The sequence below is a fragment of the Bidens hawaiensis genome, unplaced genomic scaffold (genome assembly GCF_021521415.1).
Source record: "Bidens hawaiensis isolate Kalapana, Puna unplaced genomic scaffold, B.hawaiensis_p1.1 tig00052138_1, whole genome shotgun sequence".
NCBI classification, from domain to species: Eukaryota; Viridiplantae; Streptophyta; class Magnoliopsida; order Asterales; family Asteraceae; genus Bidens; species Bidens hawaiensis.
This window is the reverse complement of record NW_027499350.1, coordinates 1-66,816: the sequence shown is the minus strand read 5'-3', so window position 1 is coordinate 66,816 and position 66,816 is coordinate 1. Positions and strand designations below refer to the sequence as shown.

The following is a 66,816-nucleotide window of genomic DNA, read 5'->3' as shown; positions in this document are numbered from 1 at the left end:
TTCTATACCCGACCCGAACCCGATACATAGGGTATGGTTTTTAGAGACAACACCCGACCCGGTTATTACCAATACCCGTTCATACCCGAACCTTGGTATAAAAAAACCCGATTTGTGAACTTCTACCTATGAGTGTTTCTTTGCTCTAGTTACATAATTAATATTGTTATTAATTTGTTAATTGAGATTTTTATATGCTAGATTGTTTGGGAAGATTTATATATAAAAATAAACATTTGAAATAATTTAAGTTAATTAAAACAAAAGGTTAAAAGAAAAAAATAGGTCAACTTATCGAGACTCGAACTAGTTCAAGTAAAATATTAGTTGAATACGAGTTGAGTTTGCAGCTCGGATTGGAGATTACAACTCAAGCTAGCTTAGTCAGTTTGTCTTAAAAGTTCAAATCGATGTTAGTGTGACTCACTTCTCTAGTAAAATAGTCCAGCTAAAAATTAAGCATAACTCAACCAACTTGGATAGTTGGGTTATATAGCTACTTTAGGTTCTCGTTTGTTTGCTCTTTTTTTTGTTGTTGTTGTTGCTAAATAGAATAGCGTGTGAGCTCCGTTAACGAAATGGTTTCTAGACACAAGTTAACATGAAAACACGAAACAAAAAAGCTAAGGTTGCTTTTGAAAATTTTCGTAAATTGTTACACAAACGTTGCCATTCAATAGGGGTGACGGTACAACTTTTTGCCCGCTAATTAGATCATTTTTTTTAAATAGCTTTTTAATTATGAACAAATATATAAGAAAATATTGACTTTTATATTGGATTTATGGACTTATTGTGAGTAAAAGTATTTTCTTAATATTCCTATCTTTTTAAGTTATTAACAAAAGAAAATTAAAACCCTACGCAAGCGTAAACGTTTGCAAAAGAATAACTCAATTATTTGGTCTTTGTATAACTATCTAGCTAACACATGCCAAAAATGTGTGTAGATCTGCTAAAAAAACTTTAAAAACTACCCATGAAAAAAAAAGAATATTATTTGGTCTTTGAATAACTAGATATCAAACACGTGCCAAATAATTCAATTATTTGGTCTTTGTATAATTTAATTCTTTGAAGCTATAATATAAAAAAAATTTACAAAGACATTAATTCAAAATCTCTCTTTGTAAATCACCTCTCTTCTTCATCTCAAGTCTCAACATCTCTCCTTTTTAAAATAAAAAAATAATTACCACAAAGTAATATGATTGGAGATGGATAAGTTAAAAAGTAACTCAAAATAGCTTATACAAATATATTTTATCCGTAAAAAAATACCATGTTTAAATAGTTTCCAAATTGTGTTCCTGAAAACCTTTTACTATAATCGTGTTTTTATATTTATATATATTTTTCTTATTTTGCATTTTCTTTAATTTATTAAAAAAAATAAAAGATCTGATAAATCGTCTTTACAGACACCCTCCTCTTAGTTAAATGCCTCTATCCCTTTATGGTCGCCATTGTTAGACGCTAAACCAAAGAATCAGAATCCCTCTTGTACGTCCTTGCTTTTATTTCGTAGTTTTTTTATCGAGTTAAATTGTAAGCTGACTTTGTTTGTGATTTGACTGTGTTATGATACTATAACAAAAAGAATAAAAAAACTGATTAGAACAAATGTATATTAAGATTAATTTAAGATTGTATTTGTGATTTCATAATTTTTATAACTAAATCACTAATGTAACATTCTAGTTTTCGATGATACATATTTCAAAATGTATTTAATTATGTGACAAATATTTCCTTCGTGACATGTCGATGCCCAATATTTGTTATGTCATCGGATATAAAACTCAAGTTTTGGGCTAAACTTGAAGAATGTGTCATATACATTTTTCCTTCTCAAAAACTCCAAAACACTAGAAGTTCACATGTGTGTAGCCGTGTAGCCGTGTAGGTGTATGGATGATGAACAAAATCATGAAGAACACCAAATTGTATCCTTATATTGGAGATCAAAGTGTGTCCTAATCAAAAGCCTACTCCTTGAGCAATTACAAATCATAGAGAAGCTAGCTTTTTGGTAAGAAAGTCCATATTCCAAACTTTTATATGGATTATTTAAAAATTAAACTTAGGGGATTTCCAGTTTCTACCTCTTCATTTGATTCCGCCGAAGAATGTTCGTCGATGATGTTTATTTGTATAGTACATACACACATTGAGCCATATTTAATTAATTACTTATAATGCTAATGTGGAATGAAGGTATTATGTATTTATGTTATTGTAATTAAAATAAAAACAAAATGCCATTCACATCAACTATTTTCAAGTATATACATAACTTATCAATTGAGAAAACTACTTAAAGTGTCATTATCATTTGAATTTGCATGTCATTGTGATAACTTTCACCTAGCATAACATTCAAATCAAGAGATCATTTACAAGTATAATAATCTAGAATATATATCAAATAGTTTGTAGAACATAATTATATGAATAATTTATTAAACTATGTTGTAAATGTAAAGTTCATGCATAAAATAAGGTCATCATGAAATGCAAATAACAGAAACAAAAATATTTGTCAGTTTTGAAATATGATATAGTGCAAGAATTTAAACGTTAGCGAGCGGGGCGCAAAGCATATCTTCTTTTTATCTCAAATTCTCAATCATGCAATTTGTTTCGGATGATTTCAATGAAATCTTTGGTGTTATTTTAGAATTTAGAATTTAATATATGTTACGTTTGTTATATATATTAAAGGGATTACTATTTGTTGTTAATACAAAAAGACATTAACCAACAAATGTCGAGGATTCGGTTTTGAAAATACTCAAATAATTTCAGAGTCGTATATCACTTTCAGATTGAAATTATCTGGTGGTTCTCTAATTCTCATTCTCAATCGGATAAAACTCAGAACGGCTAGAACTTAATTAGTATGATTTTTGTGAATTTTAAGAACCAGGGTAGTAAATTTTGAAATTTGACTGTCAAAATAAAACTTAAATGAGTCAAAGTAGGGGCATAATCCATTTACTTCGTGTTGACTGACAATGGTTCAAAATAGATCAGTGGTTAGATCATGTAACATTAATCATGATCTATGACCCATTTTATAAGTATTTTTTATTTTTGTTCTTAAGTTTTACATTAAATATATTTAAAAACAAAAGTTTGAAATGATTTATTGCTCTTGGAAGCAGGCACGATACCACAAATTAGAAACAAGCTAATGAAATAAGCCAACAACGTATACACATACAACCTGCAAATTAATAATAACTGTTCACATAATATACTTAAAAGGAAACACTTAAATAAATATAAACACAATGACATTTTAAGCATAGTAAAACATAGGTTCAACAGAAATATATTAGATTCACATAATTAATAACCCTTTAATTAGCATATACCCTCTTTAAATTAACATCCGTAACGAACTTGGTTCATCCGCTTCCATTATCGGTGCTGTCACCACCGGCGTCACCTCCACTACTAGTGGCACCACCTTGTGAGTTATAGTTTTGTCTTGGAATGTTGTGATGGTTGTCTATGTAGCCATCAGGATAAACAACTGCGTCTTTAAGTGCTCTTCCTTGAACCACCAAACAAGAACACAACAACATGGTTACTAATATAAGCACCACCGGCTTCATTTTTCGTGTTATAATATAGTTCCTGCCCAATGAACAAACAAAAACTTAATTTAGTGATAAACTTAAATCAGGAAATGGAGTCGAAGTACCACGCGAGTAGGAAGTAGCACCTTGTGATCTCTATCTGTAGAGGTGTACGTGTATAAGGTTACAAATGAACCTGAAAAGTGGAAGCTATGAAGATGGCTTTTATAAGGTCAGATTTGAGGTGTAGTGGTGGACTGATTGATGGTGGTAAAATCTTTAATCATGTTTTCTTTTGTGGAGAAAACAAAAGGAGACAAATAAGCAAGTGGTTGCTTATTATCACAATTTTTAGTGCATGTTGATAGAGACCATATTTATTTTCTGTTGGCATTTCTTTTTTGAAGATCGTGAGGTAAATGAACATGCCAAAACATGATTTTGACAGTGGATAACCATAAAAGCTACTTATATGTTCTATTAGAACGTGTATATGTGTGTTATTAGTTTCCTACTAGAGGGTCTAAACAAGCAATATATATACACACTACTAGAAAAATAAATCTTGTGCGTCATGATTCTATGTGATTGTGTGTATTGGTTTTGTGAGGTAATTCTACTTCGGTTTGGTTTTTTAGTTTGCGTGGGCTTGTCATATTCTTTTTTTTATTGGGATATTGGTTTTTAATACTCTCAACTTTCGCTCGTTGGTAGATAACACTCCCAACTTTCACTTTGTCTCCCACTACTTCCAACTTTCATCATATTTGTTTTTATGACTCCTGCGTTAACTGAAGGCTAACGCCGTTAGTGGAGACGCCGACGTGCCCTTTTTTATATTTTTTTTAATTAAGTCCGATGAGATGTCATGCCTACTTGAAAATTATTTTTTTTCCTTTTTTTAATCTTTATAAGCCTTCATCTTCTCCACCCTCCAACCTCCCTTCACAACCACCACTTCCAGACATCACCACCACTGCCACCACTTCTCCGGCCGCCATTCGGGCGTAGTTTGTGGGAATTGTTTGTAGATCATTGTTGGAATGGGTATTCTCATAAATTAGATATAGCCTTAGTTTAGTTAGTTCACATCTTTCTAGTTTGCAATCTTAGACTTGATGTGTTTTGAAGTTTGCTTCACTAATCCGTTAAAGTTTGTATTATTACTTGATCACATGTTGCTTCACTAATCCGTTAATTTTACGGTTCTTGCATGCTCATATACTATCATGCATGTTCAGCATGATCATTAGGTTGCGTGCATTGGGTGGTTTTTAGTATGGGTTTAGTTTAAAATGAGTTCTAGAACAATTTATGATATATGTTTTTAATGTATAACGATGTAATACAATTTTAATCACGGTGTAGTTACTAGTTATCAGTAAGTGGTCACATATCATCCTTTTGAAAGAATATATTATCTCAAGAGTAAAATATTTTCAAAGGTCAATCATTCTTTGTCCATATTACCAACAAGAACAGGGAAAGCAATAATAATAGGGAAAATCCACTTTCTAAGTGGGATTAAGACTCACAAAGTCAACTGAGCATTATTGGTTCCTGTTTTAGTTGCTTAGTGATATCATAGACAACTTCTATTGAGAGTGGTCTCTTATATGACCTAAAAAACATCAATTGAGTGGAGATTGTTTTATTGTGTTTAGATACAGTACTTAACACGAGACATTAACTGTTACGTAACATTGTTAAAGATATGTAGGTTGCGCCTAGGTCCTAGCTAGGATATATACAACCATGTCTTGGCCTAACTATTATCGTAAGTCTACAGCTGGCATGATCATGAACTAGTTCATATTGAATTTCTTGCGTGATGATCGTGAGTCCACTTTGATCCTTTAGCCGGTCAAGTTATTTTTATTAATTGAGTTATCTAAAGCAGTTATATTCTGGAACCCTATTAGTCGTTAGTTATACTTTAAATGAATATTGAAAACGGTTATAATATGATCCTTGGATGAAAATTTGATTCGATTTCTTATTAGTCGTTAGTTAGGTATGTTTGTTAGGTGTTTACCTTAAAAAAACATACAATATGTTGTTCTTCGATCCTAGTAAAACATATATTTTTAATCATTTCATACGTGTAGCTAAATTTTCATTAAAAGAATGCCCATATATAGATTGACAAGATCATTACATAGACAACACGAAATGAACAAACAAAATCTGAGCTTGCATGTTTACCTTTTTGGATTTTCGAATGCGCCATTAATAAGTTATTTTAAGCGTTCTCTATATTAATTATTGTTTCAAGAGTTAAAACTAACTAATGCACATGAGTTTGTAGATATGCCGAAATAAAATAAACTTTGAAAGGCGACATTTCACTAAAACAAACACCCTTACCAAGTCGCAAGGGAAACAATACAGAAACCAATGAAGGAACAAGCGAGGAACAAGCGAAAGAAATAAGATTACATGAATAAAAAAAACTTCTTTGCAGTTCCTCTTAAACTTCGTATCGGTACAGTTCTTAATCCAAAAACAACTCACCGCCTTGATCTCTTGCACAACAGAACTCGCAACTACCTTCTTATGATTGAAGATGAGATTGTTCCTAGCCCTCCAGGCCTCCACATAGTCCAACAAGTCACTAGAGCACCGACTGAATTGTCCCTTCGAGTAAGAGACCTTTTGAAAGCAAAAGAGAAAATATCACTGATAGTGAAGACAAAAGTAGAAGAAAACCTATTGCCATCAACACGTGCGTAGATATGCCAATTAAGTGATCATATACAGCCAAAGCCATCGCATAACTAAACCATTGAAAATAGCCTAAATCACGTACTCATGTTGACATCTGGGCTGGCCCATCTATATAAATATAAAGGTTAGTGTTTTGGGTCTCTAATTTATTTTTGAGCCTCAGTTTTAGTTTTAGTTTTAGTTTTTGTTAAATCTATATTAGTTTGGTTTGAAAGTTGAAACCAGTAATAATCAAAATTTCAATTCTTTCAATCCTTTTACTTCCAACCTTTAAAAAAGAGGCCCACCCAAAGAGTTACAATGACCCAACTAGAGATGACAATAAAATCAAACCTGGTTTAAAATAAAAGAAAAAAACCCGAAACATGTTGAGCGGATAATAGTATAATACTCATCCCGTTAGGGTATAAGATGGGTTTAGGATCACTCTTTAAATTTTTCACGGATTTGTGACGGATATGGGATTTGTAATATACCCAATTACTCGATAACATAACCTCATTTACCCGATTACATACCTGAGTTATCTAACATAGTTTTTTTTTTCTTTTTTTTTAATGCATTACGCATTAATTTTTTTTGTAACTGACTAGTCATTTTAGACATTTTGTTGTAATCGTTGATTAATAGTTACCCGATGTTATTGATTAGTTATATTTTGTCAAAACCCAACAGATACTATACGGGTGTTTTGGACCGAGTATGCCCGGCAGGATTTTTTTTTAATAAACTAATGAATATACCTGAAATCCGCAGGTTTCCGATACTTGACGGGTAATTACCCGATAGAAACTTGATGGGTTTGGCCCAAGTTTGGGACAAGATTTTAAAACCGGGTATAGGACTTACGATTACCTTATAAACTTGTCTTAAACTCGCGTATTATCATCCCTACAAGTTACTCAAAGAGTCAAAAGTATATGTAACTAGTTTCAATGGTCATTGTTGATCTTTTGTGATCATATTGGATATAGTAGCAGTTAGTTGACCATAAATTTAAAAGAGAAAAAAAAATACTAACTAAACCCAATGGTGAGAATGTAATATATGTAATGTACAAAAAGTTATAAAAATGAAAAAATCATCGTTGATATATGATCTGTCTATTTGGATTATTACCATAATACCATTGCCTTGAGGGGATGAATCATTTGCTGGATTTCAATTATTTTTCATCTTTTTCTTGTGTGCATGAGTGCATCTATGAGATCTTATCCCGTAAATGATGGAAGTGTTACGTCTTTTTATATAATACAAAAGAAAAGAAAAATCATCAAAAGAAAAAAAAAACTACAAATTGATACGAGTTAAAAAGTGTGAAGTGCACGCTCGTTCAAAACCATTCTTATTACCTGGTCCAAGGGCCGGTGCCTCCTTTGCGGTGTTACCAAAAGATTCGGCAACACCCCATACGGGTCCCACATTGTAAATTTTGTTTGTTACACTATTCAAATGCTACTTTATGTTGGTCCAAATTTGCAACACCAAAACTAATCATAAATAGTAACTAGTTAGTAGTGGTAACCATTAGTAGTAAATTAACACTGGTTAGTGGTAATTTATTTAGTCAATGACAAATAGTCAAAATGGTCTTAAAAGATATTAAGTCCGTTTTTCTCTTGTCAAAATGGTCATCAGTAGTGACTAATCTGAAAGCAATAATCGATGATAACTTAGTTACTACTTACACAATCATACAACTGAATAACTGTCAACATTTCAATTAAAATGCTATCATCGAACTATTGTGTCCAACATTTTTAAATAAAGGTACCTGGACTATACGAATTCCAAAATTAATTAGGTCATCTAATTAACTTGTATATATCATTAAAAGGTAAATGACAATTAGGCTCATGAAAGGCCCAGCCACTATGGTCAATCATTTTCAAAATTTCTGTAACCAACGCCTTCGTGGGCTCACATCATTTAACTCCCCCCATACCCTGGTTTAGACGTGCACAAATCGGGTATTTAAAAAACCCGGAACCGGGTAGGAACCGGTTCCGGGTATGGTCAACAAAAGTCAAACCAGGTTCGGGTAGGAACCGGTTCCGGGTATAGTCGGGTATTTGACCGGGTTTTGACCAGTTCCGGGTCGGGTTTTGACCGGTTCCTCCGGGTTTTTTTCGGGTTTTTGACCGGTTCCTCCGGGTTTTTTTCCACCGGTTCCGGGTCGGTTCCGGTTCCGGAACCGGCTCCGAGGAGAAATCCTATACCCGGTCAGGAACCGATTCCGGGTATGGGTTGGAACCGGTTCCGGGTCGGTTCCACCGGTTCGGTTCCGGAACCGGTTATTTTGTGCACGTCTACCCTGGTTGACTCACTTTACAGCCCAACAATGAACCATGATCAAATTATAAACAGCATACTATCTTTTTAATGGTTTTAGACTGTTTATTAAGGGGCATGGGTTAAAGGCTCCTGAATAAATTAAGCAAAGTGCGATTCAGGCTTTTATTTGGTTTGAAGATATTGTAAAAAATACATGTTAGATAGAGACTCTTTATATCATTTGAGATGCTTGTTCGTACATGTTCGTATCAATGTATATCAAGTCCCGTATCGATAATCAACACACGAATTAAACGAATAACTCTCGTTTATATTAATCAGAAAATATCACTCTAAAAAACTGATTACAAACCCTCAAACCCTAACTCGGTTTGACTCTTGATGAACCCTAACTCGGTTACACCAACTCCACCCTAGATGAACCCTAACTCGGTTATACCTCACATCACACACTTTATAATGTCTAACCATGACATGTTTATATAAGACTAACCTAACTTGCTATCAAAGACATTACCAAATATAATAAACCCTAATTGTAACCCTATAAACCCATTACATATTAATGAATCTCACGGGCCCAATAGGTCCAACCCGGTCACCTACACGTGACGGGCCTATTAAGTTGGAAATTACTTCCAACAATATATATATATATATATATATATATATATATATATATATATATATATATATATATATATATATATATATGTCATCACACCAAAAACTAACTTCACAAATATAAAGAAATCAGCTGTCACACTAACTTCATACCTATCTCTCTCTAGCTTCCTACCATCAACACAACTCTCACTATATATATATCCTCTCTTAAGGACATTGATAAATATATATATATATATGTATATATAAAGATGACAATAGGAAAGATTATGAAAGTATGGTTAAAAAGGTGTAGAAAGATGAATAATATTCGAGTTTCCGCTTCGTCTGAGGAGTGTACCAAGTGTTGGCAATGGGCATCATATTTCATGCATCAAGAAAACAAGGATGCTTGTATTCCTAGTGATGTCCCAAAGGGACATTTGGTGGTCTATGTAGGTGAAAACCAAAGGAGGTTTGTCATCAAGGTGAAGTTACTAAAACACCCTTTATTCGGTGCCTTGCTGGATGAAGCTTGGGACGAGTATGGGTTTACCGGTGATTCCAAATTCTGTATACCTTGCGAAGAAGGCGTTTTTCTTCTTGTGGTTCAGAGTGCCATGACTCCACGGGATCGAAGAATCATGTTGTGTTTTTGAGGTTTTGATGGATTATGTAATTTGGTGTAAAGAGAGCTTTGATCCCATGAATATTAACTTTGAAAAAGAGAGTTTTCATATCATCAAAATGCAATAGGTTTCATTGATTCAAAGTATAGCGGGTTGAAGAGGTTCGGGTTGGCGGGTTGAATTGTTAATCTAAACATGACCCGTATTATAATTCGTGTAAAAAACATTAACTTTAACCCCCACACACTTAAAATCTTGTAACACAAATACAATAAGTTTAATTCATTTATTTAAACATGTCAAACGTCCTACAAATTAGGCCTATTTATTTATTTATTATTATATTTATTTAGTCTTGCTGTGTTTAGACAGTTTAGTCTTAAAAGTTAAAACAATGTTACATTGTGTTTGTTTAAGTTTGTTTGGGCCAGAGGCCGTTCAACTCCAGTTTCGATAGCACGCCAAACATGTTTCATATCTTATTGTGTTTTATGTCGGGGTACTAATAATAAACTCATAAATCGATTTTGAAAGACTAGAACCGATTTTGACCAACTTGCGTCTAGAGCCTCCGATTAGCCAAAAACGAGGCGCCGATTAATCGGTCGCCTCGGTTGATATTTGCAACATTGGTGTAAAAATCTAATTGACTTATTTGGATTAGAATATCATGATGATTTATAGAAGAAGGTTTACAAAATTAGTAGTATTATTGATACTAGAATTAGTCCTATCGTCTTACCGGCTGCACATAATATAAGGGTGTGCATGGTTGGGTTTGAGCTAAAATGAACCAAAAACCGATACTTTGGTTATTCGGTTTCGGTTTCTCCGTTTTGGGTTGGGTTTCGGTTTTTCCAGTTTTGCCATTTGAGCTTGAAAAATTTTAGCATGAATAAACTTGGCCCAAACGAATAAATTTGTGCCTAAATCATTTTGTTAATTAATAACTAACTTATTGTTGTACACTTTGGTTAAAATATTTTAGTTACACATCTATAAAATTCTTATAAATTACATAAAATAAAAAATAAAATTTGAAAATTTTTAAAATTCAGTTCGGTTCGTATTTTCGGTTTTAGTCACACACAAAAACAAAACTGAACCTTAAGTTCTGTTTTTAGAAAACCGTACAACCCATTCGTCTCAGGCACTCGCAGTTCTCGTTGAAGAATTTGCCGTGTTTTTTATTTTACAGTGGAACTCGTTCCTACCTGACCCACGGGTATGAACCGGGTAACGGTTTCTAAGAAAAATCGCACCCGTAATCGGAACCGATGGACTTGGTTCCCACTCTACTCGGTCAAAACCCGGACCCCACCTGGCCCGAAACCCAATAAAAACCCAGAACCGATTTCTATCCGACCCGGTTCTTGGCTTTTGTTAACCATACCTGAAACCGTATTTGTACGTAGGTGGTGCACCTTGGCCGTTGACAAGTGACAACTTTAAAACACTAGTGAACCGTGAACCCGCTTCAAGGGTGGGCCAAACAAACTCGGGCAATGCATGTTATATTTCAGTCCCCTTGTGACCGAGCAAGCCCGTAACCAGTTTATGTAAGCAACGAGCCAACACTTAACCAAGCGCGTAGGTAAACAAGTCTTATCTTATCTTTGACTTTGCTTGTGGAACCCACTCGATTTTGGGTTGGTTGATTGTGTGGTGTTGGTAGAATGGTAGGCAATTAGGCATGCTTACTTTAGACAATTAGACATCACTTTAAGTGTGTAGATTTTTGTTAAATGCTATATTAAACTTATATATTTCGTTTGCACACATAATAATTTTTATTTTAATAAATTTAATTTGACGTTAAAATAAGAGTTTGTCAAATATATATTCGTGTAATTAGTATTACATAGTTTGGAATAAAACATAATGAGAAAAACTAAACAAATTGTTTGTTTTTTAAATCAAATATGTCATATTATGTATGGAAAACTAAATTTTATGCTAAAAAATTTAAGAAAATTAAAAAATAATTAAAATTCAATACATGTGAAGAATAGGGATGAGTTTTTTTTCCCTAAATACATGTACTCGTACTCGTACTTGTACGTGTCTATTGGGTACGGGTATGAGTACGCAAATTTACTGATTATAGGTACGGGTACATGTACGGGTATTACGGGTACTGGTACCCGTTTAGAATATGTAGGAGTTTTTATTATGTTTCCAACACTTATGACTTAACTTTCAAGAAGGATTTTCAAAACATAATATATATTAGTTGATTAAGTTCATTCTCAATTTATATATGTATATTCATATATTGTGTATTCGTATATTTTATTTCATGTATGTGTAATCGTGTATATAATTAAATAACATGTATTAACTTTCTCTCTTGTTTTTATATAGAAATTAAGGAAGCAATAAACTAAAAAAAGGAAAATGAAATGAATTTTATATTATGGTTGATTTGTTTCATTTTAGTTTTGGTATTATGTTTTGGTTGCGGTATTACGGTTTTGGTATTATAGATTATTGATTGTCGGTATCGTACCGTTACCGATACCTAGTTTAGTGGAGATTTAAAAAAAAGGAACAAAGAGATACCAAAGCGAGTACTGTGCCCAAAGTATCTATACCTGTACCATATAATTCGGGTACAGGTACCAAGATTTACTGATTTTAGGTACGGGTACTTTCGGGTATAGGTACGGGTACGATCCCGATCTCACCCTTAATCTCCAACATGCTTTTTTATTTACGAAATTTTAAATCAAATGGCAAACAACCAAGACCAGTAAATAGAAAAATACATCATACGTATAAAACTGTAAAGTAACCCTCAACTTGATACTTTCCTAAATTGGTAAGGATCAATTGCATGTCAATTGTCAACTTTTTAGTCCCCTCATTACGTTGAATGATAAGATTAAGACGTGCCTCATTTATATTAACGCGAGTCACAACCTTACGCAATGTGCCAAATTATAATTATAATCATTAATATACATGGTAGTAATAGAAATGGTCCAAATAGACATTGAATGATAAGATTAAGACGCACCTCATTTCACGTGAATATTAATATGAGTCACAAGTTGTAACCATTATACATCACATTAATAGAAATGTTCCATATTTGAATCTTAGAAATTCCAACCAAAACATATGATTAAATAAAAAATAAATAAAAAGTACTAAAAACTTTACTGTTAATAATAGTTTCTCGAGTTTAAATTAACAAACAAGATTTTTTTTTCTAATATAAAAATATTAGAATGAAAAGATAATAATAAACCTAAACATTAACTAATATGACAATGATAAAATGTAAACAATGATTTTAATATTCAAAATATACACATGACAAGAACTAACCATAATGATATATAAATCAAACAATTATAAGTCGGTATACATATATATGAAGTATTGATTAAACACATTTAGAGCAAACAATCACAAACTTGGACCTAAGAGATTGGAAGAGGAACACCATTCCAACCCTGTACACACTCTAGCAATGGATCAATGATTTGGCCTTTGCACATTGCTGTAAACACCTTATCAAACTCTTCACCCGGTGAAGTCACCTTCTCACCCGTTAAAAACCCGGTCCCAACCTCCTCCCTCACAAACTTGTAAAGCGGGTACGATCTACACGCTTTGATCCTGTTCGGGATCGCCAATGTACCATCTTCATACGCCACTCGAACACCCTCCACTTCTTTTGGCAAAACCGCTTTCAACTCGTCTTCAAAAGCACTAATCTTTTGGAAAATGGAAGTGTTTGTCTTCTTCTCGTGTTCGCCATTGCTTAAAGCGTGGTCGACGAGCACTTGTCGAAGCTTTTGCATTAACGGATAAGTGGCGCTGCATGGATTGTCGATGTATGCAAAAACATACTCGCGGTCAATGACTCTAAGTAAGTCCTTTTCACAGAATCTTGACGGGTGGAGCTCACCCGTCAGTCCCGTGGTTAATACATTTTTAGCCACGGAGCTCACAGTGTTTTTCACTGTGGATTTCATATTCTCTTCTAAATGCCTCAAGTCAATGGACTGGCATAGAGCAACTAAGTATGTAGATGACATGAGCTTTAATATCACGACCGCTTCCGCGGTTTTTCTTGCGGATATTAACCCCAAAGAGTTCACATCTTGGTTATGTTGTTCCGCGCTTTGAACATGGTTTGTCACCGGGTTTGCAAGAAACTGGAGTTCGGAACAATACGAAGCCATAGCGATCTCACCTCCTTTGAATCCATAATCCAAGCTTGGGTTGCGTCCACCCGAAAGATTCGAAGGTAACCCGTTGTTGTAAAAATCGTTAACGAGCTCAGAGAATTGAGCAAACATGAGTTTTCCAATGGAGGCAATAGCTAAGCGAGTATTGTCCATGGAAACCCCAATAGGGGTTCCTTGGAAGTTGCCACCATGTAAAGCTTTGTTCCGCAAAACATCGATTAACGGATTGTCGTTGACCGAGTTGATCTCTCTTTCGATCATTTTAGTCGACGATCGGATGACCTCAATGTGTGGCCCGAGCCATTGGGGCGATGTTCTTAACGCGTATCGGTCTTGTTTTGGTTTTTGTAAAGGGTCCATTTCATGAACCTTTTGCGCGGCTTTAACATAATCACTTCCGTCTAAAATGTATTCCATTATAGCCGCAGCCTCTATCTGGCCCGGATGGTGCTTTAGTTTGTGCGTCAAGTGATCGGTAAACTCGGGTTTACCTTGCATAACCTCAGCGAATATAGCCGACAAGACTTCGGATAATAATGCAAGTACATTAGCTTCAAACAAGACCATTGAGGCCATCCCTGATCCGACCGCGGTGCCATTTACTAGTGCTAGGCCTTCTTTAGGTTGTAGTTCAAAGAACCCGCCGTCCACACCCGCAAGGTTAAATGCCTTTTCGGCATTGAGGATTTCTCCATTGGGGCCGACGGCTTTGGAGTTGGGCCGGCCCGTGAGAAGGCCCGCAATATAGGAAAGGGGGACTAGGTCCCCAGACGCGGTGATGGTACCGCGAAGGGGTAAGCACGGGGTGATGTTCGTGTTGAGGAACTTGGTGATGGCTTCCAAGATCTCGAAACGGATGCCAGAGTAACCCTGGAGGAGGGTGTTGATTCTTACGAGCATAGCGGCTCTTGTGGCTGAATGTGGAAGGGTGTGGCTTGATTCGGTGCCGTTGCCAAAGATTCCAGCGTTCAAGAATCTGAAATATGGTTAAATAGAAAACAATGCCAGCCATATTTATATTTAATGAAAGTCGTCTTTCAAAGAAAGCAATAGTATTTTCATTTTTAAAACTAATCCACAATATATTAACATAAGTTAACCTTTTACTATCAAGCACCAACTTTTTAATTTTTTAAACACTTTGCTTATTTGGCTGCTTGAATGTTTAGTAAATTTAAGTGGGTCACTTTCTTTTAAAGTTTGGCAACTAAATTTTGATGGTGATCATGGACTTATTGAGGCATCCACCAAACCCAAAACTTTTATATTGCTCTCCTTTTTTTTTATTCAAGGGCATCTCCAATAAATTATAGCACCCACAAGTCCTGCTAGACTTTTCCATGTCTTAAAAACCACATCAAATTCAAACTAGAACCATTGTGGCCCTAGTCTACCCACTTCGTTTGAATCTATAGACCTTCAACAAACCAACCATTTGTTCCCTCTAGCACATAGATATTTACATTTTACATATTATATACTATTTTGATAGAGTTTGTGGAGATTAATTGTTGTTGACTTATCATAGAGAAAGATAAGTGTTTTATTAAAGAAGTTTAGAAACTGAGTTGGAGTTGAACTGATGGTTTTTAGAGTTGTTGTGAGTGATTTAAGATATTTTTATGTTTATGTGATTGTTCTTGGCTAGTTTTCACCATTGGAGCTTTTTTAATAGTTCCTTTTTAAGGAGTTCTCATTAAAGAAATGTCTCAAACGGCCATTAATGGGACCAAGGGTTGGTGTTTTAAATTTTTAATATGTTACTTTATTTTTAATTTGTTTCTAATATATATATGTTTAATTGTTTTAATAAATTTAAAATCTTTATATTTTTAAAGGATTATTTTTAAGTATTTAAGAATTGCCATCGTTTTGCTTTGTACTAGTTTACTTTATGTAATTGTCATTATTATGTTCTTCTAGATCTAAAGTTAAATATAAAACACGGTAATGACGTAATACTTTTGGATTTTTTTTTTATAAACGTTGATTTAATAGATATAGCAAGACCAAGTATTTCTTGTCGTAAAAGCTAATTAGTAGCAAGCAAGTATTTTTGAATCTTGTAACGGACTTGTCCCTAGAGGATTAACCATGCCAAAACTTTGACTTTTAAGTGGTGATTTTTCTTTAAAAGATTAAATGGCCATTTGACAATTTTTGTCTTGAACAATTAAGAGACGTTGTAGCCCCTTAATCATTCACCATGTTTCTAAACTTACTAATTAAAGGCTCTATAAATCATTAAAAAGTGTAAACCAAACGCGTACACTTTAATTCACCTCTGACATATTCAGATGTAGTCTCTTAATGAAATTATTAAGAGACCACCAAACAAAATGTATATATGGTATTAATAAACCAAACGTAAATTCTTTACCTAATAAGCTCCTTCTGAAGAGCACCACCATTCTTAGTCCTCCTATGCGAAGTAGCTCCAAATCCGGTGGTAACACCATAACTATCCGTCCCTTTATTCATACTCTCCATAACCCAATCACTACTCGTCTTCACCCCACCCCTAGCCGACTCAGACAACTCCACTTTCACACCCGAAGCAGCCGCAATCCCAGCCACCTGAGACACAGTCAACGTCTCGCCTCCCAACTTCACCACAGGCTTCCTAAACTCAGCCACCATCCTTTTCACCTCATCTAGATGACTCCCAGTCAACGCCTCAGCCGCCACACCCCAGTTTAACGGATCATTAATGCAAAACTCATTAGCATGCCCGTTATTCTCCATTATTTGAGTACGTGTGTATATGTGAATATACAGTACTCAGGTGGTATGGTATATATAACTATATATAGGTGAAGTATGAAATAATTGAATGGTGGCAAAATGTGTTGGGTAGAGGGTAGCTAAGGATTGTGGTTTATACAGAGAGAATGAGGTGTATATAACTATACATGTTAATTGTGTAAGTAGGTAGGCACAAATGGTGGTGGGTTGGGTGAGGATTAATCACGACCGTTTATTATATGTGAGTATTATTCAACGGTGGAGATTAGAGCCATGGAGTTGGGGGCCACAATCAAAGCTAAGAAAAGTAGTTGGGTTTAGCATGCTATTCAATGGCTGCAGATATGAATAAAGAGTTGGTGTTGGTGTTGGTGTTGGTGTTGGTGTTGGTGTTGGTGTTGGTGTGTTTTATATTCTAAGTTGTAACCTTTTTATATTGTTATATTAACATAACATAAAATGGTTTGTGACAAAAAGGAGATCATGTAGAAATACTTACCAAGAGTTTGAATATATATTAAACAGGTATAAAAATAGTCACCCCATGTCACATTACTCTGGTGGTTGGTTAAAGTGTTGATCTATATTGTGTATGGTCCGCTGGATGATGTCACCGATAGATGATACCTATTGGCATATGAATTGGCCACCTACATCTAGAGAACTTAATAATTGTCACTAGTAAGTTTTAACTTCTGAACATTGTTGATACTCCGGATCAACATTCGAAAACGATTAATCCGTACCATTTCTAGTATTATGTTTGATACTTTGATATTGGGTTGTCATATCTGCTTGAACATGATTGCTATTTATAGACATTTAGCGATGATTACGTAGTCGCTAAGTGGCCACCACATACAAGTTCTAAAATGTTTGAGGATGGACGGTTTATCAAAGTTTTCCTAAAAATTTAGGAAAACAGAAGATTCGTTCCCCGTTGTGCTTCGGTTTTCCATTAGTAGTTGTCGGCATGACCCACAATACATTTCACCGGTAGTAAATGTCAGTAATTCCCCACAATATGTTTTTAAATTATTATTTTTTTTGCATAAACTGTCAATAACACTCCGTGGGTGAAAATGTGAAACTCATTTATTTGGTACTGACCTTGTGCTTCATCGGACCTTTGGTGCTATCGCGTGTGAATTCATATAGTGGTTGTGTCTTTTCACAAGCCCATTAAGGTGTGACGATTGATGGAATGGAAGTCTTCGTGCCAAGCACATGTGTCATCATATAAGTAGATTTCATTTAGAGTCTTAATTCTAACTGCACTAGTAATCATCGCATTTGATTGTTGTTTGACGACCCAAAAAAGTCATGAACTCGAGAGTTGTGTGTTGTAACTGTAGAGGTGTCTTTATTACCCCATGTCTTGTTTGCCATGTGGTCGACTCGGTTCATAGTATGGTTCGTGTTCGCTCAGAAAATGTTAGGCTGATATCTCTTCTAGCACGAACCATCACTTATAGTGTGTTGGGGTATTCAATATTTGTCATTATTGTGTTTAATTTCGGAAATTTGTTTGTTTATTCCAATCAACATTTAATTATAACTTTTTGAATACTTTTTATGACATGTAAAACCATGTAAGATATTTGTAAATTGTATAGCAACACAACGGAATGTAATAGATGACAAATTTTCTAGTCAAAGTCCAGAGTCTTCACAACAATAGTGGCCACCATCCCACGATGACTACCTTTGCTTATGATGAGTTTCCTAGTGATTTCATTTAACTTTATTTCTGCGTTGAAAAGTCTCCTTGTAATATATGTTGTAATGTAATGGTTGTTGTATGTGAAATCGTGATGAGTGAAGGATCGAGCCGAGCTCGACTTGACTCGTTTCAAACTCTTATCACTAAAACTTAAGTACGGGCCATGGGTAGTTTTCAGGCTCGGATTAGGCTTGGGCTCAACTTATTAATTATTTTTATATATTTATATTGTAATTTTCTATATATATTAATTAGTTATCTACTTATCTTTATAATAATGTTTATACATTATAATTATTATATCAATCATATATTTAGATTATTCAATAATAACTACAAAAGAAAATAATTGGCTTACACTTACTTAGTTACTTAGAGCTTGAAAAGTGAAACTCGGCTTAAGGCTTGTTTATTAAATAAGTTAGGATCAAGTTTGGTCTCACTTAAGCTTGTCTCGATTGAAGGTAGTAAGATGATTGCAAATAGTTAGTGAGCGTCTTGACTCGTTTACATCAATAATAGCTTGACCATAATTATATTATTTTAATTTATTGTATTGTATTGAATATGTTGCTTGTTATAAAAAAAGGGTAATAAGAGTAAAAAAAATGAAATCGGTAAACAAGTCATCAAACTTATTTTAATTGATCGACAGTTATGGTGATGAAACACAAGAAACGACTTACAAGAGGCCTTCATGTCGTTTCCACATTGTTACCTACCAATTCATTATTATATCTTCTAGTCTTCTTTTCCACAAGGTGGTTACAACTTTTTTTATCCAAAAACAATGTGTTTCTTAGCTAAACAGGGCAAAGAAACACGCGTTTTATCGGTTCACTATTTAAATCGCTTCGATATATCTGGCCAAACTCAAGAAGCAGATAACATCATAATTTAAAAGTATTCAAATAATACATAACATTTGTATACTATGTTAAATTATTAAATGTTTAATACATGTATGATGTGTTATATGTAAAAAAAATAAAAGTATGGGTTTCTTAAAAAAAGCAAAGTATGAAAACATTTTTGAAGGAAAAAGAAAATAAAAGTGGCTAAAAACGGTCTTAAATTTATATATTAAAAATGTAACACAAGAATTTTCTACAATACTTAACAATAAACACAAGTTTTGCCCTTTCATTTGATGGAGTAACAAACGGAAAAGAGCAAGGGACGCAATATGATACAGGCTGACAACCACATAGACGCAAATAATTCATTTATCAAAGAAGAAGCCCAAGTGGTTCACGCCCCCAAAATCATGGTGACGTAAACTACAATTTACCATTAAATCTATAAAGGTTTATAAAATAATTTAGTTTAATTACAATACTCACAAACCACTTAATTACCTAAAAAATGATGAAGATTTATTTGTAGTGCGCTGTCACGGAGCTATCCCTTTGATTTCATGTGGCGCCCGAAGGCCAGCCAATCGGTCCGCTTATAATCAGGGCTTGCTGGTTTCGTCCTGCCTTGGACTCATCAGGCGAGCGGCAACAGCTCGCAACCAGCGATGCGTTCGTCGTACCAACACGACTAGGCATGTATGCCTTCCTTCCCGCTGAGGCCGTGCCCAATGAAGTCCGGGACGAGCCAACAAACCCAAGCGTTGCAACACAAATTAAGCATCTCGATCTTCAAATATTTGGTCCGTGACAGCGCGCTCTCTTGTTCATGAATCAATACTTTTTTCTTATCCTGGTTTTCAATAGTTGTTTGTTTATGTGTGGTTTAGTCTTAAGACGAAAGTATTTTCTTAGAACCTACTTGTGTAAAAAGGTAAATAAATATATACACGCATTCGCACACACCAAACTGATATGAGTTGATTGTTACTCGATTTCATTTTTAATTGATTCATATAGGAGTTTGAAAAGGGGGGGGGGGGGGGGGGTTGAATCATGCTAGAGAACACAGTTGTTCGTGGGTTTTTTTTTAAATGTAACATACTTTTTAAATAATACTCATCAATCTATACAATTATGTTTATCACGAGACTTTCTAATACTACTCATAAACCCTTACCACCTGAGAATGAAAACCTCTACATAACATCTTGGTACCACTAGACCAATTTTTAAGATTCATTTTAACCCGGACCTGATTAAAATTAGTTGGGTGAAGTTTTAAATGCAGATTTAATTATTGAATGCGAACATGTATATTTCAAGTGGTGTTATTGACTTATTGTGTTTAAATTATGTTTACAGCTCATTGTATGGACTTGGAGGATGAGAGTCACCCAAATGTACGTATCAGGAACATGCAATGTGTAGATCCGTTGAGTACGATCATATAATTGGATCTTCTGTATTTTATTTTTAATGTCTTGGTGTGACACACAACATGTCAGAAAACTATCATTTACTACCTACCAAACCCATGAAAGAAAAACAAAATCCCACGGATCGTAACAAAAAAATAATGTAAATAATGTTCAAATAAGGTGTCCTGTAAAATGTTATAACCTATAATTTTTTAAAAGCCAACTTTAAATAATAAAAAAACGTATATACCAAATAAGTTTAAAAGAAAGAAAAATACAAATATCACTGTGGTTTTAAACAATTTCCTCAATTTATAATGCTACCACTTTTTCAATATTAAAACCTCGCCAACTCTTTCGATACATCTTCAATTTTTTCTCTCTATAACTGAAGAGGTAGGTCCCTGCAAAGCCCAGTTGGACCCGCAGGACTCACCTAGAAGAGGGACGTCTGCGCAGAAACCAACTGGATCCGCAGGACCAACCATGCTCAGAGACGTGACGTCCTTACGCGCAGTACGCAAGCTGGTCCCGCAGGAAATGCCTCCCGATGGTGAAGGACTCCGCCTGTTCCCGCAGCCTCGGATACAAGCCATCAGGGAAGGCCACCCGCGCAGCAAGGCTACACGCACAAGACACTTAGCTCTCAATCACAGTGTCACCTGAAGGAATGAGCGAAGCCGGGAACAATCCCGCACAAGGGCGGGAGGGGGAATACTCCCGCCCAAATAAGCCAGTCCGTACGATACAGGAAGATCTTCTGTACTGTACCTGACGAGGTATGGGAAAAAGATCTGACTAAAGATACGACAGCTTACTGACACAGTATGGCGAGCGGCATGCTCCTGTACTGTGTCACTATTAGCCGCTGCCTACTCACCAACTACTGCCATACCACGTGCGTAGCCGGCAGTTGGTGGAAAAGGAATGGTATACAGCAGGCCTGGTCATTATCAGCCGCTGCCTACCCACCAACTACCAGCAGGGCACGTGCGTAGGCTACTGTTGGTGGAACAGGAACACTGTTGCAGCTGGCCATACCTCCTTGGAAACCTACCTTCGGCTATAAATACCACAAATGGTATGACCATCTCATCCTATCATATCTTATCACATTATCATCATATTATACCTGATATCTGCTCTAGCAATCTCTTAATATACTTTTATATTTAAAGAGCAATCTAGTCTGATTCTCACGTCGGAGGGTGGTCACAAGGAGGAACCCCCCCTTCTCAGTGACGAGCTCACGGTGTCTGTTTTGCAGGTTATCAGAAGAACCATCTTCCAAGGGTCTAACCCCTCGTGGGAAACATCTATCTAACCCCCAGGTTACCAGTAATCTGTCCGGGGTCCGGTTAGTGTTTCTTCATTGGCGCCATCCGTGCATAAAGCTAGAACTTCATTTTTCTCCAGTTTTTTCAAACTTCTACAAAGATGGTTAGAGAAATTCCGGTAACCACAACCCCAGCTACTGGGAGGAATACCGGTAACACAGTTTTTACAAACACTACCCCGGTTACCCAAGCCGGGGCAAGTGAAGTAAATTTTACGAACACTACCCCAGTTACTCATGCTGGGGCAAGTGCAGTAAATGATCGCCTACTGGGATCCACTGATACCCAGGTTGAGAAACGAAGACTCCCCCGCCAAACTCTCGATGAAGTCAAGGCATGGGCGGAGGCACGACAAAAGGAATTCCAGGCCGAGTTGAACGAACGCTTGCGTTCCGTACAACAGGCCGACGAATTCGAATACTGGGAGGATGACTCGGAGGAATCCGACTCCGACGCGAACCCTCGCCATAGGGCAAAAGGGAAGCGTAAGGAAATGGAATCCCAACCGAAAAGGCATTTTGGACAAGCCTTCAAACCAAAAAGCACAGGTGGAAGTCCACGAGACTTCTCCAAAACGTTCAGACCAAACATTGCAAATGCAGGAACGTCCAAGTTTGCAAGGGACATTGCGGAAGCAATCGCCCCAAAGAGTGCCAAACAAATGCCTAACATAGGCACATATGACGGTATATCTGATCCAGACGATCATTTGAACAGGTTCATAGCGGGGGCAACCGTCAGCAATTGGACGGAACCCACGTGGTGCTACATGTTCCAAATGACGCTTGTTGGGGCTGCTAGAGCTTGGTTTGATCGTCTACCGGTCAACCACATCTACGACCGGGCAGACTTCCAGCAGAAGTTTAGCCAACACTTCAGCCAGCAACGGAAGTATACCGAGGAGCAATGGACAATCCTCAAATGCATACGAGAAGAAGATGAATCTCTGCCAAACTTCATCACTCGCTTCAACTCAAAGAAGCTAAGTTTGGGCAATATCAGCGAAGATCTTGTTCGCGCTGCCTTCATCCAGGGCGCGCATGACCCAGAGCTCATCCGCACCCTAACGGGTAAAGATGGCATGCCATCCACATGGGATGCCATCATGACAGCAGCAAAACGCTATGCGGAAACGGAGAAGCAACTGGGTAGAGATCTCCCCCAGAGCACAAACCTCTACACTCAGAAGACGAGAGAAGACAACGTCCTCACCGCCCGATTAAATAAAAAGCGGAAGCTAGGCATTTGGCAGTCAAGGGTAAACTTTGACACCTCATCCGGCTTGCAACATCGATTGGGCGGAAGGGATAATGTACATCCGCACCTGAACTCCAGATGGACGCCACTCACCAAGAGCGTCACTGAGATATTCGCTACTGAAGAGCTCCCGTGGCCAAAGCCTCCAATAATCCGACATCGTCATGATGCTGATCGGAGCAAATACTGTGACTTTCACAAGACAAAAGGCCACAACACTGAAGAATGCATAGACGTAAAAGACATGGTCGAAGCATTTGTCAGAGATGGGACGCTCGCGCACCTCGTGGCGCAATAAAGGCTGAGCAGGCGGGTGCGTGTAGAACCTCAGCTGGGGAAAACACGAATAAAAGTTCCAGCTTCAATGTCGAGACTACATGCTGCGTAAAGAATGAGATCCCGAACCAGGTGCGTATCGGCTCGATGGCACTCCCATCCCAACATGGAAGGGAGCTCAATTACACAATTTGCATGTAAATCAATTCCAATTTGTAAAGAAAAGGCCAAGAGCCACTTCTAATGGAAATGATTCTCTTTAGAACATCGAAGCTGATGATTTTACTTTTCTGAACACTAATATGCCGGCTTTCACCGCATAATTACGTGAAGTCATTGCGTGGGAAGGCGGTCCTACCCGCACAAACCCAATAACAGGACAAAACCTTCACGCAGGTCAGTTGAAGGAGAAGTTCAGCACCCAAAAATGAAAGTGCCGGTCTATCCGCACGAATCATAATGAGGAAACTGAATAATAACCTATCAATAACCGCGCGTCGAACGGTTAAACTATGCAACACTGGTAACGGCATTCACATTACGTGAAGTCGTTGCGTGGGAAGGCGGTCCTACCCGCACAAACCCAATAACAGGAAAAACCTTCACGCAGGTCAGTTGAAGGAGAAGTTCAGCACCCAAAAATGAAAGTGCCGGTCTATCCGCATGAATCATGAAAGGAAACTGAACACTAACCTATTGACAACCGCGCGTCGAACGGTTCAAAACAAAATTCTTAAAAGGATGAGGAAAACCTACACGCAGGTCAGATGAAGGTTAAAGTTTTGCCATCCTACTAAGTGCAAGTGACGGTACTACCCGCACAATCACGAAAGAGGAAGCAAAACTTCACACCTATTATCAACCACGTTCAAAGGTTAACTTATCCTCAAAAGATGAGGAAAACCTACACGCAGGTCAGATGAAGGTTAAAGTTTTGCCATCCTACTAAGTGCAAGTGACGGTACTACCCGCACAATCACGAAAGAGGAAGCAAAACTTCACACCTATTATCAACCACGTTCAAAGGTTAACTTATCCTCAAAAGATGAGGAAAACCTACACGCAGGTCAGATGAAAGTTAAAGTTTAGCCATCCTACTAAGTGCAAGTGACGGTTCTACCCGCACAATCACGAAAGAGGAAGCAAAACTTTAACCCATTATCAACCACGTTCAACAGGTTAACTTATTCTACACTTGGAAAATTGCTAATTTAAACTAAGTATGCAAGTCATAAGTTTATAAAGCAAGAAACCCAAAGAAGGAAATAACAATCTTATACGCAAAAAGATTAATATTTCACAAACGAATTATTACAAGAATGGCCGGGTAACTACCCGCCTACGAAAAGAAAATAAATACATCTGTACAAGACTATCCTAGCAATGGGAAGGGATCTTGAGGATCAAGCTTCAGGGCCGCTTCCACTTGGACCCGCTCCATCAGAAGAACAGGGCGGTTCGAGGAAGGCTTTAAGGATAGCTAACCCATCATCAGCAGCAGCTACTTGGTTCACCTTCTCCACCACTGGATGCGGGAAGGCGGCGTATTGATTTACTGCTTGGTCATATATGGCTTCAGTATCAACATTGTACAAAGGGAAGTTGGATGGCGGGATGCCTTTCTCAACAAACCCTAGACCAAGCAGGAAGCCGACCCGTTCCCCATCCTCGTGAGAAGCGTTGAGGGCTGCGCTCATAGCATCGTCGTAGGATGTCTCTGAGAAGACCCGATGCACAACCTACATAAGAAAAGGTACAAGTGTCAAAACACCTTTTCTATGTACAAAGAAAAGCGTGAAGACGTAAAGCCAAACATACCTGAGGCAACGCTTCTCGAAGAAGCCATTCCTTGGCAACCAGAGCTTCTTGGAGGGCGGCTTGAGCTTGGGTGCGGGCGCGTTCGGCTTCGCTTTTGTTAAGGTTGGCAAGTAGCACTTCCTTTGCAGCAGCCTCTTCAACGCCCTTAAGCTTCCGCTCGGTGTGATCAAGCACGCCCCTCTGGTCCAGGATCTCTTGAAGTTTCTTGGCATCCTCCATCGCCAAGGCATCATGAGCACGTTGGAGAGCCTCCAATTTGGCCTTGAGCTCCTCGTTCTCCACGCGTAAAGGCTCAGCAACGGCTTCAGCCTTGGTGGCCCTCTCGGTTGCGTTCCTCGCAGTCTCCTTAGCCAGCCGAAGCTGTTCGTTAACAGCTTGGGCAGCCTTGGAGCAGGCCTCGAGTCGCGCTTGAACCTCAACCTCGAGGGCCTTGAAGGCCTTCTCCTTCTCCGCAGCAGCTGCGGCCAACTTTTGGTTCTCCTCCCGAAGAGCCCGCGCTTGAGATACTTCCTTGGCGCGAGCTGCTTTTAACTTGTCGTTTTCACGACAAAGCAGCTCGACGCGCGGCTGCATCCGGGCCTGGAGAACCCGAAGCTCATTGGTTAGCCTACCCTCCTGGTAGCTAGCCATGGCTTCCCCCAACGCACCATGGGGAGCAGCGTGGCGAGCCCATTCCACGCACTCCACAGGGGTACGAAGGGTTGTTCCTCGGCGTATGTTCCATCGCGGAACATACACTTTATTGGAATCCGACACTGCAAAAAACAAAAAAGCAGTTAGGAAAAGATGATAAAAAATAAAAGTGAAAAAGGGCCAAAGGAACCCTACGCACCTGTAGGGTCTATAACAGGCCGATAGCCGCCGAACCCATCACCTGAACCGAAAGGAAACCCATCCAAAAGGTCAGGCAGATGGGAAGGTGGCAAAGATTGGCGAGTACTCCCATGCGTACCTGATGGGCCGGCCGTCGGTGCCGGTGGCGGGGGCATGGTGGCAGCCGCCGCAGTCGCTGCCGCAGAATCCGCAGCAATCGTAACCGCCGGCTCGGTGAAAGAGGCTGTAAAAATCGCACTTACCACCGGCGGTGACGTCATCTCGGCTGGAACAGTCGGCTCAAGGGACTGAGCAACTGATCCAGCGGAAACAGGCGCAGGCGCCTGGGTCGTCGCCTCAGGTAGGCTGACCGAGCCTACCGTCATCGGCGGAAAGGTACTCCTCTGCGCTCCACCCTGGAATGCGTCAACATCCACGCCTGCGTAAAAAAGAAAAGTGTTAAAAGACTTGGAATATTAAACTACGAAGATAAAAGCCAAGAGTTGTACTTACGGGTTTTCTTGAGCTTGAACGTACGGACGGGCGGGGACGAACCCGATGGAGCCGGTCTCTTGATGCCGGTCACCGTCGTCGCCATTGGTTCTCCGGAGGTAACAGTCGTAGCCTCCGGAACAGTGGTCTTCTCACCACCGGGGTTCCCCGCCACCTCTTCACTATCTGACTCAGTGTCAGATAGGAGCACTGGATCGGCTGTGGAGGCCGCCTTCTCCTTCCCTTTCCCGCCGGCAGCCCTCTTCTTCCGCACTAACGGAGGACCATCTGCGGATTCCTCAGAAGAAGACAGGATGTCAGGAATTCCAGCAGCGGGTACAGCACTGAGGGGTGGAGGAGAGAATAACGCCTTACCTGGCCGCCGGTGGCTCAGGATCTCGTGGCCCAGCGGATAGACCTCCACAAACCGATCCGCTGTTTGCTCCAGGATGGGCAACTCGTTCTCGTCAAGAGCACGAGTACCCACCCGCACAGGATCGTCAGCTTCCCGCGGGTACAGGAGCGACTCCAAATTGTTCCCCTCTGAAAGAAAAGAAACAGTTAGAAGACAAACTCATATCAACAAGAAAGACAAGACATACCATAAGGAGTAGAGTTCAAACCGTATTCGAGAAGGATGGGAACCTGAGACGCCTCCTTCCATACCCGGCTCATCCCCAGCATCACCATCCCGGACTCCGCAAACCGGTAAACCGGAGATTGGACCCGGGATATCTTCGCAAACCATTCCGCCTCCTGGTAGTTGGTGGCGTGGTGGCTCGGAAATGCTTGGCCATTTTTAAACTTCATGGCAATGGGGACGGCGCGGGCAGAAATGTAGAAGAACTCCCGCTTCCACGATCGGAGACTGCGCTCGGTCGCGCAAATCTTCAAACCCTTGATCCGGGTTGTCAGGGTGTACCACCCCTGGATGCACCTCCAAGTATAGAAGGTCATCAGGCGGTCCACATAGGGCTCAACACCCAAAATCCGGCACACCCACTCGAAGTGGCGAATCTTCGCGATCGCCATTGGGTGCAGCTCGGTCAAATGCACACCGTGCCTCTCCAGGACACGGTACACAAACTTTGTCAATGGGAACCTAAGGTTCCCATAAACAAAGAATGCAGCATATACCCCTTACCTTGGCGAACAAGTAACCGTAAGACGGCTGCGGGTACGGTGTTAAGGCAAAACCCTTCACATACCTAGCACCCGCAGGGAATTGAAGCCAAGAAAACCTTGGCGAACAAGTAACCGTAAGACGGATGCGGGTACAATGTTAAGGCAAAACCCTTCACATACCTAGCACCCGCAGCGAATTGAAGCCAAGAAAACCTTGGCGAACAAGTAACCGTAAGACGGATGCGGGTACAATGTTAAGGCAAAACCATTCACATACCTAGCACCCGCAGGGAATTGAAGCCAAGTACCTCGGCAACCAAGTAACTATAAGACGGATGCGGGTACAGTGTTAAGGCAAAACCCTTCACATACCTAGCACCCGCAGGGAATTGACGCCAGGAATACCTTGGAAGTAAAGTAACCGTAAGACGAGCGCAGGTACAGTGTTAAGGCAAAACCCTTCACATACCTAGCGCTCAGCTGGGAATTGAAACCAAGAAGGATCTTCTGGGCAATGCTTGCGGAAACGGAAATAACATCCCCGCATAGCGGGAACGTCGAGAACTACGTTGTTTGAAGCTCCAGGATGGAATTGGTGGTCTTAACATAATTGATCACTATGTTCAAAACTACCAAAACCTCATGGAGAATCCACACAAGTGGGACTCAACGCTCCTGACTTGCGAGTAGGTTACAGCCTACCCGCATCATACCCAAAGACCAAGCAGGAAACTCGGGCATTTCTGCAAGTGACAAGGACTTCCACGGGAGGAATCCCCATGGAAAACCTTAAAAAACCCTTTTCAAAACCCTCTGCTTAAGTCCAAAAGTTCACCTCAATTTATTAAACACTCATGAGAAGAACATTGGACTGGGGGGACTTGAAGAGGTAGGTCCCTGCAAAGCCCAGTTGGACCCGCAGGACTCACCTAGAAGAGGGACGTCTGCGCAGAAACCAACTGGATCCGCAGGACCAACCATGCTCAGAGACGTGACGTCCTTACGCGCAGTACGCAAGCTGGTCCCGCAGGAAATGCCTCCCGATGGTGAAGGACTCCGCCTGTTCCCGCAGCCTCGGATACAAGCCATCAGGGAAGGCCACCCGCGCAGCAAGGCTACACGCACAAGGCACTTAGCTCTCAATCACAGTGTCACCTGAAGGAATGAGTGAAGCCGGGAACAATCCCGCACAAGGGCGGGAGGGGGAATACTCCCGCCCAAATAAGCCAGTCCGTACGATACAGGAAGATCTTCTGTACTGTACCTGACGAGGTATGGGAAAAAGATCTGACTAAAGATACGACAGCTTACTGACACAGTATGGCGAGCGGCATGCTCCTGTACTGTGTCACTATTAGCCGCTGCCTACTCACCAACTACTGCCATACCACGTGCGTAGCCGGCAGTTGGTGGAAAAGGAATGGTATACAGCAGGCCTGGTCATTATCAGCCGCTGCCTACCCACCAACTACCAGCAGGGCACGTGCGTAGGCTACTGTTGGTAGAACAGGAACACTGTTGCAGCTGGCCATACCTCCTTGGAAACCTACCTTCGGCTATAAATACCACAAATGGTATGACCATCTCATCCTATCATATCTTATCACATTATCATCATATTATACCTGATATCTGCTCTAGCAATCTCTTAATATACTTTTATATTTAAAGAGCAATCTAGTCTGATTCTCACGCCGGAGGGTGGTCACAAGGAGGAACCCCCCCCCCCTTCTCAGTGACGAGCTCACGGTGTCTGTTTTGCAGGTTATCAGAAGAACCATCTTCCAAGGGTCTAACCCTCGTGGGAAACATCTATCTAACCCCCAGGTTACCAGTAATCTGTCCGGGGTCCGGTTAGTGTTTCTTCAATAACTAAGACACAATAATGAAGTCGCTTTTATTTCTCCTACCATTTGCCAATTGAAAGAGGTTTATTGTGAAAAATTATTTCTTTTCTTTGTCTTACACTCCTCTTACATATCATCCGCAAAGTAACCTACAAATTACAATACCGCTTAGATCAACTCCCCATAATTTTGTGAAGCTATGCTTCTTTGGAATCTCCATAAGCTCCACCATCGAAGAGATCAACGGCAACTCACAAACTCTCAAAACAACATTTAAATTAGTAAACTACACAATTATTATTCTTGATAACCATGGATTTTGAACACGCACTACACATTTATTATTCTTGATAACCATGGAATTTGAACACGCACCTCTTAAACAGATTAAACCTTATCAAGCTCCATAATATTGATTAACCAACCAACAGCCCTTTTGTTTATAAGAATACTTGTTATTAAATAACTTTAATGCGTATATAATTGATTGATTATTGTTTTAACTGGCGTTAACACCCACTTGAAAATTGAAATTTCAAAATTCTTTTGCATGAAAAGCATTATATTTTGTTACTTTAATTAATTATAAAAATAGGTATTGCGTAATCGTGTTTATATCTATTACGAATTGTTTTAATTGATCTTTTGTAAGTTGGTTCGCATGATTGGTCTTAAACATTATTATATAATACCGAAGGGATATTAAAATACATAGAAAATATGATCTCATGTTATTTCTGTTAAAAAAATGTGGGCTTCTTAATTTTATCGTGAATCAACATGCCAATGTGTTTTAGCTCAACTAGTATCAAATGGAAAGTTAAAATTTTGGAGCGGAGGTCACAAGGCTTCAGGTTCGAATCTAATCCAAACCAAGTTTTAGCACAGTAGGTTTTCGGGCGTGTTTTCACCATAATAGAAGATAGTGGGTTTGGGCTACCCAGGGTTGTCTGTGACCGTGGGCATATGGGCTCGTCTTTGCTATTTGGTTACCCGGGTTAGAGCTTTATGCGTTGGTAGTTAAAATAAATCATAGACACGTTGATCCTGAGAAAATTTATAACCTTTCAAGGTGATCGGTTTAATTTTCAGTTTGTCCCATTTGAAGAACAAAACTGAATTAACATTATTTGTTATTTAGATCGAGTTAACCTAAACAAGAATAGGCTAAATTGTAATTAGATTAGCTAAATGGTAAAGCTTAAATAATTATTATTTGTTATTTTTTAATTAATTTGTTCATATACGTATATTGATAAGATATATATTTAGCCTTTTGTTATAGTTATATATAATAATAATCTTGATTATGCGATAAAAAAAAATATTATATGCATATGAATAATATGCACGTTTAGACATGCGAGCCTAAAGGCGTTAACTGCATCAAGCTGGCGGGATATCACTCCTAAACATGCATGACTTAAACAAATAGACAGTGAGAGATTCTCAGAAACATCTTATTACAGTTAGATAACAAGCATTTTGATATATAATATAAGTTAATTATCAAAAATTAAAGACCTCATGCATAGAATATATAAAACTACATACGTTTATTTTTCTAAATATTATCTACAAAAGTAAGCTATGTTAAACATGTTTACACACTTTGAATCAACCTATGTGTGTTTTTGGGTTAACACCTCATTCCACATCATCAAAAGAGTGAGCCATACATGATACACCATTACAACTTTGGGGAAAAGGGGGCGTTAAGGGCGTGGGTGCTGCCTGGTTGGCGGGCGTTAAGGCTCATGGAGCCATTTAGGGTGGGGTTTTCAAGAGGAAAGTATCTTATGGTTAGGGGATTCTTTTCTTTTAATTGATTTCATTGCCCTTAAAAAAAGGGTTAATGAGTACCTCATGCCTACATGATAGTGACATGACAGTAATCTTTAAACTTTTCAGTTACTCAAACACATTTAGTCTAAACAAATTGTTTGCCAGAATTTTGAGTAAAAACCGAATTTTTAATACGTAAAAGAATTTAGTGATGGTAAATATAAAAAAAAAGTTGTAAAACCTGCCTACACAAAAAGATGGTGAAAAAATCATTTATAAAATTTGTGTTGTAGCTTTTATCTACATACATTAAAGTATTGATTTTAATAATTACATACAGATTGTTTCTTATTTCATTTTAAAACTATAGATTCACACAAGATATATCAACTCTCCATAGATCCGTAATAGACATAATTTGCTATGTAATATCATACCATGCTTGTAAGTTGTACCTATCGGTCTACCTGGGCAGGCTGGGCTCCCTTTTGAAAATAAATTGGGCCAAATTTGGGCCACAGCTCTAATCTTGATTTTGCAACTGATATCAGGGCCGTCCAAACCGCTCGTCGCTCGAACTCGCTCGCCACTTGCTCGAAAATTGCTCGGAAAATGCTCGCTCGCTTTTTCGCTCGATTGAAAACGAGCCGCTCTGCTCGGTTCGGTTTGTAAATGAGCCAAGCAACGAGCAAGGGCCTGCTCGGTTCGACTCGGCTCGAATATTTTTAATTTATTTTATATATAATTATATATGAACAAATATATAAATATATAGACAAAACACATAAAATATAAGCTTACAATTACTTTTACCACTTTAAATTTTTCACATTCCGTCAATTTTATAGTTTTATTTGTTCGATTCAAGTTTTTAGAATACTAAAATTTTATTTACATGATCATTATATCTCACTCTAAACTTATTTTTAAATAAAAATTTACAATATATTACATGTTTGTCTAAAAAGTAAAAACTATTAATTTATTTATAAAATATATTATTTATAACCTCAAATTTGTTTCTTATTGAAAAATTTAAAGTGAAAAATAATTAAATAATGCTCGAAATCGCTCGATGTTCGATCGAAAAATGCTCGATTCGATTTTGGCTCGTTTCGGTTTTCGCTCGGTTCGAATTTCAGCTGCTCGGTTCGATTCGGTTGTAAACGAGCCAAGCAACGAGCAACCCTTCGCTCGGTTCGGCTCGGCTCGTGAACAGCCCTAACTGATATGTTTTCAATAAAACTGGGTCTATCTTGGGCCTACTCTGGGCCACATCTCTAATCTTTGCAGGCTACACTGCTGCAGCTGATATGTGAAACAAATAATTTGTATAAAAGCCATAGTTAATTAGTCCTTATAAAATACACTGATCATAAAGAAAATTCCAATCTTATATTTTCAAATCATTTTTAAGGGTGCTTAGCTCGTAAAATATTTGAAAGGCATTAAAATATTATAAAGGAGTCGGAAATAATTCCATCTAAAACTAATGCTGTTTAATTGGTAATTTGTATTTGAAAATATTAATAAGAAGCCAAGTTATTAGATAAATTAAATTTAATTCCATAAAAAGAAGGGTTTAACACTTTAACCCCACCAATTGAGGGTTCTATCGATTGGAATGCTTTTTCATACATTGGTTCGATGATAGAACTAGCTTCAAATGATTGATCGTCTTTCTGGATCTTGGTTGTTTTGTAAGTATCGTGCAAATGATCCAAGCTCAACTCCATTCATTTAACTTAACAAAATAGGGGCTTAAAGTTGACTCGTTTCGAGTTGTATGTGTAAAGTTTGGGCTCAACTCTCTAACTTGAGTTCGTTTCCCTTATGATGTACTAATTATATTATATATATAATATACAATTTTCTTATATTTAACATAATAAATTATTTAGTTAGCTTCATTATTATTATATAGTTTATATGTTTATTATATTATTAAAACAGATATCTAAACTCTTTAATAAAAAACTACAAGTTTTGCCACTTGTCACTCCTACATTAAGCTTCATCATTTATAACAAATTTATAAAAGTAAAATAATAGTTTCCATTATTAGAATTTGTTAATTTAATATTTACTTCCTTTTTTTTTTCAAACAATTGATATTTATAATTAATTATCTTTTACTTTAAAACTGTTTAATGACTATTGTACAATAACTGTATTAATAGTGTTTAACATGTTTATTATTTTCTTGTATACTGATTATTTATTAAATATTGTATTTTCAAGAACTACTCGTGTAATACACGCCTCAAACTAGTAATTCTATAAACTATAAATAACTTGTTTGGGCTCAAAAGGCTAGGGTATTGTAGTAATGAGCATCAATTTAAACTCAAACTCGGCTCAGATCTTTAACGAACCAATAGTAAATAGACACCAAGTGGTACACAAGCATCAATTCAATCTCAAACTCGGATCAATTCAACTTTTAACATTACCAATCTTAGAATATTGCACGGACTTATGACTTGATTCAAACACCTTAGGATCCATTAAAATGTTTTAAATACCATAGATTGAGATCATTCACAAACTTCAATTATCTTCCACTTAATCAACCAAAACATTTACCAATCATATTAAGAAAATACAAAATATCCGAAAATCCCATTGGTACCTTATAAACAAATTTATAATCCACAACATAAGACTTAAACTTGTAATAAAAGTATAATTATATACTCACAATTTTATCCTCGATCTATGTTTGAAACATTATTTATTGTTGTTGGGGGTATGAAGTTGGACTCCATAAGGCGGTGCAGGAGGACCATATTGTTGAGGAATCGTGGCTTCTGCTCGACCACGAGATTTGCCAAAAAGATAACACCCGATAGCCGCTATCAAAAACAGTAGTATCACAGGTAACGATATCACGATGATATACCCCATCAACACCTTTTAATATAAAAATTCCCCTGTTTCAAAAATTAATTGTTGGATATGAATTATAGCATAAGTATGTATCTAAATAAAATAGAATGATCAAAGGAAAAAAAAGAAAGTGAAATAAATTAAATTGAGTTAGACAAAAACAAACCTTGGAATGAAAGGATATGAAATGAAGGTTGTACCTCGGCAGATCTCAAGCAACTGACAAGAGAGAGAGAGTTGAGTAGGTTGGAGATGGGGGAGTTGTGAAGTAAAGATGCTTCTGGACGGGCGTCACACGGTGTTGTCGTGTTTCATAATTAAACTAGATTAATAACTAATGTAACTTTCTTTCATACTAAAAAAAAAGGAAGGAAGCGAAGAAACACCGATATAAACCGGAGTCGAAATGGGCATTTCCACATGGTACTAAAGGATATTGTCGATCGAGTGAACTAGATACTGGAAACTAACAACGTCACGAGCCTCGTTACAGAAAGGGGACTTCCTATAACCAACTTTCAGTATGAGAATCAGTATTGTAAGTTACGAATATAATGAGTGAGTTGAGTTTGGAGAATCTTTTTACTGTTTTGAGAAGTCTCATTATAGTCGAATGTCTGGATTATTATTGTTCCAAGTTACGAAAATATCCGATCTGTTCCCTCTATAACCTACGTGGTGAAGATTGTGGGGAACGTTTTGTGCAAGACTACTATGAATTGGGGTTGTCTTCCCCTTCACAGGTGGTCCTGATGTGTACCTTCTATACAAATGGTGTTACTCTGTTGGGTTTCATTTTTCCTGTACGGTTGTCTGATGCTGAAGGTGGTCCCAATGTGTACCTTCTATACAAATGGTGTTACCCTGTTGTGTTTCACTTTTCCTGTACAGTTGTCTGATGCTGAAGGTGGTCCCGGTGTGCACCTTCTTTTCAGTCATTCAGGTGGCATTTCCAGATTGTTAGTTCCTTAACGGTGTGCGTTTATGAGTTCGTCTCCTTTGGCGTTTTCCTTCCAATAATAATAATTTGATCATTTGGTGATCATCGTTTATCCAGATCAACTCGGACGTGAGACCATATCTCTTCAGAAAGATTAATATGTATTTCTCATTAGTTATTTGTAAATTTGTTAAGTTAATACCAATTTTTAATAGAAAGAGTTTCTAGAAAATCATGAAAGTAATCAACTTATAGATATTGTTATATGTGACTTCTGGATTAAATATATTTGTAAATTCGGGTCATCCATCCAACATACAATTTGGGATCTCAACAAAGATTACTATTCATAGCATATTATCATGTCACCATCTACTAGATAGACATTATTTGGAAGATGACATAGGATGTACATCCACATACTACACTAAATATTTGTTTTAATTTTAACCCGAGACTGAAGGTAAAAAGATTGCATAATGTTGCTTCCAATTCAGTTTATAATCGTTAATGTGTATCCCATAGAAAAAAATTTACAGATCACATAACGACACCAACACATTCATTCATTGTTTTCTTACTCTTTTTCAATCCCACAACTTGTCAACTAACCAAAACTTAAGTCAGTTACACTCCATAACCTACCGGCTTGTTGTAAACACCTTCTGTCACCTTGCTCGACAGCCGCCTCTTGTACCGCTTCAGAACCGACGCCAGGTTCTCTTTTCCTTTCGGGAACGCCACGTCTCCAGCCGCAGTGCCCGTCCGCCCTTTCCTACACGATATTGCAATCTCCACATCCTTCACTATGTCCAATAGACTCCCCGCGGTTGTGCATTTCCCTTTGCTTTGTTTCGCCATTGGCGGTAAAAGACTGGCCGCGGTTTTAGGTGGAGATGTGCGTTGTTGCTGGTACGAACTTGGGAGTTGTAGGCAGAAACACGGGTTCATTGCGGCCCGTGGCTTAGAAAATGCCAGCTCAATTATCCCCTGCAATAATATACAGACAGTCAAAAACCCTAAACCTTAAACCTTAAAACACATGTATAGTCGTTATTAATATAAAATCCTAAATATAAAGATTACCTGAAGACGGTTAAGAACATAAGTATATTTCCCCCAAAGCTCGGGCCGGCTTTCCATAAGTGAAAGCTCGAGAACCCGATGAATGCACCACACGCCAAAGCTTGTGACTAGATCGGCCCGCCAAACGCAACCTTCCCCACAATTGGGAATGGATGTCACTAGGTCGATTTTCATACCCGGGTCACCCACGTGAGCCGCCCCGTTCACTTCCTCGCTCTCGACTTCATAAAGAAACCGCTCCCGAGCGGCTACACGGTCCACGAGGTCCTCGTCAAGACCGCTGTTCTGTTGAAACAACCAATCAGACCCCTCAAGTTTCAACAGCTTCACAATGCAAAGTCTCAAAGATTTCAAAAGATTTGCTTCTAAATCAACTGCGGATCCGGTGTCTTGAGTGTTGATACTCAGCCTACTGTTGTTGGTCTTTTCGGCTACACCAAATTGTTCGAAAGGTTGTCTAGACCAAATGGACCAAGTGTCTGACCCGGAACTCAGCTGGTACGGGCTGACATAACCCGAAGGAGTCCCGGGACCATACATTGGGCCCGTATACATATTCATTTTGCGGCCGAGAGATCCATCTCGGTGAGGAAGCGAGAGCCCGGATATATCAGGCATGCTGTAATACTTCTTTTCGTTAACCGTACTATGAGTTTCAGCCGGGTGATTATAATTACTTCTTTCGGGTTGCATTGAGCTGTTCCTAGACACTACTGGGTCAGGAAAGCCCGGTGGCTTAGCCGGACTGGTCCCATTTTGCAGACCTTTGGTTAAGGAATACGGAGCTTTGTAGTTGGTTGAACCGAACGATGGCGATTTAGGAGCCAACGGGTCTAGTTGGTTCATGTAAGACTTGATTTGATACCCGTGAACCGTAGCAGGCTGATCATCATACCCACTAGAATCTTGTGGGATTCTTAGACCACCGGAAGACGACTGGAGCCGTAAGCTATGATACCGTTTCTCACTTGGGTCCATCACATTGAGGTTTGACCGTTGTGCATACGCGTCCAGTAGTTGCATTTGTGTGGACAATAACGAAGACGGGCTTCGGGCTTGCACGCTCTGCGGCCTTGAAGAGTCGAATAAACTTTTGTTATCCAATTTCAACGCCTTCGGTTTCAGATTCGGGTTCGAGTTCATATTCACCTTAGACTCTATTCCTAGTAACTTATCGAGTTTTCTCGCTTTCGCTTCTTGTGTTGGCTCCCCATGAAAATCAAACAACTGTCCCCAAAATTCATCAAGCACGGCAGCTAACTGTCGCCTTGCAGCCCGACCCAATCCCGCTAGCTTCGACCAACTCCCAGTACCGCTTCCTACATCGTCATGCTTCAAACCGAGACTCTTGAACGACGGTGGACCGTCCGGTCTTACCACATGGTTCAATTCCGGGACAACTTTCACCAGCTCTTCAGGCTGCAAAGTGTTGTTTATTATTTTCTGCTCTTGCTCTTTCTCTTTCACAACCTGTGAATTCCCATGTATACTCAATGTCCTTTCAATCGACTCGGGTTCTTCTTTCTTCAAATCTTCACCAGCTGAAACCTTTACCGGTAATTCCTCCGGTGGCGATGAAACTATAGTTTCAGACGCGTTTTCTTCAATAGTAGCCAGCCCTTTATCTGATTCCATAACTTCTTCAACCAAATTCAAATTCGGTGGAACCGAATAAGACTCGACTGATTCTTCAACTCTGTCATATTCGGATAACGGTTCCTCCACATAATCGGATCCAAAACTTGCAGACTTCAAAGGGGTAACAGCAAGCCAAAGGATCATAAAGAACGAAACACACGCCGTGAGGAGAAGCATAGTATAAGAGCTAGAACTCCATCTAATATTACTCGCCCAATCGCTGCTCCCAAACACCATTTCGATAACAAATATTATTGATAACCCGAGCATCCCAATAAACGTGATCAGCACCATAAACTCGACAAAGCTTGAAACTTTATTCGCACCCATTACCGATCTTGATGTTGCAATCCGGAAAAGAGGGATAACAGAAGACGGAAGCAAAAGGGCGGTCAGGATTTGTGTAAAGATTAGTAGTTGGTATGCGCCCTCTGCCCCAGAATGCCATGAACATAATAATGCAGGAATAACGGAAACAAATCTGATTGCGGAGTGATGATACCAGCCAGGGATATTGAGTTTAAAGAAGTTGTGGACAATGGATTGACCACTGAATTTCCAGGTCAACGCAGTTGTGTGACTTGAAAGCAGGAGGATCAACATTAAAGCAAAGGGTCCAATAAGATTCCTAAATGCCTGCACATAATTATGAGGTTAAATCATATGTTGATTGGTAGTGATTACTTAAAAAGGACAGTTTAGGTATGTACTTGATCCATTAAAGACAATGCATCTTGAAAAGTAAGCAAGTCAAGTCCACTACTGTAGAAAACATTTGCAGCTGAGTTCATCACAACATAATTCACCATAAAAATGCCACTAAAAACACCAGAGATAGCAAAAAGATGATCAAGACACGCGTTCTCTTTTGAAACCGGTTCGGACCCCTGCATTTGCTGAAAACAGAACAAAACCAAACCGTAATTAATCATAAAAATCAAGTGAACAGGTAAATTTAATGAAATCTTTTAAGTATCATGTACCTGCACAAAAGATGAATGAAGATAAAAATGATGAGGCATCATGCTTGCGCCGAGAAGACTGATCAATGCGAACACACTTTCCCCGCTGAACGTTATTAGCATACCACCACCGACAGAGAGTGATGTATCGGGTTGACCCATGAGCACACCAAACAGGTAACAAACTAAAGTGAAGCTTGCCAAGTACACGCACATAAACTTTGCTTTACCGGTCTCCTGAAACAAGAAGTAAATTACAATTTGACACCAAATTAGGCGTTACTTCATATACAAAGAATCAAGAAAATAAGATAACGGGCCGGGCATACCAACAAACCGGAGAAAAGAGGGAATAGAAATACATCCAAAGAAGTCAACAAGACACAAGTGAACAAGCTCATGCCAAACATCAGATGAAGCGCGTGTGCGATGCCCAAAATCTATCACAATAGGTGCATTTACAAATATGTTAAATTATATATTTGCATAGAAAGATCCATGTAACGAATCATATACGGTACCATAGAAAGATCGAGAGCAATCATGGATAGTTCGGCTTGAATCCCTAAAAAGATACACATGACCGTGTAGTACTCCGAGCTGCATATCTACAGATTTAGCAACAAAGATCGCGACTTCATTAAACCCGTAATCCAAAAAAAATTTATTGTGTAAATAAATGATAATAATTAATAACTAGTTATTTAGTTAATTACCTGGGCAAGATCTCTTCCAGTGACCACAGTGATACAAGCTGAAAGGTATTGACAGAGGACAGCAGCCAAACTAAAAACAAACATCAGTAACATAAGGTCATACCCGAAACGGGCCCCACCTTCGACGGCTGCAACCCATTTTCCGGGATCAACATAACCAATCGCCACGAAAAGGACCGGTACGACAGCAGGAAACAATCTTTGTGACATGTTGGATACGGGTTTAGCGATTAACGCCTCGGATTCCATTTCACAAACTTTAAAACCAAAAAAGATTGAATTTTTCGGCCGGCCGGATGATCAATCAAAGATTTTGAACCCAACAACACCTAATAATTTGGAACAAGGAAATTGAAGCATCTAAAATTCATGGCAGAAAGTAATGTCACGTGAAAACTGTTGGTGTCTTGAGATTTTGACTCAAGATGTCACAATCAAAACCACTCTCTTGATGTCTTATGAACTAGTTACATCTGCCCATCACATGAGCATTCTGTGATATGTCTGATTGATCAAGATCCTCTGTAATATATACACAAAAAAACAAAACATCATCAACAAAAATATGATACCAAAACTGAAAGATTTATTTACATATGATAACACATATCTCAAAAGCGTTATTTGTATATTAAAAACAGTCAAATTCATCAAGAAACAAATACCAAGATAATAAAACCTATAAATAAACCCTTAATACCAAAAATAACACATTTCCATATGTCAAAGAAACCAGTCAAACAAGATCAAAACTATTTATATAAACATCACTAGAACATATTCATATATAAGATACAAACCCCATAAAACTCAAAAATCCAAATTTTAAGATGATCCATAAAACTAAAACCTGGGATCTATTGTGTTGCATAAAATGATTATAAAAAACTCAACTTTTAACAAACCAATAACATGAAGAAGAATAAAAAGTCAAGCAGGTATAATAAACTATAAACTATAAAATATAAATACCTTTTAATTATTGGTGTTACAAGTTACAACAAAAGCATCATCTTTCTTGAAGTTAACTTTGTGGGTTCAGAGCAGAACAGAGCAGATTTAAGTTTAAAGATGTACAAGAGAGATGGATGGTGGTGACAGATAGATACAAATGATTGTATGTATGTATATGTAAGACAGGGTAAAGAAGGTATTATTATTATCTTGTATTCGGAGAAAGGAGGCAACTCAGCCTATGGGAAAGAGAGGTGGCGATGAATATCTTCCACTTGCCACTTTAAAAAGAGTGTAGCTTTTTAGGTTTTAGGGCACGAGTATATCGAATTCAGCAATTTATATATATAATTTTTTTATATCTTTGTCTACGTGTACTATAATAATTTATATAATTGTTATATGTTTGTTCTACCTAGCTCATTTTCATAATTAATTGGTGCCAATTGGCTGGAGTTAAATGATTAGGATTAATTTTGTTTACATGGTGGATAAGTTTAGCCATGGGTTGTTTCGGGTTAATATGGCGGTTTTCTGTATTAACGTGTTTACTTTGATACATTATTTTTTGAGTTTAGGCTTGGAGTTGTCAGATATTTATATCGGTGTATGATGGTTAAAAATAAATGAGATATGAGTTTTGGTTGCATTGTGGATACGTGTTTAGCTAAATGGACGGTCCACGTGTTGGTCTGATTACATTTATGATCGTTAGGTTTTTTTATGTTGAAATATAAAGGTGTTGGATACGTTATGGGAAAATATTAAATGGTTGTGACGTTATGTTGTTTAAGGGCGATTAGATAAACAACATTTAGCAAATTTTGCATGTGAGGGTATTATAGCGTTCGTTGATCAATAGGATTGTACAAGTGTTGAGGCATGTTGCAGGTTTACGTGTTTTGATTTTATTTTACAAACTTTTGAGGACGCTAATTTGGTTGGTTGTTTAGCGCACCATAACACAATCGGATTTAATAATAGTTGTTTTATAAACAATAACGTATACGTGTAAATATATTATTTTAGACTAGAAATATAAATTATATTTTCAAGTCAAACTGGTACCCATTGGTACGTGATCAACCCTTTTGGGCTTCTTCTTTGTTTTTTTTTTTTTTTTTTGGGGGGGGGGGGAACCGGGAGAGAGGTAAGCTAGTAACAGAGAGAGTCTGCGAACCTAATTTTTTTCGTAAGCAAATAGCAACGACACACACCTATTTTATTTTTTGCTTAATTTAATTTATTTGTTCAATTTTAAAAAAATATTGAAAGCCACTTGCCTACGTGACAGTTACATATTCAATTTTAGTTAAATCACTATACGGCCTAAATCTACGATCCAACCGTTAAAAACAGTTTTTCAAACTATAAATTTTAACCCAAACAGTATAAAATCGAAGTTATACAAAGTTGTACTTGTACCGGTCTATTACTTCAATTTAATTGGTTGAACCGGCTTCAACTATTTAGATATTCCCTTTAAACAAACATGTCAAACGTTTTAAATTAAATAGTATCGCTATAAAAAGCAAAACAGAATAATACTATTTAAGCTTAAGAAAAATGTTGAATTTTCATCAAAGCATATTGGAAATCGCAATTGGTTTTAGTAGAACAAAGAATATAATATTTATTATTAATATTCCAAGTCATATGATCTGATGATAGTGCTATAAATAGTTTTAACATTATTAATGTTGTATACAGCCGTTTTTCACGACATACGTTTTATAAAATTGGAGTATTTCGTCTTTGAAAAAATGTATATATATATTTTTTTTGTCGTGTAACGTTTAATTTATCCTGTTTCATATCGTTAATTATATTTTGACATTCTTTTATTTATTTTATTTTTTTGAATAAAATAGTCACACGTCCATAAATTTACACATTTGTTTACAATAGGTTTGAATCCTCATGACTTTTGAGTCAACGGTTTTCTTAACATCTCGATACCAACGATAAGTATACCCTTTGAACGATATTCACATGATATAAAATAAATGATAATTGTACTTGTAAAACAAATTTCCGTTCATTCATGTATTTTTAAGAGAAATCAAGATTAAACAAAAATAAAAAGAGAATGTGTTTTTTACCTTTCATTTTTTTATTTTATCATTGTCTGGTTTACATTGATGTTGTTCTAGACTTCTGGTTATTAGTTTCCAAGGGGATATCATCCATGTCCGGTGATGTGTGAGCTAGGTAATCACTACCTTGATCCCTTTGGATTAATGACATATTTGTATAAGGCTAAGGGTAGTGGGGCTTGGTTGAGCCCAAGTGATCCAATATATTTGCGCCACGTAGGCGTTGATGTGGCACAAGATCAACCCCTCAACTAAGCCTCAGAGGGTGTAGTGGTCTAGGTGATCAGGGGCTTGATTGATTTTTTTTATTTATTATTTTTTTTGTTATACACACAAATATAAATTAAAATACTTCATTAAAATATATATAAAAAGGAAAATAAAAAGAAAAATAAAAAGGAAAATAAAAAAATACATATAAATAGCGCTTTTATTTTTGTGTTGTCAATTCCTTCCGAATACGTTCTTTTTCTTCCTCCATTAGCGCTTGGTCGTATAGCGGTAGATGGCTAAAGTCTTTGGCTAGAAAAGCCAAACTCTTGAAACGGTTTCTTTTGTGTCGAGTTTCACCAATCGAGAGGAGACCACTTGACAATTCCTTAATTTCTTTTTTATAGTCGCCATCAACAACCGTTTTTTCCCACGATCCCTACCGGAGGGTGGCTACAACCTTGGTCTTTCAAATGACCTTCGGACAAGTTTAGGTCGAAGTTAATTTGATTCTCCGACCCGCTCGAAGAGACGTATGTGCCGGACGCACTAGTTTTTGTACGTTTTGCCCCATCGCCCAGGTCCTCCGCACATAGTTCAATCCATTTCGAGCAATTTCTTAACACCTCCCACAAGTAGCCCTCGTCAAACGTCTTCACCACCCCGTACCTCCTCAGCACCTCTTGTTTCCATTCTTCACATGTGAATTGGTAAACCACGAGATCATCGGACCCACTCAGCCGCATTCGGTTAGCATTGCAGTTATGTATGTTGGTAAACAATCCTACATATTTACGAGTATCGGTCCACCGACCCGATATCATATTATCGGTACGAGCCCTACTCCCCACTTGATCATAAAAACATTCCCGAACCTTGGCCCAAAAAACTCTAGCTTTTTGAAAGTCGGCTTCAAATAACAAAAAATGTAATAAGTACACACAAAACTTAAAAGATATATTAAACAATAAAATTCACGAAATAATTTACCCGTGTTCCGATCTTGGGATATTTCAATCCAAGCTTTCGCCAACGCAAGCTTCTCTTCTTTAGACCACGGAGTAGACTTCCGCTTCTCCGGTTCCGAAGGACCATCCGCTTCGCCGGTCTTCTTCCCTTTTTTTGTGGGATCGTTTTGCCGGCTCCGGTTGCGTTTTCGGGACCGAATAACCGGGTTGTGACATCTCAATGAACTCTTGAAACGATTCGTCGTCCATGTAGTTCAATCCCTCGGGAAATTGAGTGTCGTTGATGTTGATATTACCGTAACCCCAACCCGACATAGTTTGTAACTTGATAGATTCTTAAATTATTAGTGAGAAATGTAGTGAGAATGGTGTGTTATTGTTATAAAATGTGGTAGTTATTTATAATGAGTTTGTAAAAAAAACAAATTAAAATAGCCCAACGGCTATTTTTTTAAAAACCAAAACCTCCCAACGGCTAGTTAGCCCCGCGGTTCCAGCCACGGCGGCCAACCGCACCCCCGATCACCTGAGGGGTGTAGCGGTGTTCGCGAGCCACGTAGGCGGCCGCACCCCCGATCACCCCCCACTACCCTCAGCCTAAGGTGATCATAGTCCTTGAACAAAAAAAACATGGACATGGTGTATAAGTGGTTTCTTTTGGTTAAGAGAAACGTTAGTGGAGCAACTCCGGACAAAATAATTGAAAAGAGGATGTAAAGTGGGTTGGTTAACATATGCTTAAATTTCTACAAATTGATTATCTCTTAAACTCATTAAGATCTTAAGTTCTAAAATGAGCTTATCACACAAGATTAGCATCTTTCTAGTTCTACAACATATACGTTTTATGCTTCGATCACTTATGCATTAACATTAACAAACTTGAATTTGAAAATATAAAAGTTTACATGGATTTGTAGATGAAAATAAACATGCCACAACGGCATACTTAAAACTGTATTTTACCTTAAAAGTTTTGAAAAAAGAAGGCCCCTGTTAGGGATGATTTAGTTAGAGATGTTTTGTGTGTTGTTCTTAAACGGACATGGATTTCTGCTAAAAAGGAGACCCCGGTTAACTTTCTCACGGATCCTCTTGAATGGAGGTCTACTTTACGACCAACTGATATTCTTGTGTTCGGGTGGGCAGGGGGGAAACACGCTTGTGTGGATCTTACAGGAGTGTCTCCTCTTGTTGGGCTCAGGGACCGTGGGTTTGTTGTGGGTCAGGCTGCGTTAAAGGCTGAATCAGACAAAGTTGTTAAACACGAGAAAGCTTGTTTAGAGAATCAACATGTATTTCTCCCATTTGCTTTTGATACATTTGGTTTCCTGGCTCCAGAGGCTGTAAATTTTTTGAGTAGGGTTCAAGCGTGTCGTACACGGAACCTCTTCAACTCCTAGGTCTCAAAGCTTCGTTTTTAGTAGGATGGGCTTTGCTATTCAAAAGGGGGTAGCGGCGCAGCTTGTTGCCCGTTTGCCTGCCACTTTATTGTAAACGTTTTCTAGAAATGGAAGTTAATTTATTTTTAAAAAAAAAAAGAACTAAAAGGAGAACTATACTCGCATAACATAACATAACATAATTATTTACAAAAAATGGAGTTATGTATTTTATTTATGGGGGGGGGGGTGAATACGGTGCTGTGAGACGTGTAACCTTACACGTAAAACCAATCAAAACTACATAGATTTTATTAAAAATCTCTATTTAGTGAAAATACTTTCCATATTAACAAAAATTCCATGTATTGATTTACAGCCTGTCCATTATTTTGTGCTTCAGAAGTTGAAAATATGTCAACTCTTTCATCCTAAAAATTCATTGTCTCAAGAGAAAAATAATTAATTTGGCTATTAAGTATTAAAAAAACAAAGTTTTTGCAGGTTTTTTAAGATGGAATTTTAATGATGTTATTTTTTGTATTTATTGTATAAATATGCTTTTCATTTATTTATTATCGAGCTATTATATGTAACCTCATTGTGAATACATTAATTATATTCAAAGGAAAAATATAATAATTCAAGAACGTCAAGCCAATTATGTACGAGCTAATCCAAAAAATTAAAAACCGAGTTATGTTTTGTGGTAGAATTTAGGTAAACTTAAGAAAAAAATTGTTTTGAACATTCACGATTACATATAAAGATTATCATAAAAGGGAAAGGTGTTTTAGTTAAATGATTAAACTACGTAGTTTTAATTGGTTTTACGTGTAATGTTACACGTCTCACACCACCGGATTCACTTTCCTCTTTATTTATATAAATAACCACTTTGAGTTTAAACTCACTTGTTCGATTATTGTCATTAGTGCTCTTGTTTTTGCTTGATCCTCCATTGGATAAAGTTAACATTTTATTTGGTGTATTGTTTCGTAAAAGTATTTTTCTAATTAATAAAAAGAGTCCAAAAAATTATTTAATAATATAATAAAAGCACCAAAAAGTATAAAGTGATGTGGTGTAAAGTTTTTCATAAAATTTATACATCTTCAATAGAATAAATGTTTAACCAAAGGCAAAAGGTGTTTCCCACCAACAGTTTCGTGGATGCCAAAATTATTTTTCTCCTATTTTCAGTCAAATTTGGTGTGTTTATCCCCATGAAACTTAAATAAATTACAAAAATATATGAGCAGCCCCCCTCCTTTTCTATCGTTCAACTTGTTTTTATGTTACATAAATGTCAATGTTTCATAAAGTGACGTAACAGTATTATTATTATTATTATTATTATTATTATTATTATTATTATATAATAAAGCTCAAAACCCCAAATTAAAACGGTATACGGAAAGTTGCTTCCAAAGTCCCGAATATTTTGGTGTCGGTACCAAAATAAAGGAATGGAGCTCTTGACATCCCAATCTCCCGTTCTCCTGCTTTTAGCTCTCCATTTTACTTTCTTTCTTGATAGGTATGGACTTCCCACAAATTCATCCTCTTCATCCCGATTATTCCTCCTAGTCATCTCAATATTTGTTACGGACTCAAAAGACTAGTCTGATAGGTGAGGGAACTCATTGACTTATAAACTCCACATCAGTTGTCCATACAACCGATTTGGGACAAGTCTCATACATTGCAATGGTTTCAGTCCATAACAATATCGTCCACGTGCCCGCTAAAATCCATCCCGCCCTCATCAAAAGCTCCATTTTGTGTACCCTAAACAATCGACCATGTTTTATGAATAATAGCTTTAAGCTACTCTTTCTAGTAAAAGAAGATGCAAAATAATGGTCTTCCGTTACTCTTTCTAGTACCTTTCTTATATTATTTTCATGAAGATGTTAAACGTGCCCTTTTAAAGAATTTTTTTATTCTTTTTAAAACATGTTTAGTCAAAACGATCCACGTTTTAAAATTATTACGTGACATACGCGTTCATGAGTGGAAACTGGAAAGGACAAAAAAGAAAATGCACTTGTCAAAGTTTACTTTCACTAATTATTGGTTTTGTAAATTTTTTTAAATATTTGTTGTTGTTTTTGTATACCAAACTTTTTTAAACTTGTTTTATAGTCATGTCATCATTTTAGTTGTTATCATTTTAAACTATTCATACTAGAATTTCTTAAATTTTCTTTAACTTGAAAAATGCCTTCATATATGTTCTCTTTAAAAATGATATTATCTTAAATGGTTTATGCATTGTTGATTATAACGGTGCATCCCGTATCGTTATATAACGATGAGTCTAACGTCATATAACAGCGCTTCCAAACTTTCAGTTGTATTTTTATCAAACGATTCTTTAGACAGTGTTTATGATTACAATGATGTGTTCAATGTTCTAGGTGTGACTCCTAACTATAGTTACTTTTGATTAGGCAAACATTCTTCCAAGTTATATTATAATGATATTACAATGATGCGTATAACTCATTAGAACAGTAAGCCTAGCTTAAACTGAACTCAAAACACACAACTTAAATTGTCATTGTAATCAAATCTGCAACCAAATCATGATATCATAAAAACAACACCAAAAAACCATAAAGCATGGTGGTTTTATTAATTGAAACCAGAATTAATCTTCACTAAAACAAAAGATGACAAGCATCCAATGATGATAATAAAACAAATTAAAAGATAATGGCTTAGATGTGGAGGTGACAATATTAGGGCCACCGGATGTTTGTGATAGATGATGGAGGGGTCTATCAAAATTCATTGTGAGAATATTATTAGATATGACATTAAATACGTAGCACTAATACTTATAAAACTACAAGAAGTTTTAGCCTTAGGCATAGCCATAGCGATAGCAATATTAGGTCATGTAAAATGATATCTTTTTCTATAAGATTGAGAGTTTGAGTCTCCGAAGAATTTTATTTAAGAATAAAATAATAGTTTATTTGTTAGACATTAAAAAATAACTATAAAGCTTTTATTTTGTTTTTCAATTTTATTAAATCTACGTCAACAACTTACCTAATCCACTTCTTTCGTTATATATCTTTTTATTTCTTTGGTTTTAGTTATGTACGGTTTGTATGTCGTTTGTTTTGTAGACAAGGATCTCCCTATAATCGACTTATCTGCTCCCACGAGAAGACTAAGGTTTGCATATATGTCATCATCTCTAGAGGCTACCAACAGTTTTGTTATTTACGGCATTTCCAGGATACGTTAAATATGGTAAACGTAAAAGTATAAAAAAACTTAAAAATTATAATAGCAATAAAAGTAAAATTATGTATTTTTTTTTATTTTTTAAAGAGGTCTTTATGATATCCAGAACATTGCACGTGGGGGCGGTGAGAAAAAGGCAAAATGTTTACTTGGTAAAAAGGGAAAGCTCCTATTGGATAAGAACAACGACGTCGTTCTAAACGGTTTTAAAAGCCTGCCATCAGCCAATCACATGCTTTCTCCCTTTGTTTCTTTCTTTTGGCTTTCTTTTTCCATCATCCGTACTATTTAGATGCATACATCACATTTTTCATTTTTTTCGCAAAGTCCAAACATGGAAACTTATATATATATATTTTTTTAACGGCAAACAAAAAAGCAATTATATTAAAACATCAACAACCAAACAACAAACACCCAAGCTGGCATAGTAAGTCACTGGTCCTAGCCCAAAATACACCAACAGGGAATCACCCCAACCTGTTACAATACAAAACGTTCCCGGTCCTCCCACGATAAATACGACCCTCCCGACCTGGTTTTAACCCAAAGAAAACTTAAAGTTTTTACATTCTCCACTACACTCCCACTAGTCACCACCGCACCGGTATGCACCATGTCATTTCTGACCCTCCATAAACACCATAGCGTGATGAGACAAATTGCGTGAAATGCTTTCGCCTTTCATTTGGAGAATTTTGTGAACTTGTGTAGATTGAGAACATCCCGAACACAGAATGCAAACCAAGGAGGTGCCTTACACCAAGTGGATATGGCATGCCAAACCAACTGGGCTAGTTCGCACGAAACGAAAGCATGCTCGGTCGTCTCATCTAACAAACCACACGCTGGACATACCAATGATTCAACCCCAATGTTCCTTTTCACTAACAAGGTTAAGACCGGGACTATATCCAACTCCGCTCTCCACGCCAAAATTCCGACTTTGTCGGGGACCCAATTATTCCACTCAAATTTATAGTCAACTGGGGTCAAAGTTAACTCATTTATTTTTTCTTTAATACTTGAAACAGAGAACATTCCGGCCGACCCCAAGTCCCATTCAACATTATCATCTTCAGCCCCAAGTTGCACATTCTGACAAAGAGATAACAGAGACCCGAGTTTCTTCATTTCCTGCACCGACGCCGGCTGTCTTCGCCAATCCCATGTACTGCAAATATCTCATTAATCATTACCAGCCTATTCATCACAAGACAACCCTTGTTTCTATCCAGGTCAAATAATCGGGGAAATTTGACCCGCAAAATGTTATCCCCAATCCAAAAATAATCTCGATTTTATATTATTATTATTACATAAGAAACGATTTCTACATTTTAAAAATATACTATTTTCTTATTTAGACTCATAACAATCACTATATTTTTAGAAGATATGTTAAGAGCAGGGTTAACGTAAAAAACAATATTTTTTTGTGCAAATCGTAAGAATAGACGTAGACCCTTAGATCTAGAATCTAGTGGTTATATGCGTAAATTTGTTTTATATTTTTTTAAACAGCCAAATACATTATTATTTACAAACCATCTATAGTGAGGATTGAACCTATGACCACCACTTTAAAACTAAACCATCTTTGCCACCACACCAAATGGTGTGGGGTTAAGATATGAGTAATTGATTGTCACATATGTAGTATTATAAAATACTTTATTTAATTATTATTGAATAATGAATTATTAAATAATAAAAAACAATGTAAACTTTAAATACCTAATGGTTTTATGGGGTTATAATAATAAACCTAATATTCAATACTCAACAGATATGACAAAAGTAACTCAAAAGCTAAGATTGAAAACAAAACAAAACAAATAAAAACCAATAATAAGATAAACATGGATAGATCAACTCGAAAATTCAAACTTTTAGCATCATATTCATGATGTGCTTGATGTTGTCACCCGTATTCTAGTTTGATTGTGTTATCCATAGTTTGCTTGATTGTGTCATCCATGGTCTTATAAAAATTGTACAGCAATGAACCCTAGTCTTAAGTCTTCAAAAGCAGGTGGATGTGAGGCTGAATTTAACGCACCTAGCTTGTAAAGCCATTGGCTTCAAAAAATATCACCGATTTTGTTAGGATTACACGGTTATAGTTCAATGGTTCTAGGAATGATAAACACGATCAGCAAGAGCAGGTGGATGTGAGGTCCTTGCTGCTGTAAAACACCAATAAATAATCGTTGTAAAAAATAGAGGTGACCAGGGGCGGATCTACGTAGGCGAGACCGGGTTCACGGGAACCCACTGAGTTTCGAATTCTATATAGATCGCCTATATAAAACATGAGAGTGAACTCATATATATTTTATGAGTGAATATATAGACAAAGTGTAACTTTGGTCTAGTGTTAAACATGCATGCTTTCTAATCTAATAACCCCGGTTTGATTCTTGCTTTTAGCGCATTTTTTTATTTTTTTTCCTTTCACCAACCCTCTCTACATATCAAATATACATGGACCAAGCTTATTACAATTATGTAATGAATTAATGTGCAGGTATACAAAATGTAACACATATAATACATTTATTTGTAATAATTTTTTTGTTAAACAATACTAACAAAGTAACAATTCTTATTAATCGATTATGTAGTTAGAACAAAATATTTGCTAATTCGTTAGAGCCCGTTAAACTTAACCCATTAGAATTGGATAGTTATTATGTTTTTGTTAAATAAGTTAATAGGTTCCGATCCTAACCCGTAGGCTGATCCCTGAGAACCAATAGTAGGGAAAAACCTTAACCGATCCGAACCGTGGAAACGAACCGAACCGTCAAAACGACCCGAACAGTCAAACCAACCCGAACAGTGAACCCACTGGAAAAAATTCCTGGATCCGCCACTGGAGGTGACGATGTGAGTGAGTTGGGTTGGATTCGGGTGATGAGTTAGAATGAGTATGGGTCAGGATGAGCACAGGTCATGATGAATTTTTAAAATAAAGGGTTAGAAATGGGTATGAGTCAAGATGGTAAGGTTAACTCATCTTGACCAAAGTAAAGTTTAAAATACAAAGGGTTTCAAAAACTTCTTAAAAAAATATCAAAAAAAATAATAAAAAAATAATAACTCAAAATATAAATCAAAAATGCAAAATTTAAAATAACTAAAATGTTTCCTCCGTCATTCTCGTTCATAAAAAAAACCCGGTTTTCTACCGGCTCGGGTTTGATTTTTCTTTCTTTTTTTTTAGGTTCAGTTTTGCTTTTTTTCATTTAGGTTGGTTTCGGTATATGTTTGGTTTCAATGATTTCGGTTTCGATTTCTCGGTTTATATTCGGTTTCGTGGGTGGTGTTCAAAATAAAATTGGATGAAACATATTTTAGTATATTTTAACCCATAACCAAAAGTCACTAGCATTTCCCCAACTCATCTTTATATTCTTGAAAAATTCTTTTTATTCATCCTAACCCATTATAAATTTAAAAATTATCTAAATTGACCAAAACAGCCTATTTGAGTTTGTTTTGCCACCCCTGGTAAAAAACATTAATAATTAATTGCTCAAATAACTGCCTCAATATAACACATGTTGTGTGCCTTGTGACAGCGAGACTTAACGACATCTGAAAAATATATATGGATAAGTGATTAGAGTTTTCAGTCGATAACAAGTTTTATTAAACGGAAACCATAAAACAAAAAAATAAACGAAATAGAAAACAGATGTTGGCAAGGTAGTGGTGGTTGGAACCCTGTCTAGGGGTTGTGAACATCAATTTTACATAGCAAATGTGAAAATCGTATTTGACTGTTTGAGTCATAATCGATAGAATATATTAGTTATATTAATTGTTTTTTTTATCTCAATCGTAATTTAGAGAGATGAATTTAATATGTTTTCTTTATAATTACTCTTACTATATTTTATTTTCACTTTTATTATACTCACATAGTTAGCCAATAATATATAACAAGTTAAAGATCTCGTGCTTTGCAGCGGATCGAACTTGTGTCACGAATGAACCCTAACGTGTAAGGCCCCGTTACCGGTGCCTCACATTTGGACGTTGGATTTACTCATAAACACGGTTTTAAATATCATAGTTAATAAAAACTTTCGCGGAATAACATAAAAGTCAACCATTCATTACAACATACATAACGTGTCTTTCAAAAACATAACATAAAAACATAGCATTTCAAACATCACGACAATCTCCAGATGCCAGCCTCTTCGGATCCTGCCATGTGTCTTCCTCAAGCCAACTGCCTCAGTCGATTAGCCTGCGTGCATACTAAAAGTCAGCTACGCTGAGTGGGTTCTAGTTAATCATACAACATACAAAACATTCACATGCTAGCATATGCACCCGGAGGTACATACCTTCATATCTTCTTACACACTTACTTACATACGCACTTTCATTCTTTCTTTCATACTTACTTACATACTTTCATTCATACATATACGTTTTAAAGAGCATTCCGCCCTATAACCTTCGCCGATATTATTAGGGTCGGTCCCCTACGTTCGCCGATATTATTAAGGTTGGTTCCCTACATTCGCCGACATTATTAGGGTCGGTTCCCTTCATTCGCCGACATTATTAGGGGCGGTTCCCTACATTCGTGCTACTATAACATACCTGTCGTTTACATACTTTCCTTGACAATACGTGAAATCTCTGAAGAGCGTTCACGTACCATCAACATATCATACATACATTATTCATACATCATATATATTCATACATACATCATTTATACATCATACATATCAATCATGCCTGTAACTACCACTTGACGGCACATGCAATATCCGAAGATCGTTCACACACCGTCAGGCAGTCATCATACATAAATCATGCAAGGCATACACTTACCACTTAGGGTAAGTTTATTAACTATCACATCGAGTATGCACACAGCCCCGAAAACATAACAAGAAAGTGGGGCTAGAAACTCACCTCAATGCGGTTGCGTTCACCGGTTACGGTTATTCCCTTCTTGAGCTGTGCACGACTAACTGTATAATAATTATACGTATCAATAAACTATCACTACACATATCGTCTTTCAACTTTAATTATTACCTTCAACGAACGGGGGTCCGGGGGCAGTGCCCCTGGCAGCGGGATTCTAGGGACGGCAGCCCCTAGCGGGGTCCAAGGGGCAGAGCCCCTGGCTGGGGTTAAGCTGCCAGGTCAGCTTGGAAAAATTTTATTTTCATTAACTGTCTTAACACATTTTCCATTAGCATTTTGAATCATTGAATAATATGCTACTTAAAAGTTCAAGGGCTTATTTGTAATTAAATCATTCTTTTCTAAGTTCAGGGACCATTCTGTCATTCTGTTAAACTTCTAATTCGTTACTTATCCTTAACGAACTGACTTGCCATGACGAACTGGTTCTTGTAACGAATTGGAACCTTTAACGAACTGGTTACTTACACGAATTGGACTTTTAACGAACTGGACTCTTAACGAATCAGTCCATGTAGCGAACCAGTCCAAGTAGCGAATTGGACCTTCTAATTCGTTATCTCCTTTAACGAGCTGGTCATAACGAATCAAGGGTAATTCGTTACCCTTTTCCCTTAACGAATTGGATACGAACTACAGCTAGTTCGTTAATCTTTCCTTAGCGAATCAGCTGGCGAATTACCTCTAATTCGCTAGTTATTCCTTAGTGAACTAAGGTTAGGTCAGATTTTTCAGAACATTCCCTGACAATCTCGTACACGTTTTTCCGGCGCCGCCATTGCCGGAAAACTCACCGGAAAAACGTTTTACACCGTTTTTCGTCCCGTTCGATCCAGATCTGAGCTAGGGTGACCCCTAAGCTCATACTAGGTACGGTTTATACCCGATTCCACCCGGATCTCATGACTTAAACTGTTTAACGGTGTCGGCTCGTCGTTTCATGATTATAACTAACCGATTTAAGCTCATACGACAAAATACTATCATACCTTGGGTCGGGATCCGTTTCCTCCTCGATATTTCGGCTAGAGAGACTAGAGAGAGAGAGAGAGCTTAAGTGTGTGTTTTGGCGGTGTATGGAATATGTGTGAAATGAGTAATAAATGGGTAATTAAGGTTTATATAATTATGGATCATGGGCTTAAGCCCATGGTCCTTTCCTCTTTCTTTCATAATCCAAGTCCATAATCCATATTCCATATCCATTTAACCCAACACTAGCCCAACTCCTAATAACCCATATTTTCATTTATTAACCGAAACCTGAAAAACGGGATGTTACATAACGCCTATATCAGTTACCATGCCAAAAAAAAACCCAATAGAATCCAAACCCTCTCTATAGATGCATTAAATGGCACATTGTGCTTAGTAACTCAGTTGGTATCGAGTCAGTTCGTTACGGTTCCATCAAATTTAAAGTTTTGTGAACAAACTTGAGATGCTAAAAGCCTCATGTCAAAAGCGTAAATGCATGAACCTTATATGGCTAAAGTTTAAATAAGAGGTACGATTTGTGGCCAAAGTTAAAAATTTACAAGATTTCAACTTTGTTTTTAATACTTTTGGCGGTTATAGTGGAAAGTTTTAACCTTTCCACTTTGCCTTGTAATATATAAAATTATATTTATCGGCCTTTTCATTATTCAATATAGGTCTCAAAGATCACGGGAGTAATTCAAAGTTATATAATCTATTAGATTTAATAATGTAGATGCAATTGTCCGTAATTTTGTAATATTTGATTCTTTTCTTTCGTTTAAAAGACGGATAACATTAAAAACTGAGAAGAATTGGCAAGATGCTAGACAATCCAATCAAAGAGAAACAAGACATTACAAAATGGAAAAAATCATAGTCACAATGATCCAACCAAGTTAAAGAATTATTCTTTGTGATAGCTATAGACCAAAGAAACCGAGTACTTTTACTTCCTCCACGATATTCGTATGTAGCGGAATATATACCGCACTAGAGTGAAAGTAAACATAGAGCTTAATAATTAATATTGGATATACATGAGAATGGAGTGTGGACCCTTTAACCGTTCAAAGCTGATCTCATTTTTTGATGGAACAGTCTAGCGAGGATGGGTGGAGACCACAAATAGACTATACATCGATTTTCATTACGTTATTTAATTTTGTTTCAAACTTTAAAAAACATCGCAATATCACATGAACCATATCTGCATGTATTATATAACTTAAAAAGGGTAATAATATGCATCAATGTTTTATGTTGACATTCAAATAATATCACATGTATTATCAAGTTCAATTTAATTAATTAAATCCAGTGAATCTAGATTTTAATCATTCCATCTTTTTATTAGTAGTGTAAACACCCTTGTATTATTAACACCTAAAAAGTTGGATTGGGAAAGATTTCATATTATCAACACATGACACATTGGTTTTCCTTTCATGTTATACTAGGTTAGTTTCTCATATAACACACGAAAAATATAAAAAAGTCAAATACTAATATACGAATTACATAATAACATTATAATCTTATAAACTATAAGGTATTACATAATAAATTGGTAATTGCATTGTTTGAAACAAAATTTACAGCTCTAACACTCTTGTTTTTATTAACACAAAACAATATATAAAGACAAACCAAGTAAATCCCGCCTCTGTAACATTGTTTTTTACACTGGTGCGTAGAGGGGCATGTCCCCACACACAGCGTTCCACATCCGGTATTGTGTTTATTTCAAGGAGAGCATCAGTTCTTGGTCTCCGAAGTATCAAACCTATTATATCTCAGTGCAGTGTAGAAGTTAGGTATTAGGGGTGACCAACATACAATTAAATCTAAATTCTCCTCGAGTTCCACTCAATTCTTACATGTGCCACCATTGTCTATTGTGACAACTTCGGTGTCATATACCTAACCAATGTACAACATCAGAGGACTATATACATTGAAATAGCTATCTAAATTGTTAGAGAAAAATCTAACAAAAGTTGCATGTGGCAGATTCGAGTACTTATCATGTAATCAAAACACTTGATTTTGGGCATATTTACCAAATACTTGCTACAAGTTCTATTTTTGGTCAAATAGTATTCACGTGTCATGTAGAGTGTCCACTTCTTAAGAGATTGTGGGTTCTATCTTATCATGAACAATTGGTGTAGATTTAGAAGTAGATTATAAATGTGTATTATTTTGCCGGAAAAAAAGCATTAATCATATATATTTATTCTCGAGATAACTTAACTGTGAAAATCACCGTTCGAAAATATATATATATATATATATATATATATATATATATATATATATATATTTATTCCACCACTACAATTATAGTTTTAATTACAATTTTGTGTATTATATTTAGGTATATTTGTATATTCAATGACGAAACATAGGCTAAGTTATAGAGGTGACCAAAGTCATTGCGAGGTGATATGACTCAATACCCAAATTTTTTTTTGATGAAATCACAAAAATTTACCCTGGCAGTCGAAAAAAGAACGATGACCAGTCCACCAACACCCATTTAACAACCCCACCACCACCACCACCACCACCCCCGGGTATGTTTACTATTTAAAATTTCCAAATAGTACTTAGTATTTTCTATGCTTCTCCATCTCACCTGATTAATAATTTGTTTTTAACACCCAAGATGGAAGAGACGACTTTTTCAGGAAAACTTGAAAGCTCGTATGCTAGCCAAATATAATATCTTTCATATAACATGTCAAATGCTTTGGCCAATATAATGATTAGATTAATCAAACTATAACATGCAATGTTCAATGTACTCTTAATACAGGAAAAAGTATATAAATAAAAGGATTTAAAAATATTATTTAGATATCTTGAAGATATTATTCTCATACCAAGATTTTAATACTAATAAACAACGAACTAACGTACATTGGGAAAATAAATTTTGTGTTAAATATGTTTAACAGTTACATATACCGTTATATATGTGTGTTTTTTTTAATTGATTCATGTTGTGGATGCTTTTAAGATTTAGAGTTGGATGCTGAATGCATATTAAAATTAGAAACTTTGTCCAACGTTCATTATTAGTGCCTACTGAAATATTAGTATTTTGATTTAAAACTTTGATGTTACATATAAATAAAGATAATAATCCAAGACGAATTATTTTATAACGGGGTATGTTGGGGAGATATACACGACCATTATAAACGATGTTTTTTGATTCGTTGGAATTGATTGATACATTCCGTAGTCATTTTCCAAAACTCATATTGTCGTTCTTATCAATTTTAAGTTTTATATAATTTTCCTTTTAAATCTTAATAAATATCAAGATGATATGTGCCAACATGTTAGGCCTCTTGTTTTTAATTGTACATGGTGATTAATAACATTCAATATAATTAATGGATATGTATATAATTTATGAAAAAAATCAAATACAAAAGGTCTTTTACCTACAAAGTACAAGAATAATTTGAAAACCTTAAATCACAAAATCAATGTCAGAAATAACGGAGACTGCAGCATCATCAATCTTAAGCATAAAAATGGTATGCACGGGTAAAATAAGAGTAGCTTACCATTTTATGTTTTTCAAGTTTACCCGATTTTTTAAACGCACATAACTTTTTTACATGACATGTAAAAAAAATCACACCATAAAATCAAACATTTATTCTCTTTAACCCGAGTATAGTCTTACTTTACACCCCCCCCCCCCAAAAAAAAAAAATGAAGAAGAAGAAAATGATGTGTTGATACATAATTATAAAAATTGATTGCATAATTATCATATACATTGCATAGTTATGTATTCATGTAATTGCAAACACAAGTTGTGAGTTCTCATTTGTGTAATCATCAATTTTATTCATAATTATAATATGAATGAAATTACCTATCTCTAACATGCCATATGCCGCTTCCTAATAGTTCGTATGTTTCATAGGTTTAGGCAGTGTTGCAAAAATCACGACTAGTCATCGATTAATCCCCGATTAATCGCTAGTCCCCACTTCACTGATTAATTTTGGGCTAGTCGGCCAATTAATCGGTTAACAGTCAAATCCGGCCAAAATCGATGATTTTCGGCGAGATTCCGACCAAAATCAGTGGTTTCCGGCGAGATTCTGACCCAAATCAACTATTTTCGGCGAGATTGTAGCAAAAACTGGTGGTTCCAGCGAGATTCCAGCCAATTTCCGACCAAAATATGTTTCTGTATGTATAAAACTAAAACTTACATATAAAAATGTGTATGCGTATGTATAAAACTGAAAAATATACATTAAAGTCTGATCCGATTAATCCCGATTAATCTCGACTAATCCCGATTAATCGCTAGTCCCCACCCCACCGCCCGACCACCGACTAGCGATTTTTGCAACACTGGGTTTAGGGAATTAGGGTCCTTTGTACATTAACTCACCCACATAGAGTTCCACCGTGAATAATGGACTTCTTAACATTCGGTTACATTTAAATAAAACTGATATGTTGTGATAAGAATTCCATGGGCCACTAAATACAAACTTGTAATTTCAACAAATATAAACCAAAATATTATATGAATAACCGTAACTTTAATAAAAGAATATATTAAGAGTAAAATAAAATAATTACAATAAATTGTTTTTCTAAATATGTGTAAATATTCCATTTCGGGAAGTCGTCCAACATAATAACACACCCTTTAGAAAACTTAAGCCAAAATTAGCAAAAAAGTAGTAAAGGCATTGCATTTTAGACTCTAGTACGAACTTAATGATGCTTTATTTGGGTTTATAAATCTTCCTAAGTGTATCAACTTTTAGTAATTTTTATTACATGCCTAGACCCATTTTATCATACCAGAGACACAAACAATATTAACTTAAATCACTTTGTTACATAAATTACAAAAAGTTATATTTAAGCACCTCTAAAATTACACAATACATAACCCTCCTCTTTAATTAAATTTTTATGGATTCTAATAATCCTTGTTGAATGGTAGTATTGATCGATAATAATCTCTGTTTATTTTATCGCAACTGACGGTCCCAGATCTAAAAGAATTGGTCCCAATGGTCCCCGTTAAAAAAGACTTAACAACGTTATATTTTTTCCTCGAATTTCAAACTAATGTTTTAGGGTTTTTGATCGGAAGGATGATGCGAGTCGATTGATAAAAAATTTAGCTCGATACGGTGAATCTTATGACTTGATTTTTGTTAATTGTAAGTTCAAACACCCTGATTGTAGCACTGTTTCGTCGTTTTGAACTAAGTTTTACGTCAATCGACTTGTATCCTCCTTCCTATCAAAAGCCCTAAAACTTTACTTTGAAATTCTGAAAAAGTATTATGTCGTTAGGTCCTTTTTAACGGGGGACCATCGGGGGTCGGGGGCTAGTTTTTTTAAATTTGGGACCGTCAGGAACGATAAATTAAATGTTATTATCGACAATACCATTCGATATGGATTATTAAAATCCAATAAACTTTAATTAAACCTAGAACAATTTATTCTAAGTTACAAGCACATAGTGTATGTTTTTTGAATTACATTTTTTCCCTCTTAAATTACAAAACATACGCCTATACTTAATTAAACCTATAATTTAGACCATGAACTTTGTCAAATGTTTTTTTCTAATCTTTTATTTTGGCAAATAATAGCATGACAAGTGTCCAATATAGACCTTTTTTCGTTTATAACTTTTAAAATATTATCTTTTATAAAATTCCGAATATAGCATACTAACGTGCTTATTTTTATGTACGTTTTGATATAAGTTTCGTGTAAAACAAAGTTGTGCGTGATCAAGTACAAGTCATCTACACAAAACACATCATTGAAGTTGTATATGTAGCTGCAACGCGAGGGTGCGTTCATGTAAAAGTTCAACTGGTATGCTATTTTTTTCGTGGTTTAGCTTGCTAAAACGCGCACAAATTTAATACCCGGTTTTTCTAAGTGTGTAAGTACCCAATTAGCCAAACTAATATCATATCATTATTCAATCAAACTTTTTGTAGATACAGTCTCCTGCATGCTACTAAAATATTTCTTATACAAGATTTAAGATCTTTAAAGTAAGAGAGAATTTAGTTGTGTCATTTGTGTGACCCCTCATTTTTTGAAAAGTTAACATTAAAAGAAAAAACGAAATTATATACTAAAATAATTTACTTACATTATAATAGTGGTTTATTTGGTTTCCTAGATTATGATATTTGGGTTATCGTAAACAATAGTTTGGTTCATTGTATGTTGTCACATGTCTTATGTTAAGTAGCCGACACCAAACATTTGGTAGTTTCTTCCTTACTTCATGGAGATGGAATTGGGTAAAACCATGCATATGCATGAATGAGGTCAAACATTGGGAGATTTTTTTCACTTCATTTATTAATGTTCGGTAAATCTGGTTTGGTTTGATTTGGTCTTCAAGATATTCTTTGTAACTGTTTGGTTTTAGTTTTTAAAAAATATTATTAATTATTTGTAGAAAATTGAATTCAGATGTTTTAGAAAACCTAGTACGTAGGTACATTTTTTTTTTCATATAAACAACAATAGTAATCTCAAATATATACAAACTATTAAGCCAAATACAATTATTAACTAGTTTTAACTTTCATGTAATACACTATCTTTATTAATATTAACAATTGTAGAGGTGTGTAGGCCTGTTCACGAGTGGAGCTAAACCGAGCGAAGGCTTGATCGTTGCTTGGCCCATTTACAACTGAACCGAACGGCTGAAATTTGAACCGAGCGAAAATCGAAACGAGTCGAAATTGAAACGAGCATTTTTCGATCGAACATCGATTTTCGAGCTTTATTTATTTATTTTTCACTTTAAAAATTGTAATAAGAAACAAGTTTAAAGGTGGTAAATAATATATTTTGTACACAAAATAGTATTATTCAGACAAACGTGTAATAGGTTGTAATTTTCTGGTATTCTGAAAACTTGAAGTGAACAAATAAAACTATAAAATTGACGGAATTGAAAATTTTTTATAGGGTTTAAAGAATTGTATACATATATTTATGTGTGTTGTCTATATATTTATATACTTGTACATATATAATTATATATAAAATAAATTAAAAAATACTCAAGCCGAACTGAACCGAGCCGACCTTATTTCGTTGCCTGGCTCGTTTACAAACGGAACCAAGCGGAGCGGCTCATTCACAATCGAGCATTTTCCGGGCAATTTTCCAGCAAGCGACGAACGAGTTGAAGTGGCGAACGGTTTGAAAGACCCTTTAGGTGTGTCTCAATATATCTTAGCCCAGGCCTTAGCAAGCTTAGCCCACTGGGTCCTACCCAATTCTAAATTATAGGCACACTAGTTTTTGTCCTCCCGTATTACGGGGTGTTTTATATTGTTTGTTCTAATATTTATTTATTTTTAAATTTATATTTTTTTATTAATTGAAAGTTAATAATATACTTATTGTTTGATGATAAATTGTTTCACAAATAAATGAGATGTTATAACCCGGTTTAAAAGCTATAGGGTTTTGATGAGACCCAAGACCCGTTTATTTTTTTTACTATAAAATTGGTTTTTTTAATTATAAATAATATTTATGATAGCTAATAATATACTTATGGTTTGTTCAGATGTTGTTTGTTTATATTGTTTGTTCCAATATTTATTTTTTTTAATTTATATTTTTTTATTGTATGAATATTAATAATATATTTATGGTTTGCTGATAAATTGTTTCACAAATAAATGAGATGTTATAACTCGGTTTAAAAGCAATATGGTTTTGATGAGACCCAAGACCCGTTTATTTTTTTTACTATAAAATTGGTTTTTTAATTTAAATAATATATATATCTTTTTAAAATAAATAAGATATTAATTTTTAGTATATCCTATTTTATAGGTTTTTTACATCTATAATTTGGTGAGAATAATTTTTTATTTAATGAGATGTTATAACCCGTTTAAGAAATATCTGGGTTTGGTAAAACCCATACCCATGAATTCGGGTCAAATGCATGAGAAGTCTCCATTTAAAAATCAAGCAAATCGGGTGACTCCAAAAAAAAGGGGGAGCGACCATATCGCGACCCTGTATTACGGGGGCTGTTTTACATTACTCGTTTATAATATTTATATATTTTTTTGAGTTTAATTTTATTTATTGTTAGGAAATTTATAATATACTTAAAGTTTGATGATAAAAGGGTTTTACAAATAACTAAGATGTTATAACCTGGTTTAAAAGTTATCTGAGTTTGATGAGACACAAGACCCGCTTATTTTTTTACTATAAAATTGTTTATTAATTATAAATAATATATTTTAAAAAAATCATATAATGATTTTTAGTATATCCTACTTTATAGGATTTTCACATCAATAATTTGGTAAAAGTAATTTTTAATTTAATGAGATGTTATAACCCGTTTAAGGAATATCTGGGTTTGGTAAAACCCATACTCATGAATCGGGTCAAATGTATGAGAAGCCTCCATTTAAAAATAAAGCAAATCTGGTGACTCCAAAAAAAGGGGGAGCGATCACATCGCGACACGTAGGATTTTTATGTTTTCGTTTATATATATTATAGATGCCCAATTCAACTCTTGAAATTTGCTTACATCCACACATGATACACGTTACTTGCTTAATCTCTAGAAATGGGTCAATTTCTAACGAGTGATCCATTGGAAGTGTGGAAACTGGAAACAATAATAATGTCCAATTTGCTTATAAAATTTTTGGAAAGATTTTGGCAACATCAGTGAGCACTTTTGATCGACCTATCCTAGTTCCGAAAGTCAAGTTATCGAAGAATTTGCATCAAAAAGATTAATGATTGGAGGTAACATGAAAAGAAAACCCTTCAAAATGTCGAAGTTTGTTTTATCCCCTATATTAAGGGGGTACGTTTTTCGTTTATAATATTTATATATTTTTTGGATTTTATTATTTATTGTAATGAAGTTAATAATATACTTAGGGTTTGTTAATGAAAGAGTTTTATAAATAAATGATAAGTTATAACTCGTTTAATAGCTATATGATTTTGGTGAGATCCATGACTCACTTTTTTTCAACTATAAAATTGTTTCTTAATTACAAATAATATTTTTTTCAAAAAAAATCAGCTATTAATTTTTAGTAAATCTTTATTTTATAAGATTTTCATATCAAATGTTTGATAACATTAATTTTTAATTTAATGAGATGTTATAACTTATAACCCATTGAAAGACTATCTGGGTTTGGTGATGCCCATACTCGTAAATTCGGGTCAAATGCTTGAGAAACCTTCATTTACAAATAAATAAGCCGGTGGCTTGAGAGTATGTAGAGAGCAACCAGATAACTTTTAAATGTTTCGTTTATATATATATATATTTAAGATTTAAGATTTAAGATTTGGCAACATAAAAAGAATAAAGTTCACTTGTCTGAAGGTGGGCTATTGGCCCATTTTCTGCTTTTTTTTCCTAACCCATATCCTTCTATTGATGTGAATCATACCCGTGATTCAGACGAGTAGGTTGGGTTGGATTTGGGTGATAGGTCAAGATGGGTATGGGTCAGGATGGATATAGGGTCAAGATGGATTTTTAAAATAGAGAGTTAGGATGAATATGAGTCAAGATGGGTAAAACTAATCCATAATGATCCAAGTGAAGGTTGAAATACAAAAGGTTTTAAAAACTCCTCAATAAAATATTCAAAAAAACTATTAAAAAAATAATAACTCAAAATAGAAAAAAAAAAACGCAAATGTAAAATAACTAAAATGTTCCCCCCATCATCCTCGTGCATTAAAAAAAAAACCGTTTCGTACCGGTTCAGGTTCGAGTTTTTCGGGGTTTTTTCCGTTTCGGTTTTGTTTTTTTCATTTCGGTCGGTTTCGGTATCTGCTCGGTTTCGATTTCTCTTTTTTTCGTTCAGTGTTGTTTTGTTTTAGTCAGTTTTTTCGGTTTCATTCCGATTCATTTGTTTTATTTTTGTCGGCTACGTTTCAGTTTTTTTGTTTCGTTTTGGTATGCTTTTTGATTGCATTTCGTTTTTTTTTGTTTCGTTTTGGTCAGTTTTTCGGTTTCATATCGGTTTTTTTGTATCGTTTTGGTTGGTTTTCTATTTCGGTTCAGTTTCGTTTCAGTTTTTTGTTTCGTTTGGTCGGTTTGGTGTTTTTTATTTGTTTTGGTCCGGTTTTTAAATTGCATTTAGTTTTTTTATGTTTCCTTTTGGTCAGCTTTTCAGTTTCAATTTGGTTTTTTTTGTTTCGTTTCGGTCGTTTTTGTATTTCGGTTCAGTTTCGTTTCTGTTTTTTTGTTTCGCTTTGGTCGGTTCAGTGTTTTTGTTTTGTTTTGGTCAGCTTTTCAGTTGCATTTCACTTTTTTTGTTTCGTTTTGGTCGTTTTTCTATTTTGGTTCAGTTTCGTTTTGGTTTTCAGTTTTTCTATTTCAATTCAGTTTCGTTTCGGTTTTTTTGTTTCGTTTTGGTCGGTTCGGTGTTTTTGTTTTGTTTTGGTCCGCTTTTCAGTTGCATTTCACTCTTTTTGTTTCGTTTTGGTCAACTTTTCGGTTTCATATCGGTTTTTTTTGTTTCTTTTTGGTCGTTTTTCTATTTTGATTCAGTTTTGTTTCGGTTTGGTCGATTTAGTGTTTTTGTTTAGTTTTGGTTAGCTTTTCGGTTGCATTTCGCTCTTTTGTTTCGTTTTGGTCAGTTTTTTCGGTTTCATTCTCGTTTTTTTGTTTCGTTTTGGTCGTTTTACTATTTCGGTTCAGTTTCGTTTTAGTCGGTTCGGGGTTTTTGTTTCGTTTTGATCGTTTTTTGGGTTTCGGATGAGTTTTGTTTCGCACGTGATAGTTCGGGTATTTTGAATTAGACAAATTTTGGATAATTTTGATATTTTGTTTTGACCCATTTTAACCTATAAATGAATCTCACTTGTATATTTCCAACTCATCTTTACCCCCTTGAAGAATTTTTATGATTTATCCTAACCCATTTAACTTTTAAAGTTTATCCATCTTGACCCAAAACAATCCATTTGGGTTGGGTTTGCCACCCTTAGATGTGATCGTGTCTCATCACAATTCACAAGCCCAATAAGAACTAGTTTTATACCCGTCCGGTGGACGGGGTTTTTAATGTTATAGTTATTTTTTTTTATTTTTAAAAGTTTGAAATTTTCTTGTGCAACATATACGTAGACGTGTTAGAACCCGACATTTTTTTAGAAAATTACATCTATGCTAAATTAAGACAGATACTATATTTTAATTCGTTTTTCTTTAATAAAGATGTATCATTTTAACACTCTTTTGTTAAAAAGATTTAAATTCCAATCGATTGTTGTAATTTCACAAAAGTAATAACTTTGTTGAACATAAACAAAGTTTATACAATAATTGCATAGAAAGCAACATCAAACATTAAGAGTGAACAGAAAGTAATATAACATTTATAAACGATATGATGTATAACGACAACAAAACTTTTTGACATAATATGTTCGGGTCAACCCAACATGATCCTGTTTTGACCTGCACTATCTTATCCAAGTACACCTCGCCTGACAATGTCTCCACCTGTAACTAATATGGTATCACTTTAAACATATTCAAGCCAGGAAATACCTGAGTTAAAACACTATATTCTAATGAGTTATAACCATGCCTATAAAATATTACACATGTTAATAGAAATACCTGTAATTGGGGAGCTACCACCATAAGCACAAAGTTCCGCCTGCAAACACTTCAATTGTTGTCTCAGTTTTATATTTCACTTGACATGGTTGGATCGCTATAATTCATGGCCGAGTTTATTTGAATGTTCCTTGCACGATAAGCAAACTTTAATGGGTTCAAGTTTCCTTAACGGTTATATCAACAGGACTAATGCAAGCTGGGAAAAAATCATTATTAAATTAATTAATTTGTGTGAAATATAATATTATATAACAAAATAGTACAACTGGGATATAGAAGTTGCCATTTATATGAGTCTTGTTGTTTCCACCAAGTGATCCTGCCAGTTTAGTAAAATGCGTATTAACCATTAATATTATTGAAACACATGAAAATGCTCTACTATTTACAACTCCCAGTATTATTTTTATTGTGTCCAACCTGTAAGAGGCGAGTAAGTTTACTATCATGATATGGAACATGAGCACTTTCTTTTCGTTCCTTTTCATCACCAAGGGAACTAATGAGACTTCCAAGTGCAAGATGACA

General features: G+C 36.2%; 2 protein-coding genes and 1 pseudogene across 2 annotated transcripts; 1 reads left to right on the top strand and 2 right to left on the bottom strand.

The window, feature by feature from the left end:
• Positions 1–9,535: 9,535 nt before the first annotated feature.
• On the top strand, positions 9,536–9,874 carry LOC143599401 (auxin-responsive protein SAUR50 pseudogene; annotated as a pseudogene).
• A 3,294-nt stretch (positions 9,875–13,168) lies between these two features.
• On the bottom strand, positions 13,169–16,894 carry LOC143599403 (phenylalanine ammonia-lyase-like). Its single transcript, XM_077077367.1, has 2 exons — positions 16,427–16,894; positions 13,169–15,022 (listed from the first exon to the last, which is right to left on the bottom strand). Exons 1-2 carry the CDS (start codon positions 16,789–16,791, stop codon positions 13,273–13,275), a joined length of 2,115 nt encoding a protein of 704 aa, XP_076933482.1. The 5' UTR covers positions 16,792–16,894; the 3' UTR covers positions 13,169–13,272.
• Positions 16,895–35,762: 18,868 nt separating this feature from the next.
• Positions 35,763–40,849, bottom strand: LOC143599402 (ethylene-insensitive protein 2.2-like). Its single transcript, XM_077077366.1, has 8 exons — positions 40,743–40,849; positions 39,771–40,292; positions 39,576–39,662; positions 39,384–39,494; positions 39,076–39,291; positions 38,803–38,988; positions 36,455–38,728; positions 35,763–36,358 (listed from the first exon to the last, which is right to left on the bottom strand). Exons 2-8 carry the CDS (start codon positions 40,017–40,019, stop codon positions 35,996–35,998), a joined length of 3,486 nt encoding a protein of 1,161 aa, XP_076933481.1. The 5' UTR covers positions 40,020–40,292; positions 40,743–40,849; the 3' UTR covers positions 35,763–35,995.
• Positions 40,850–66,816: the final 25,967 nt, after the last annotated feature.

Bases quoted from the DNA above. Each gene is read 5' to 3' on its own strand.
- LOC143599403 (XM_077077367.1), bottom strand. From the start codon at position 16,791: ATGGAGAATAACGGGCATGCTAATGAGTTTTGCATTAATGATCCGTTA. The intron at 15,023-16,426 runs GTAAAGAATTTA...ACCATATTTCAG, and splicing joins CTTCAGAAGGAGCTTATTAG to ATTCTTGAACGCTGGAATCT.
- LOC143599402 (XM_077077366.1), bottom strand. From the start codon at position 40,019: ATGGAATCCGAGGCGTTAATCGCTAAACCCGTATCCAACATGTCACAA. The intron at 39,495-39,575 runs GTACCGTATATG...CTATTGTGATAG, and splicing joins TTGCTCTCGATCTTTCTATG to ATTTTGGGCATCGCACACGC. The intron at 36,359-36,454 runs GTAATCTTTATA...ATATTATTGCAG, and splicing joins ATGTTCTTAACCGTCTTCAG to GGGATAATTGAGCTGGCATT.